Source organism: Bombina bombina, chromosome 3, assembly GCF_027579735.1.
Source record: "Bombina bombina isolate aBomBom1 chromosome 3, aBomBom1.pri, whole genome shotgun sequence".
NCBI classification, from domain to species: Eukaryota; Metazoa; Chordata; class Amphibia; order Anura; family Bombinatoridae; genus Bombina; species Bombina bombina.
Window position 1 is genome coordinate 525,989,466 of NC_069501.1, and position 72,089 is coordinate 526,061,554.

The following is a 72,089-nucleotide window of genomic DNA, read 5'->3' on the forward strand; positions in this document are numbered from 1 at the left end:
TTCACTTATACAAATAAAGCCCATGGGGCATATCTATCAAGCTCCAGATAGAGCTTGAGGCCCCGTGTTTCTGGTGAGCCTGCAGGCTCACCGGAAACACCAGTTATGAAGCAGCAGTCTAAAGACCACTGCTTCATAACCTGTCCGCCTGCTTTGAGCAGGCGGACAGACATTGTTGCAATTCAACCCGATCGAGTACGATCGGGTTGATTGACACCTCCCTGCTGGCAGCCGATTGGCTGCGATTCTGCAGGGGGCGGCGTTGCACCAGCAGCTCTTGTGAGCTGCTGGTGCAATGATGAATACGGAGAGCGTATTGCTCGCCGTATTCAGCGAGGTCTGGCAGACCTGATCCGCACTGTCGGATCAGGTCCGCCAGACTTTGATAAATAGAGGCCCATATCTTGTTTTCTTCTTCAAACACAAGGTGTAATGAGAAACATACTTACCATTGTATTCAAGTTATCATTCTGATTGTTAAAGGATTGATTCCTTGTAACATTTTGAAAACTTGCTCATTGTATCTTATTTTAGGCCAAATTATGAGTGGAGTGAAAAATGAACGCTCCCGCTTGAGTGTTATCTGCATTAGAAGTAAAATTTGTGTGCTCATCAGGTTGCGCTCATATTATGAGTTAAAAGTAAACTGTTTTCGCTCTCATGGTAACCCGACAAGCGCAATAATACGAAATTAGAATATTGAGTGCACGTTCACGTATATATTCATAAAAGTCAAAGGAGAGAAAAAAGTGGAAAGAAACCCTAACACCCCACTCTTTTGCAAACACAATCGCATAAGTGCTGTAGGGCCAACTTGTCCCCCGCACCCGAATCTGTTACTAATATACATCCCTCTTTTACACATCACCCCCAATAATGACACAACACTGGTGTAGTGGCAAATTTAACAAGGTCACTTTATTTAAATCAAAAACATAAGTAACAGCAATGAGTCCCGTAACTAAACCCCCCGTAATTGCGGCTGAACTTATCACAGGAACCAACAATTGCAAAAAGGGGGTTAGGGAGCCCATGCTCCCGCAGCCAGCCTACCAGGTGCTTACTTACACCGCACCAAACGCTGCATTGCGCATGTGGAAAACATTACTGGTTCACCCGTCGGGGTCGTAGACCTATATTTCCACTTACGCCCTGCACGTTACTCGGTCAAACAGTGCACCAACACTGGTCGCCAATTAACGCCACCCACCGGGGGGTTTGCCATACCACCACTTAAGAGTTACGCCCGTTTGAAACGCTACCTCTTAAATGGGGATAGCCCATTTTTATTAATCTAATATTTGCCAATTCCATGTCGACCGAATAGCACGACATTCCTTAAACATCCATCTGGACTCATTGCCTTCCGTGACCTCATTGTTGATTCACAATCTGTAATAAAACAAGACAGGGTGTAAGACATCATATGTGACCTTCCTTTCTTTTGGGTTGCGAGGGTGGGAAAGAAGACAAATCATGAACTGACCCTACTGCCCTGGTAAGTCCCTAATATCCCTGCCTTGTTTTCCTAGACCCTCCCTTATTCCTCTCCCTATCTCTCCCCTATCCCTGCCTACTTCTATTGTTTGCCTGCAGTTCCCCCACCCTTCCCCCACAATTATTCTGTGAGGGGGGAAAGCTAGGGGAACTGCCAGCCTCTTGTGCTCCTCCATTGTCCCACCCACTTACTGTGCTCCCTGCCCATCTGGGCATTCCACACTCATATTCTCATTTGCGCTAACCCGACATGAAAATATGAATATTTCCCATTCTAATGGTCTGCACATACAATATGCTCTCTTTATCCATGCATAAATATTTCTACATATATCTTATGTTTTTTTGGATCAATATATATCTATACCTATATATATATAGATGATTATATATAGGTATAGATATATACAGATACACATATAGATATAATTGTAATGTATTTTTTATGTCTTTTGTGCTACGTTCATGTTTCGTGAAACATTTAACCAGAGCTCTGAAGTCACAGTAATCATTCTAGCGTGAGTGCAATTGCGTTTACTTTTAACTCGTAATATGAGCTGTAAGCACGATGAGCGCAAACCCTCGCAATAAACCCCTTATCGCTCTGGTGCAAATGTATCCGCTCCACTCGTAATCTAGCCCCTTATAAGTTATTGGAGAAGATAAATTCCTATCTAAGAAGGTAGCATCTAAAAACATTCAATTTGAACAATATTTTTTTAAGTACATAATAAAAAGTGTTTAAATGAAATTCAACTGCAGCTAGACTGATATAAAATGGCTTTCTTAATTTTAAATGAGACCTATAATTCACGTGTTTTGATACAACTGATTGTAATGGAGGAGATTCATCTGACCCTTACTCTCAACTGAACTACCTAGGAGTCCCTAATTTTCCACTATTAATTAAAATACTGACCCTTCACAAAATAACAGTCTAGTTTTTTCATGGGTTACAAGAAGAAGCAGCCACATAACAGGCCACACCTCAGGGAGTCACAATTCAGTTCATTAGCCACCAATGAAACCAATTACAAAGCATCCCTCAACATTGAATTAACATTTAATATAACCTCCTAAGGGTGTTAAGAAATTATCTACATTTGAGATAATAAATTGTAGTCCAATTATCACAACCATTTGTAGTAGTGAGCAAGGGCTGATCGTATACCTTTTGAAGTTAGAGATAATTTGACCTGCAGATAAGGGCAGCACAATAGTCATATAAGATTATTGTAATTCTATGAAGGAGATACTTCCTCAAATAAGCTCTTCCTTTTTATATTGCAGGCTGACCTTTGACCCTACTAAAAAATGTAAACTCTTGGTAGAAAAAAATCTTTTTTAGTCCTATACTTCATTATGTGCCTAAGATACAAACATCTCATGGAAAGCCAACGGATTTTATATTCAACCACTAGCAAAATAAATAGATATTTAAAACAACCATTTGTAAAACAGACTTACTGCAGATGGAGCTATGGATGTTAACAGCTTATTTTTAATTATTCAACACATTAAGTGGCTTGAGATGATACTTATTTTAAGATAAAATGTTATGGATCCTCACCCCTTTAAATATATGCTAGAATTGATAAAACACTGCTAGAACAATCATTATTTTAGATTTGAAAATACTTTCAATCATTAATAACTATTATTGTCATGTGCAATAATTTTAATTACAAACAAGACTTTTATGATCAAACCCTATTCATATGGTGGGGATGTATAAATTTTATATCATATACTGTATAACACTTATTTCTCATCTCTTGATTTGACCTGAGGAAAAGTCAAATGGAACCCTTTGAGCATGAATGACATATTGCTGGCCAGCAATTTTCTTATTTGACTATATTCCTGAAACAACAATTTAGGGTATTAGGAGTTTACTGTTACTGTAATAGGAACTTCAGACTTAATACATTACAGCCAAAAGCCTTTACTGTATGCCACATATCAAATGCTTTCATAAACTGGATATCTATTTGTGCTATTAGTATCATTCACAACATGATTAGTTTTCTTGTAAAACATAGGTTTCAGGAAATGTTGATGTCCATCAAAGCCACTGTAACTTATTTTGGGTTTTTTTGTATCACCCCAACAAAATATTGGGGTCTCTGGGGGCCTAATTATGTATGATTGTAATATAAGACCAAGTAGATCCCTGGCAGGGATTTATCTTTGGGTTTTAGCAACTATATAGTAATCTATGATTTAAAGTGAAAGTAAACCCTAGCGTTGTACAAACGCTAGGATTTACTATTGCAACAAATAAAGGGCACTTTCATTCATGAAGTATAAGATACTTCATGTAGACAGCTCCTTTATTTGATTCAATCACTTGCCGCTCTTAGCTCCTACAGCAGAGCACGGCTAAAATCATTTTTGGCTAAGAGGTGACGTTTTCACCTCTTAGCCAATAGCAGTGCGGAAAATCCGGCTCCCATGGGCGCCAAGCCGGATCTACCGCACTACTATTGGCTGAGAGGTGAAAACGGCACCTCTTAGCCAAAAAATTTTTTAGCCGTGGGCTACTGTAGCAGCTAAAAACAGCGATCGATTGAATCAAATAAAGGATCTTTATACATAAAGTATCTTATACTTCATGAATGAAAGTGCCCTTTATTTGTTTCAATAGTAAATCCTAGCGTTTATACAACTTTACACTTTAAAAGATGACGTGGGTGATCTTAACACTTTGTAACATTTTGTAAAATAGTCTGGAACTGTGTGTCATGTTCTATATAAGAACATTATGGATTTTGTAAATTATGTAATAGTGGTGGTTTGCTTTGTTCCATTGTATTATTTGTTAAAAACTAAACCTAGGTAGGCTCATATGCTAATGTCTAAGCCCTTGAAGGCCACCACTTATCTCAGGGCATATTGACAGTTTTTCACAGCTAGACCACGCTAGTTCATGTGTGCCATAAAGATAACATTGTGCTCATGCCCTTGGAGTTATTTGAGTCAGCGCTGATTGGCTAAAATGCAGGTCTGTCAAAGACACTGAAATAAAAGAGCAGAGGCTTAGATACAAGCTAATCACAGGGGTAAAAGATATAGTAATATAACCGTGGTGGTTATGCAAAACTGGGGGGAAAAAATGAAGAAGACTGTCCTTTTAATTCTCATATATTGGTCCTTATGACATATCATTCCAGAATTGATATAGGTGACTTACTGTTTGTACCCACTTTGGGCTGTCCTAATATTGTGGGCTTACATTGCCCATTTGTATAAAATAGTAATATCTTATGACCTGTTTGTAAGTTCCATATCAAGGCCGTTTTTAGCCTGTGATTAAAATGGTGCTCTACATATGTCATATTGTGTTACTCTGCACTATACTAATGTATACATCGCCCCTCTGTCCCGTCCACTGGGCCGAAACTGTGAGTAAGAGCGAGTAGGCTGATTAAGACATACAGCAATTTTATTTTGTTGGATGGTGATGGATTGTATATTATCTGTATTTCTGGTTTAGGCTAATTGTTCTGCTGGTTTGTTTTTAATGCTTTTATTGTCTATACTGTGATTGGAGGGTGGGTCGTACTCGTTTGGTGTTGTTCTTGTTAGTTTGTTGCCCAAAATGTCACAAAGAGTGCTTTGTTTGGAAATTTGTATTTGGAAGAAACACAGCACCCTGGCTGATGATTTAAGTTGGTGAAAGTGCATAATCCTTTATTTTTCTATAAATATATATATAGAAAATTAAAAAATAGGGCACTCTAACCTAATATTCATCTGCCAGTTTGCCAACAGGTTAGTATAGATAATAAAGTTAGGCACTTTCTGGCTTTAATCACATTTGAAAGGACCAGATAGTTCCTCCCTTTATAATATATATATATATATATATATATATATATATATATATATATATATATATATATATATATATATATATATATATATATAGGATCACAAAAAAGGTCCTCTGAGAAGCGCTCACCGTCAGTCCAGTACAGGATAGGGAAACCGACACAATGGAGTGTGGGCAGGGAAACACACCCCTTTGCTGCTGTGATGCGATAGGCTGCAACTTCGGGCGGAACTGCCAGGCACGCCCACAAACAAATGTAGAGTTTTCACATGTTGAAGAAAAGCGCTCTATTCGCAAAAACCACAGATCACCCTCTGAAGGGGTAGAGAAGGATAATAGACTCCAGGCAAGTTAGGTAAAAAGTCCTCAAAACTTTATTGGGTAAAAACGGATGCCTGAACATGCATACATACATAAGAGCCAGCAGAAACAGCAATCAGGTGTAGAGCTGATCTCCACGCAGACGCGTTTCGTGCCCATGCGCACTTGTTCACTGCTTACCTGGAGATCAGCTCAGCACCTTTTTATGGCTATATGATTAAAATTCAAAACACCCGAAAACTCTCTCTCTCTCTCTATATATATATATATATATATATATATATATATATATATATATATATAACAGTCTTCTTTGCTTTGCTCCCATTTATGCATCTTTCAGTCAAACCTCTTTTTTTTCACATTAAGGGATATTACATAAAAACAATAATGTGATCAATAATATGAATTATTTAATGTTACAATATTTTTTTGACCACACAAAAAAAATTTTGTTTGTATACAACTGGTGTAATTGATAGATTGGCACAATTTAAATAGCATTATAAGTGAGAGAATATGTCACACACATTTTAAAAAGTTTTTTTTTAGACTATGAACATAAGAAAATTGAGCTTTATTGTCAACCTTATGTTATAAACCTGTCCATGCCTATACACCTGTACTTTCTATGATACACTGCAAAAAGCCAAATTAAGCCCATATATACACATTGCAAACATGTTAATGCAATCATTGCAAACTGATTTCCTCTATGGGACTCCCCATCCATCTATGAGGAAATGAAAAAAGTGATATCAGAACAAGGTTTGGTATCAGGTGTTTTTGAACCATCTCAATAGCCACTCCCCTTTTTGTATAAATAAAAGACGAAATGGAGCAGAGCTGTCATTCACAGTGTAGGACAAAAACAAAATATGCAGCTGCTAAGTGCTCTGGTGATTCTTACTGTACTCGCAGGCACAGGTATGTGACAGGCATTCTATTGTATATTGTTGATTTCAGGGTGGTGTCAGCAACTTTTACATTTTTATGTAAATATGTTTAAATAACTTCTTCCCTGTGCATGGGATATAGATAGATATAGACAAATAGATAAATAGATATTTAGAGACAAATAGATAGATAGTAAGATAGATAGATAGATAGATAGATAGATAGATAGATAGATAGATAGATAGATAGATAGATAGATAGATAGACATATGGATATAGACAAATAGATATAGATAGATAGATAGATAGATAGATAGATATAGACAGATAGATAGATAGATAGATATAGACAGATAGATAAAGATAAATAGATAGATAGAGACAAACAGATACATAGATAGATATAGACAGATAGATAGATAGATAGATAGATAGATAGATAGATAGATAGATAGATGATAGATAGAGAAAGATAGATAAATAGATGATAGATTGATAAATAGAGACAGATAGATAGATAGATAGATAGATATTTTTAGCAGTAGTATATCACTGTTATAGTAAATAGTTTTTTTGAATATCAAAAAACACTGTAAAATATACATATGTAGAGCTATCGTAGAAATTGTATAAGATTTTTGTTACCTCTGGATAATACAGATTTTTTTCGTGTTAAATTTAAAGGGGCCGATGTATCAAGCTCCGTATGAAGCTTGATGCCCCTTGTTTTCGGCGAGCCTGGAAACAGAAGTTATGAAGCAGTGGTATAAAGACCGCTGCTCCATAACCTGTCCGCCTGCTCTGGGGCCACAGACAGGAATCAACCCGATCGAATATGATCGGGTTGATTGACACCCCCTGCTAGCCGAGAATCTGCTGGGGGCGGCATTGCACCAGCAGATCACAAGAACTGCTGGTGCAATCATAATTGCCGACATCGTATGCTGTCGGTATTTATCGATGTGCAGCGGATATGATATGCTACATTGTATCATGTCCACTAGCGCTATGATAAATATACCCCATAGACTAAAGAGTAATATGGTCTGTATTCCAAAGTGTTTGGCAAAAGTTTTTTCAGGAATTTTCAATTCTGATATTATAGCAAAGAAAGACCTTTTGTTTTTCTAATGTCTTATAATATTTTTAAGGATCCTTATCAAATGCTTTTTAAATGATGTAATTCAACATTACCGTACCTTCTTGAAAACTATGTGACAGGCATTCTATTATATATTGTTGATTTCAGGGTGGTGTCAGCAACTTTTTACATTTATATGTAAATATGTTTAAATAACTTAATTCTTCACTGTGCATGGGATATAGATAGATATAGACAAATAGATAAATAAATAGATAGAGGTAGATAGATAGATAGATAGATAGACACAGACAGACAGACAGATATATATAGACAAATAGATAGATAAATATAGACAAATAGATATAGAAATATAGATAAATAGATAGAGACAAATAGATATTTTTAGCAGTAGTATATCACTGTTATAGTAAAGTTGTTTTTTATCTCAAAGAACACTGTAAAATATACATATGTACAGCTATCATAGAAATTGTATAAGAAAAAAAATATATGTATTTTTTTCCCTCTGGATAATAAAGATTTTTTGGTGTTAAATTTATAGCATAAAGAGTAATATAGTCTATATTCCAAAGTGTTTGGCAAAAGTTTTTTCATGAATTTTCAATATGATATCATAGAAAAGAAAGGCCTTTTGTTTTTCTAATGTCTTATAATATTTTTAAGGAACCTTATCAAATGCTTTTTAAATTATCTAATTCAACATTAACGTACCTTCTTAAAAACTTTTTTTGGAATATCTTTGTTTTTGCATTGCTTTTGTTTTTTTATTGTTTCTTTTTCCATACTCACTTTGCATTTTAATAAATACAAATTCTTCCCTCTATAAATTTGTGCAACTTGTACACAACTAAATTATGATCATATGAATAATACTCTTATATGAATAAAATGTAGTCTTTAGTCCTTAAAAGGACCCAAACTGAATTATTTTTGCAAAACTGCTAAATCAAATCAAGACATTTTCAATTAATTTCAAACACATTAGGCAATCATTATTACTGATGAACCAGTTAGATTCCTTGTGATACATTTTTGCTCACTGTTTATAGTATTCTTCTCTGTAGGTTTGCGGAAAGAACTGCATAAACTCTCAGCAAAAAAAGTTTCCATTGTTATTTTTTTATACATGTATTTGTCCTAAGGGGCCGATTTAACAATGTGCGAGAAGACATGATCCACTGTAGCGTATCATGTCCGCCACACATCGATAAAAGTCGACGGCATACACTGTCGGCATTTACCATTGCACAAGCTAGCAGGGGGTATCAATCAACCCAATCATATGCGATCGGGCGGATTGATGTCCACCGCCTCAGAGGAGGCGTACGAGTTAAGGAGCAGCGGTCTTAAGACCGCTGCTTCTTAACTCCTGTTTCTGGCGAGCCTAAAGGCTCGCGCGGAATCAGTTACATTCAGGGCCATTTGGCCCTTGTTAAATCAGCCCCTAAATGTAAGAAATCAAGATTTTCTGTATTTATTGTGTACCTCATTTGGGTTGCTTAATTATTCAAATAGTCTAATTTTCAAAGCATAGAAATGTCATAAAAAGCAACCCCTGCACAAATCCACATTTTGAATGGGGAATCATGTCAGAGGTTCACTTTTCATGGTAGTATTTTAAGCTTACTTGTTCATTTTCCCTGTAGAAAATCACTTAAATACCATAAAACACAGTCATCTCTAAAATACCAGGCAATACATATCCATGGATTTAATCTACTCAATAACATACATCTCCTATACATCTCCTAAATTATATATAGAATGACTATTAAATATATATATATAACAAGTGGTAACAGCGCTGCAAATAACTGTGCAAAACAACCTTATACACTGTGTGCAGAATTATTAGGCAAATGAGTATTTTGACCACATCATCCTCTTTATGCATGTTGTCTTACTCCAAGCTGTATAGGCTTGAAAGCCTACTACCAATTAAGCATATTAGGTGATGTGCATCTCTGTAATGAGAAGGGGTGTGGTCTAATGACATCAACACCCTATATCAGGTGTGCATAATTATTAGGCAACTTCCTTTCCTTTGGCAAAATGGGTCAAAAGAAGGACTTGACAGGCTCAGAAAAGTCAAAAATAGTGAGATATCTTGCAGAGGGATGCAGCACTCTTAAAATTGCAAAGCTTCTGAAGCGTGATCATCGAACAATAAAGCGTTTCATTCAAAATAGTCAACAGGGTCGCAAGAAGCGTGTGGAAAAACCAAGGCGCAAAATAACTGCCCATGAACTGAGAAAAGTCAAGCGTGCAGCTGCTAAGATGCCACTTGCCACCAGTTTGGCCATATTTCAGAGCTGCAACATCACTGGAGTGCCCAAAAGCACAAGGTGTGCAATACTCAGAGACATGGCCAAGGTAAGAAAGGCTGAAAGACGACCACCACTGAACAAGACACACAAGCTGAAACGTCAAGACTGGGCCAAGAAATATCTCAAGACTGATTTTTCTAAGGTTTTATGGACTGATGAAATGAGAGTGAGTCTTGATGGGCCAGATGGATGGGCCCGTGGCTGGATTGGTAAAGGGCAGAGATCTCCAGTCCGACTCAGACGCCAGCAAGGTGGAGGTGGAGTACTGGTTTGGGCTGGTATCATCAAAGATGAGCTTGTGGGGCCTTTTTGGGTTGAGGATGGAGTCAAGCTCAACTCCCAGTCCTACTGCCAGTTTCTGGAAGACACCTTCTTCAAGCAGTGGTACAGGAAGAAGTCTGCATCCTTCAAGAAAAACATGATTTTCATGCAGGACAATGCTCCATCACACGCATCCAAGTACTCCACAGCGTGGCTGGCAAGAAAGGGTATAAAAGAAGAAAATCTAATGACATGGCCTCCTTGTTCACCTGATCTGAACCCCATTGAGAACCTGTGGTCCATCATCAAATGTGAGATTTACAAGGAGGGAAAACAGTACACCTCTCTGAACAGTGTCTGGGAGGCTGTGGTTGCTGCTGCACGCAATGTTGATGGTGAACAGATCAAAACACTGACAGAATCCATGGATGGCAGGCTTTTGAGTGTCCTTGCAAAGAAAGGTGGCTATATTGGTCACTGATTAGTTTTTGTTTTGTTTTTGAATGTCAGAAATGTATATTTGTGAATGTTGAGATGTTATATTGGTTTCACTGGTAAAAATAAATAATTGAAATGGGTATATATTTGTTTTTTGTTAAGTTGCCTAATAATTATGCACAGTAATAGTCACCTGCACACACATATATCCCCCTAAAATAGCTATAACTAAAAACAAACTAAAAACTACTTCCAAAACTATTCAGCTTTGATATTAATGAGTTTTTTGGGTTCATTGAGAACATGGTTGTTGTTCAATAATAAAATTAATCCTCAAAAATACAACTTGCCTAATAATTCTGCACTCCCTGTAGTGTAGATACTAATGTTTAAACACAGTATGCAAAATATGCAAACATAGTTACTACCTCTATACAGAGTGAATGATCACAGTTTTAGTATCAATTTAAACACTTGAGAATGTTTTACAAGTGAATTGTATCTTAATACATCAATGCCTGCTGGCAGTATCAATACAGTACAAACAAACTGTTCATAATGTTATAATGTTACACAATAATAAAAACAAGTACATACAAAATAAAAATATCTCAATAAAAATGAGTAAAAGTTAAAGTTAACAGCAAGTCGCAACCTACTGGTCTAGCCAGACAACTCAAACAATATACTCACTACGCGTTTCTGGGTCGCACCCCTTTATGAGGTGTATATATATATATACATACATCAGCAAAACAACCACACTTCCTGGATTTATATTATTCCACTTTTATGCTGATGTTAAATACAGGTTTTTTGTATTCCTAGACACAATTGATATTAAATTGAGGACAAAGAAAATTATGCCTAGGAAGGTGAAATATTATACACAATGAATACTAGTGGAATAATATATATTGTAGTGGAGTGCAGAACAAAGGAATACCAATGCTAAGTTTTTCGGCATGAGTCATCCCATAGAAGATCACATTTTCTTCTAGTTTTCTGGTATGTTTATCTAGCTGTAGTTTTCCTTGTTTGATTTTGTTTTATATTGCCCTTTTTATACAGATAAATAGCAACATCACCTGTCAGTAATTTTCATTCCCAAGGTTGATAAAGCTTTTTTTGAAAATGTGTGCCCAAATTTGTAACATTTTCTAGAAAAAAAGTCTCTTGATTGCCCACTGTACCTATTTAAAAATATATTATAGAAATATGATATTCTTTTTTTCTATAAAGTTAAATTTCAATATATAATTGATTCAAAATAGCACTAAAATTACACCCAGTGAAATTTGTTATAATTGGCACCGTGGGCACTCTGTAATAGTTTATGCCACCACTGTCCTATGGTGTTGCAACTCTCCATTTAGTGGGTCAAAGGATTAGGGCTAACAGTTATAGCTTTAAGTATCCAATGTAGCAAGATCTAAAGTGCAAGAGAAATGACCACAGGATAGTGTGAAATCTGATTACAGATTTATTAGACATGCTAAAATAGAACTACTCACAAGAGTTCCGATTTAAAATGGCATAACACAAACAGATGATTGTGACAGCAAACTGAAGGGGGTTCCAGCATTCCTACTGCGGCACAATCCGGATACAAGTCGGCATGTGATGCCACCACCCGATCTCCTCCGCCACACTATCATGAACACACCTCCTCTTAGAACTGTCACTCAAAGTTTGAGTATTAAGCGCCTCAACGCGTTTCTCCGCCTCCTCTGGTGGCTTTCTCATGAGTACTGAATGCGGGTCAGAAGCTGTGATTTATACTGCTGGTAATATGCTGCCACCTAACTCTGCTGCAGATTGCTGGATTGTTTTGGCGTTTAGAAGTCAGCAGCATGCTTTAAGCATTGTAACATGTTGCAAATCGATAAATTCCTAAAACTAGGCAACAAAGCTGGCTACATACGTTTAAACGTATCTGTATATAGTTTTTCATATGCATAGTAGGAATATAATGTTATTTTCCTGAAACTATAATAATGAATACATTTTATGGAAGCAATTACATATTTTTGGACTTATACCATCTGATATGTTTTACTTATATGTATTCTTCTTTTGTTATACTTATTTCATGTTTGAGTTTTATTGTTTTTAATTACCTTGTAGATACACATCATTACATCACAAGCAGCATTCTGATTCTACAGACAGATTATTCATGAAACCTATTCTTTTTTCTTTCCACAGGGTCTGCTCTTTCGTGTTATGGTGAGTCTTAATATGTAGCCAAGTAATTCTGCCTACGGTCATTTATGTAAAAAGTTATTATGTTTTGAATGCACCTTGTACCATTCTTTATAAATTCAATGTGATCTAATTTCTTGAAGGGATAGTAAAGTCCAAATTAAACTTTCATGATTCAGATAAGGCATGCAATTTTAAACAACTTTCTAATATACTTTTATCATCAAATTTGCTTTGTTCTCTTGTTATTCTTAGTTGAAGACTACTACTAGGTAGGCTCATATGCTAATTTCTAAGCCCTTAAAGGCTGCCTCTAATTTGAATGCATTTGGCAGTTGTTCACAGCTAGAGGGCTTTAGTTCAATAGATAACATTGTACACATGCACGTGAAGTTATTTAAGAGTCAGCCCTAATTGCCTGAAATGCAAGTCTGTCAAAAGATCTGAGATAAGGAGGCAGTCAACAGAAGCTTAGATACAAGGTAATTACAGAGGTAAAACATATATTTATATAACAGTTTTGGTTATGCAAAACTGGGGAATGGTAAATAAAGGGATTATCTATCTTTTTAAACAATAACATTTTTGGTGTTTACTATCCCTTTAATATAAGGCTGCCCAAGTCTTGTCTTTTAGGGCCAAACATGTACCTTAATTTTTATATCTGTCTTCTTTATCATGTTAGTTTAATATAGCCTCAGACAACTTAAAGGGACATGAAATCCAAAACATTTATTTCATGATTTAAGTAGAACATACAATTTTAAACAGCTTTCTAATGTACTTCTATTATATAATTTGTTTCATTCTATTGTTATCATTTGTTGAAGGAGCAGCAATGCACTACTGGTTTCTAACAAAACACATGGGTGAACCAATGACAATCGTTAAATATATGCAGCCACCAATCAGCAGCTAGAACATAGGTTCTTTGCTGCACCAGAGCTTACCTAGATAAACATTTTAGCAAATTATAACAAGAGGATGAAGCAAATTAAATAATAGAAGTAAATTGGAAAGTTGTTTAAAATGGTATGCTCTGTCTAAATCATGAAAGATTTTTTTTTTTTATTTCATGTCCCTTTAATTAGTCCTAGCAATAAAGGCCTCTTATTGGACTCCTCTTTTTTATTATATGGAAGCCTGTGATAAATGTTTTACATGAACATCTTACACCACCCATGTGATAAGGATGGTGGTTGTGTGTGTCATCATTCTGCTCCATGTATGCAGTCCTTGCTATTTAGCACCATGCTCTCTCATTCCTGTGCCATCTTCCTTACTTTTTATATTCTTCCCTCACGTTTGTTTCATTTTCTATTTATGTTTTTGTGCCATTATCTTTGTCATTCTTGCCATCAACTGAGTCAGCATCTCGACTACTTGTGCCATCCCTTCTCTAATTTGTCTTTCCCTCTCCCATTTGTATCACACTGTGCTACCCTTTTCATTTTGTGTCATACTCCTCTATTGATTGGGTCCATCTCTTTTCACCTGTGTGTGCTATCTTAATCCTCCATTTTGTGTCATATTTCTCCTCCTGTTTCCTATCCTCTTTCAGGCATCCCCTCACACCACCATCTTTCTGCCTTATTCTCTGCTTATAGAGAGCCCCATAATCAGTAATAGTGAACTTCACAAGAGGAGGAGTAAAACACTAAGCTTATAGCATTTTGGGTCTTTCTTGAAACCCGATTCTACCAGCAGTTGCTCATACCAGACCTGTCCACATCAAACACACCTGTCCCTCACTTAAAAACTGTAATACTGGGTTGATTCTGTTTGAAGTTTAGTTAATTAACATTGTCACAGGTAAATTTATAACCAGGTTGATATATCAAAGAACGCTAGATGTAGAATGAAGTCCTCTTTCTATGATAATATTTTATAAAGTCTACATGACCAACAACATTTAATACACGTTGATGCATGACTATAAAATATTATAACATTATCATAGCAGTGATATAACATGAATTTCCAGGAGTCATAACTTTTAGTTGTAAAAACTCTGGGTGTGCAAAAATGCAATCATGATGGAGAACAAATTTCACTTCAGCGTTATCCATAACACCTTTTTTACACATATTACAAGTAAATGGTTCCTACCATTAATGTCTTGAGTGGTGCATCAAAAACATCAAACAAAAAATTATAAAAAAATAAAAATAATCATCTCCCTTAGTGCAGGAAAACCTGTTGCACCATTAACCCCATAAACTCCCAGAATCCCCCCCCCCCACCATTGCAGTCAGTAGAAATTACTTGTTTACTATTGGTTGATAAAATAATAATAATAATAGGAATAAGCAGTTAGCCTATCGGTTCATTGGAATTTTCTAAAATAATCTGTCCTTCTAAGTTTAGTACGAAATTACTAGAGGGTATTATTGAATTTCAGTCATTTTAGAGTAGAAAATGTATACAGAATATTAGAACAATTTTAACTTGATTACATATTTCCTGAGAGGCACAACATGTTAAAAGGATACAGAAGTATTCGAAGATACAGAATTTTCCGAATCCCATTCTGTAAAGAATAATAAAATGAGTGAGCTTTACTGAAACGTTTTGTAGAATTATTTAATGCCGGGAGAGGCTAAAGTGGATGCAGTTGTGGAACTACAATTGGTGCAATGACACCAGGGCCCAAGTTCTGGAGGTGGCCCATAGCAGCCAATCTATACATAGCTGTGTGCAGAATATGTACAATCCTAATGCATGGGAGACTTTTATTAGTGCAGGTTGTACGTCTATCTATCTACCTCTATTTATCTATATCTATCTATGTTTATCTCTATCTATTTCAATCTATCTATATCATTCTATCATCTAAGACTCTCTCATATAGCAGCACTCACTTAAAAATATTTTGCAACAGAATGTCCTGCCTTGTTTTTTTTTTTTTTACATTTTTTTCTACTTTTTATGTTCACTCTGGTAAAATCAAGAGTGCAGAAGATAGCCACCCCTCCCTTCCTACTAAGGCCTAGTTTCCATTGGGGTGGCAAAGTTGGGAAACTGGTGGTAACAAAAAAATTCTGCATAGACTTTAATGAAGATAAATGTGTTTACCTCAAGTCTCCAGACTTTGCCACCTCAATAGAAACTAGGCCTAAGATAATACAATCAAACACTAGAGTGAGCTTTCAAGCCATGTGAAAAAGGGAACATTGCTAAGGTTGCCTATTAAAAAAAAAGGGGTCAGTATACTTTCAGTGTTATATTTTACAACCCTCTGTCCCTTTATGTTCTAACTTTAACACCTGTATGAATTGCTCTGTCTGTATATCCCTACACTGAATCTTGTCAGAGGACTGGGGCTTACTAACTTTTACAAAACAAAATATCAATTCCTAGCTAAAGGTCCTTAATAATTACTTAAAATGTATATTATTTAAGGATAAATGACTAGCTGAGGTATGGGTGGGTAGATTCATAGTAAAAGGTCAGTGTATTAGTTCAGGACAGGTTGTTCTTATGCATCCCTGGGGCATCTACAGTATGACACACATTTTAAAGCAAGGGTTTTCTAGCTAAATAAAAAATACTTTGTCCTTTTTCCCTTGGCTATAGGTTTCTGCATATTTTACATAACAGAAAACAGCAAGGGAGACACATTTGTAATCTAATTGATGAAAACACTGATGCAAAATACTTTTTAGCATAGTATGAAAGTTTAACATTGTTTTTCAACCTAATAAAAAGAAAATCAGAAAACTATCTATGGTATTTTGTTTAATAATTCATTCACTTTGGATCTCTGTATTTTTATAAAATACACACACACATATATAATAAGCATTCAAACAAATTTCAAGCACACACCAATATGTAAATCAAATTGACACAATTTAATTCTGAAAAACTTCATTTGAACATTGGTGTGGGTCATTTGTTAGAATCTATTATCAGCGCTGCGGAACCTGTTGGCGCTCTACAAATACCTGATAATAATAATAATCTATTAGACCTAGTATCATTAATTGTTGTTTAGATATATCTTAGTGTTTGTTTATTATTAAACACATACATATAGCCTTGAGTTGCATTACATGCACCATTTCTTGAGTTGTGTTTGGTGTTGATAATTACACACAGAGACATTTATATGCACACACACACAGTTAGATATATTCATATGCACATACAAACACAGTTAGAGACATTTATATGCACACACACACACACACACACACAGAGACATTTGTATGCACATACATATACACACACACACACAATTAGAGACATTTATATGCACATACACACAGTTAGAGACATTTATATGCACATACGCACACACACTGTTAGATACATTTATATGCACATACACACAGTTAGAAAATTTATATGCACATACACACAGAAACATAAATACACTATCGTTATGACCTACCAGTTTTAGAAAATGGCATTATATGCCCATTTCTTAATGTTTAGGTGTGTTTTAGTGTTTATAATCACACACAAATACAAGTATGTAAAACACACACACAAGCACATTTTTAGAAGTTTACATTCTATGCATCATTTCTTATTGTTGTGATGTTTGGTGTTTTTGATTACAAGTACACACAGCAAGAGACATACACACACATACATACACGTACAAGCACATGCATAAACACCCACATACACACACATACAGACATATACACACAGATACGTACACACATACTGTACATAAACACACAATTGTGATGACCCACTAGTTTTAGAAATTTGCATCATATGCACTATTTAATGTCTATGTGCTGATTCTCAGTCCACTTTTGTGCAACATAGATCCTATACAAACCTGTTGTTTCTGCTCTCTGTAGGTGGTCTTAATGGAGACCCACCCATGTGCTCAAATTGTACAGGCAGCTGTACAGCAGGAATTGGTTGCAAGTGTTCTACCTCTTCTGCATTTTGCCTCCCGAATCCTCACACTTGTTCCATGAATTCTACAGCTTGTTGTCTCTCAAACCTTTCTTGGCACCCAGACCTTGGCTGTTGTGTAGGTAAGTAAATACATAAAATCACCTGCTGGAAATGGGCAAAAGAACAGGTAGAAATGGAGTTTAAACTTTAATAGAAATAATTAAATGAAGAATAAAGTCTTCTTTTTTAATGCATTAAAAACAAGGTATTACAGTATTCTGTCTTTATGGAAAAATTGTGCACAGACATTTATTTCCTCTTAGCTTCCAAATCAGTTTAATATTGAACAAACTTGAATCTGTAGTGGGTTATGTGATCAGAGCACCTCACGTCTATTGATATCATTTAATATACTTGAAAGTTGCTATCATATCACCTCTTTCCTTTCCTCTTCTAAGCTATACATATTTAGGTAATTAAGCCTCTCCTGGTACTTTTTATTTTTAACCCTTTGAGTGCTAAGCACTTTCCCACCTGGGTGCTAAGGTTTTTAAAGAATTTTTTTTTTTACCTTTCCAATGGTGGGTCTTGGGGGTCTGTACTGTAGCTGCTTAGATGCCTGAGATACAGGCTTCTAAGCAGCATGCCCCCTGATCCTATATTTAACATTGTTAATGTTAAATAAAGTTGCGCAGTGACGTCATCACGTCATTGTGCATAACATCACTGCGCGTAATGTAAAGCCCCGGCAATGCCTGTCACTATGCAGGCCCGATCGCCGGGGTAGGTAGGAGCCGGTGGGAGCCCCCAGATCTCCCTCAAAGTGAGAGAGTACTAGTGAGCCGTCATTAGCACCTGACTGAGACAATTTGTGATGGCTCAGAGCTGTCATTAGCACTCAAGGGGTTAAGACCATGTACCATTTTGGTAGCCCTCCTTTGCACAGATTCAAGTTTGTCATGTATTGTATAGAAAGAGCGCCAAGAGACAGACCCACCTATAGCGCTGAACAAAGGCAATCTAGCTAGCCTGAATGAGAATGGTAGTGGGTTGTGTGATCAGAGTGCCTCACGATCAAGGCCAGGTGACTGAAAACTCCAAAGTATGGAGTAGAATAAGTGGTGATAATCAGGTATGATATACGGAAGATTTTATCATACACATTATCACAAACATTCTATTGATGTTGTAAGCTTTTTGAAAAATAACATATTTAAAAAAAATAAAAACAAAATTCAAGAACAATGGGGTCATGATCTCAAGCTAAAGGGTAGTATATTCAGGATTAACTTGCGTAAGTACTTTTCACAAAAAGGGTTATTAATTCATATAATAAACTTCCACAAGAGGTGGTAGTGACAAACACTGAGGGGGACTTTAAGAATGCCTGGGATAAGCATAAGGGTATCCTGTGAACTAGATAAGTTTATACTTTTAGGAAATATCGGGCAGACTTGCTGGGTCTATGGCTCTTATCTGCCGTCAAAATCTTTGTTTTACACCCCAAGCACTTTAGCTATTCATTTAATCCCTTCACATAGGTTAAACATGTTCTAATGAGTTTAGAATGTCCCTTAAAGTTTAATGTGATGAGTTACCTTCCTATGATATTAACAGTTATCTTGTTCTATTTATTTCCAGAGGAAGCCTTCTGCTCTCCAATGTGTCTACCAGATGAAACTTGTACCTATGTTAATTCAACACCAACCTGCAAATACAATAGTACTTTGTACCAATCCCTTCACCTTGGTAAGATTAAATCTATTAGAAGTTCTACTGAGAAAGTAGCAAAAGCTAAACATTGTTTACAAGTCATTTGCGTTACCTACAGTTGGACAAAGAGCAAATGGTAGAAAAAAATAGTTTAAATAAGAAATAACTAAGTAACAAATATCTGTGGAAACATTTTAATAAGCTTCCTCAGGGCAAACTATGCACCAACTTGGAGACAGAAAAAGTCTTTAGGGTAGGCATGGACCCTTTTTAGGTTACATGACCAGCCTAGTATGAATGGTATGAGAGAGGACAGAGATACTCGAAAAATTAGGGATTTTACGTAGAAGTGAAGTCACAACTACTGCATTCTCTATAATAATTAGAGCCCTAGGATAGATTTTGTTATGTAGTAGGTAAACTGGGGACATACTCAGCACTGGAGTCTTCTATTCTCACAATGACAACTATGAGAATGGAATTATTGGTATTTGTCACATAGTGAAAGAGATTTATTTAGAGGCAACTAGGGAAAGGTGGATGACACTAGTTAATACAGCAAAACTATAAGCTCTTCAGGCCAGGGCTGATTCCTTCTTTATCAATGTATATGTTTAAATGTGTAAAAACAAAAATGTACTTATCAGTTACCGTATCATTATGTATAACTGCCACATATGAAAGGGGTATTACTATTATTATTATTAATAATAATAATAATAATAATTTCTACAATAACATAATAATCATGATAATAATTATTAATATTAATAATAACAACATTGGCAGCAATACAATGTAAAAATCAGAGAAGCATAAACTTCTCAGCAGGAAATTAATTTGCAGTGATAATGGTACCTCAACTAGATGAGTGATAAATCAAATTATGTTATCTTAGACAAATTAATATTGTTAGGCAATTTCTATCAAATATTGCTATTACAGAATATAAAAAAAATCAACAAATCATTACAAATTTAAATTCACTTCCTAAAAAAGTGATTTATACTTCAAAGTAAACACACCATGACTTTAACACATAAATCACACAGGAGAGAAGGAAGCTTTCACACCCTTTACAGGCTATAATAAAGTTAAGGCTTCAAATAGTTTTTACAATAAGAGCAAAACCAAAAAAAAAAAAAAAAAAACCTCATGGAGCATAGTAAGTTTAGGTGTAATTTGTGGAATCAATTCTTTACAAAAAAAAGGCTGTTGATTCATGGGTTAACACAAATGGTTAACTTAGTACTTTATGAAGCCATGAAAACTGTCCCTTCTTTAGTAAAATTTGCTCTTGCATTTATCAAGCAACCACAAGTTTCAGAGTCAGTATGTATACATATAGGGGCCTAGTTATCAACGTGTCTACTTTCCTGCCTTCGCCGGTCCAATACGCCCGCCTAAGCTCACCTACCATCGCCGCCGCGGACCTGAAAAAATCCGCCTAAGTTATCAATAAATCTGTCAAAAAGCCGCACACCAAGTACGGGGCGATGAGCAGGGGACTGTGAGAGTTATCACTCATCCGATCTCGCTGCTCTTCGGCTTTTTTACAGCTTTATTGCTAGCCTGTCACTAAGCACCCACACTAACTACACTGTTCTACCCCCTATACCGGCGCCCCCGGAGCCCCCCGCAACACAATAAAGTTACTAACCCCTAAACCACCGCTCCTAAACCCCACTGCAACTCTTATAAATGTATTAACCCCTAAACCGCCGCTCCAAAACACCGCCGCAACCTACATTATACCTAGTAACCCCTATCCTGCCCCCCCTATACCGCCGCCCTCTATAATAAAGTTATTAACCCCTATCCTGCTGATCCCGCACCTCGCCGCAAATAAATAAATAGTTTAACCCCTAAACCGCTGCAACCTATATTAAATGTATTAACCCCTAATCTGCCCCCCCTACACCGTCGCCACCTATAATACATTTATTAACCCCTATCCTGCCCCCCACTACACCGCCGCCACTGTAATAAATTTATTAACCCCTAAACCTAAGTCTAACACTAACCCTAACACCCCCCTAACTTAAATATTAATTAAATAAATCTAAATAATATTTCTCTTATTAAATAAATTAATCCTATTTAAAACTAAAAACTTACCTTTAAAATAAACCCTAATATAGCTACAATATAAATAATAATTATATTGTAGCTATCTTAGGATTTATTTTTAATTTTATAGGTAACTTTCAATTTATTTTAACTAGGTACAATAGCTATTAAATAGTTATTAACTATTTAATAGCTACCTAGCTAAAATAAAGAGAAATTTACCTGTAAAATAAAAACTAACCTAAGTTACAATTACACCTAACACTACACTATACTTTAATAAATTATTCCTATTTAAAACTAAATACTTACCTGTAAAATAAACCCTAAGATAGCTACAATGTAATTAATAATTACATTGTAGCTATTTTAGGATTTATATTTATTTTACAGGTAACTTTGTATTTATTTTAGCTAGTTAGAATTGTTATTAAATAGTTATTAACTATTTAATAACTACCTAGCTAAAAGAAATACAAAATTACCTGTAAAATAAATCCTAACCTAAGTTACAATTAAACCTAACACTACACTATCATTACATTAATTAAATAAATTAACTACAAATAACTACAATTAAATACAATTACATAAACTAACTAAAGTACAAAAAATAAAAAAAGCTAAGTTACAAAAAATAAAAAAATAAGTTACAAACATTTTAAAAATATTACAACAATTTTAAGCTAATTACACCTAATCTAAGCCCCCTAATAAAATAACAAAGCCCCCCAAAATAAAAAAATTCCCTACCCTATTCTACATTAAAAAAGTTCAAAGCTCTTTTACCTTACCAGCCCTTAAAAGGGCCTTTTGTGGGGCATGCCCCAAAGAAAACAGCTCTTTTGCCTGTAAAAGAAAAATACAACCCCCCCCCAACATTAAAACCCACCAGCCACATACCCCTAATCTAACCCAAACCCCCCTTAAAATAACCTAACACTAATCCCCTGAAGATCATCCTACCTTGAGTCGTCTTCACTCAGCCGAGCCACCGATGGAACTGAAGAGGAGATCCGGAGCGGCAGAAGTGATCCTCCAAGGGGCGCTGAAGAAATCTTCCATCCGATGAAGTGATCCTCCAGGCGGCGCTGAAGAAGTCTTCCATCTGGGCGATGTCATCTTCCAAGCGGCGCTGAAGAAGTCTTCTATCCGGGCAATGTCATCTTCTAAGCGGGGTCTTCAATCTTCTTTCTTCAGGATCCATCTTCATCCCGCCGACGCGGAACATCCTTCTTTCCCAACGGACTACCAAGATGGCGTCCCTTCAATTCCGATTGGCTGATAGGATTCTATCAGCCAATCGGAATTAAGGTAGGAAAAATCTGATTGGCTGATTGAATCAGCCAATCAGATTGAAGTTCCTTAAAGGAGCCTTCATTCGTCGGTAGTCCGTCGGGAAAGAAGGATGTTCCGCGTCGGCGGGATGAAGATGGATCCTGAAGAAAGAAGATTGAAGACCCCGCTTGGAAGATGACATTGCCCGGATAGAAGACTTCTTCAGCGCCGCTTGGAAGATGACATCGCCCGGATGGAAGACTTCTTCAGCGCCGCCTGGAGGATCACTTCATCGGATGGAAGACTTCTTCAGTGCCCCTTGGAGGATCACTTCTGCCGCTCCAGATCTCCTCTTCAGTTCAATCTGTGGCTCGGCTGAGTGAAGACGACTCAAGGTAGGATGATCTTCAGGGGATTAGTGTTAGGTTATTTTAAGGGGGGTTTGGGTTAGATTAGGGGTATGTGGGTGGTGGGTTTTAATGTTGGGGGGGGGTTGTATTTTTCTTTTACAGGCAAAAGAGCAATTTTCTTTGGGGCATGCCCCACAAAAGGCCCTTTTAAGGGCTGGTAAGGTAAAAGAGCTTTGAACTTTTTTAATGTAGGGTAGGGAATTTTTTTATTTTGGGGGGCTTTGTTATTTTATTAGGGGGCTTAGATTAGGTGTAATTAGCTTAAAATTGTTGTAATATTTTTTTTATTTTTTGTAACTTAGCTTTTTTTATTTTTTGTACTTTAGTTAGTTTATGTAATTGTATTTAATTGTAGTTATTTGTAGTTAATTTATTTAATTAATGTAATGATAGTGTAGTGTTAGGTTTAATTGTAACTTAGGTTAGGATTTATTTTACAGGTAATTTTGTATTTCTTTTAGCTAGGTAGTTATTAAATAGTTAATAACTATTTAATAACTATTCTAACTAGCTAAAATAAATACAAAGTTGCCTGTAAAATAAATTTAAATCCTAAAATAGCTACAATATAATTATTAATTACATTGTAGCTATCTTAGGGTTTATTTTACAGGTAAGTATTTAGTTTTAAATAGGAATAATTTATTAAAGTATAGTGTAGTGTTAGGTGTAATTGTAACTTAGGTTAGTTTTTATTTTACAGGTAAATTTCTCTTTATTTTAGCTAGGTAGCTATTAAATAGTTAATAACTATTTAATAGCTATTGTACCTAGTTAAAATAAATTGAAAGTTACCTGTAAAATAAAAAGAAATCCTAAGATAGCTACAATATAATTATTATTTATATTGTAGCTATATTAGGGTTTATTTTAAAGGTAAGTATTTAGTTTTAAATAGGATTAATTTAGTTAATAATAGAAATATTATTTAGATTTATTTAATTAATATTTAAGTTAGGGGGGGTGTTAGGGTTAGTGTTAGACTTAAGTTTAGGGGTTAATAATTTTATTACAGTGGCGGCGGTGTAGGTGGGCAGGATAGGGATTAATAAATGTATTATAGGTGTAGGGGAGGCAGATTAGGGGTTAATAAGTTTAATATAGGATGCGGCGGGGTCCGGGAGCGGCGGTTTAGGGGTTAAACTATTTATTTAGTTGCGGCGAGGTGCGGGATCGGCAGGATAGGGGTTAATAACTTTATTATAGAGGGCGGCGGTATAGGGGGGGCAGGATAGGGGTTACTAGGTATAATGTAGGTTGCGGCGGTGTCCGGGAGCGGCGGTTTAAGGGTTAATACATTTATTATAGTTGCGGCGGGGTCAGGGAGCGGCGGTTTAGGGGTTAATATGTATAGAGTAGCTTGTGGTGGGCTCCGGGAGTGGCGGTTTAGGGGGTAATAACTTTATTTAGTTGCGGCGGTGTAGTGGGGGACAGCTTAGGGGTGTTTAGACTCGGGGTACATGTTAGGGTGTTAGGTGTAGACAGCTCCCATAGAAATCAATGGGATGTCTGGCAGCAGCGAACATGAACTTTCGCTATGGTCAGACTCCCATTGATTCCTATGGGATCCGCTGCCTCCAGGGCGGCGGATTGAAAAACAGGTACGCTGGGCCGGAAAAGTGCCGAGCGTACCTGCTAGTTTTTTGATAACTAGCAAAAGTAGTCAGATTGTGCCGCACTTGTGTGCAGAACATCTGTAGTGACGTAAGAATCGATCTGTGTCGGACTGAGTCCGGCGGATGGAAGCTTACGTCACAAAATTCTACTTTTGCCGGTCTCTAGCCTTTGATAACTAAGGCGAATCAGCCTCGCCACAAATACGCTGCGGAATTCCAGCGTATTTGAGGTTGACGGCTTGATAACTAGGCCCCATAGAGTATATGTGTATATAATGATAATTTATTTAACTTTGGATATAAACAATTGTGTTATTGTGTCACCTGAGTAGATTAGAGACAATTGCAGGTGTGATTTTTTACTTGATGTGACTACTCGAAAAAACATTGGCCTAGTCACAGAGGGGAATATAACCTTATGTGTGTCAACCAGGTGAGGGCTTACATCATGCTATTGCAGAATTCTCAATAATGGTAATTGTATTTGGATATCTAGATAGGTGAAAACACCTCTGTTTACTTTATGCACTGACAAAAGTCCATATACGAGCCAACACGCGTTTCATATTTCTTTTACTCACCTGCTGTTTTCACTAACCATCAACTAATGTCAGGATTCCTGCTTTTGGCCAGTGTAGCACAGCTCTGTTTTTACAGTGTTATACATATATTTTGACTATCAGTTGAGAAAGATTTTTCCATATATCTAGCTAGGCTGATCGGTTACCATGGTGTTGATTATACTCTCATGACTTATTATAGGGCCATTATAGTTTAATCTGTTAGAGAATGTCCTTTTAACACTAAAAACACTGTAATGTTGCGTGTTTAACCCCACAACGGGATTAATCATATAGTTAAAGTCCCACTCAGGACCTGCAGAGCACTGCTGGTACCAAGCGGAATCTGCAGCGCAAGTTGCATAGCTGGGTCATGTGACAAGCACTGACTGGAATAGTGTATGTTTCCACTCGGGACCCACAGTGATTTAAAGAGACAGGAAACCCACATATGTTCTTTCCTGATTCAGACAGAGAATATACATTTAAACACATTTCCAATTTACTTCTGTTATCTAGTTTGCTTCATTCTCTTTGTATCTTTTGTTAAAGGAGCAGCAATGCACTACTGGGAGCTAGCTGAATGCATTGGGTGAGCCAATAACTAGAGTCATATATGTACCAATCAGCAGGACCTGAACCTATTTAGGTATCCTTTTCAACAAAGGATACCAAGAGAGCAAAACAAATTAAATAATAGAAGTAAATTGGAAAGTTGTTTAAAATCACTTGCTCTATCTGAATCATGAAAGAAAAAAATTGGGTTTCATATCCATTTAAAGTTAAAGTCAACCATAGTGTTTTTGAAACGCTAGGCTTGACTGTTGAAACAAATAAAGGGCACTTTCATTCATGAAGTATTAGATACTTCATGCAGAAAGTGCCTTTATTCATTTCAACTGTTCGCCGTTCTTAGCTGCTACGGCAGCCCACGACCAAAAATTTTTTTTGCTTATAGGTGACGTTTTCACCTCTTAGCCAATAGCTGCGCGGTAAATCCGGTTTGGTGCCCATGGGAGCCGGATTTACCGCACTGCTATTTGCTAAGAGATGAAAATGTCACCTCTTAGCAAAATATGTTTTTTGCCGTGGGCTGCTGTAGCAGCTAAGAGCGGCAAACAATTGAAACGAATAAAGGCACTTTCTGCATGAAGTATTTTATACTTTATGAATGAAAGTGCCCTTTATTTGTTTCAACAGTCAAGCCTAGCGTTTCAAAATGCTATGGTTGACTTTCACTTTGTCTGTTTAACCCCTTTGCAGTTAAGCACATACTAATGGGTTAGAGCATGTAATTTTAACACTATAATGGCACTTTATTATTAATTATGTTTAATAATGGTAATACAAGTTTAATTTTATTCTTAATAACCATATTGGCTTAACAGTGTGTGCACTAAACTCTATTGAATTCTTTTAGCTTAGTAATATAACTATGGTTTGTTCACCAGGTTTAGTATATAGGTATATCTTGCATCCGATTTATTATGATGTGGGAGGACATGATCCACTATAGTAGATCATGTCCGCCCGACATCGCTAAATGCAGACAGCGTATGCTGTCGGCATTTAACATTGCACAAGCATTCCTAGCGAAATGCTTGTGCAGTGCCGCCCCCTGCAGATTTGCGGCCAATGATCCCGATCTTATCCGATTGGGCTGATTGCTGTCTGCCGCCTCAGAGGTGGCAGACGAGTTAAGAAGCAGCGGTCTTAAGCGCACGGAAACAGCTGCATAAGGGTGCATACAAGGCTTGATAAATCTGCCCCATACTCTTTACAGAATACACAGTACCAATATTAATATGATGTCAACATATTTTACAACTCATATTTAAACATTTTTAAGGAATTGAATTGTAAGTTTAATGTCTTTTTAAAGACATTTTAAATATCATAAAATGCTAACAGAATAATAATATACAATGAAATTATGAATACAAATATAAATGCATATTGATAAAAAAAAATGTAATCTGTGGCATTGTATTTTAATAGGAATAAATAATGTATCTACCTCAGTGACATGTGGAGGCAACAATATGACAGTGTCTGTGAGTAAAAACTTGTTGGAATACCTACACTACAATCCCTCGGCCTCCAGTTTATCAGATGGTAACTGTACTGGTGCTTTTGAGGACATCCTGAATGGGCAGAAAGTGTACTCACTTGCGGTGAGCAATGCTAACAAAGTCTGCGGCAACACAATGACGGTGAGCAAGAAAGAGGGAGGGGCTTCTTATTGTACATAATTACCAGGGGCGGAGCTACCATTTGTACAGCAGGTGCAGTTGCATAAGGGTCTAATTGCTTGAGGAGGCCCATAGCAACCATTCTATAAATAGGTGTGTGCACAATATTTATCTGCCTATTTTTATTTATACTCAAAGTTATTATACAGAGCAGCATTTATATTATTTCCATAACTTACTACTGAGTTACCTTTGGGGGGCCTAAAAATAATTTAGCACCAGTGCCCTCTGTTGAGTAGGTCCGCTACTGGTAACTTACTAGGTATTCATGTGTGTTACTACAGTGTATACTACTTTGCATATTATAGTATATATGTAAAATGCTTAGTGCCATTAATCTTAGATTGTTTTACATGCATGTATACATCCAACCTTGTGTTTAAAGGGATATACAAATCAAAATTAAACATTTGTGGTTCAGAGCATGTAATTTTAAGAAACTTTTTAATTTACTTCTATTATCATATGTATTTCATTCTATTTGAATCCTTTGTTGAAAAGCATACCTAGGTAGGTTCATGAGTGGCATTGCACTACTGGGAGCTAGCTGCTGATTGGTGCCTATATGCCTCTTGTCATTGGCTGCCCTGTTGTGTTTACCTTGCACCCAGTAGGTTATTGCTGCTCCTTCAACAAAGGATACAAAGAGAATGAAGCACATTTGATAATATAAGTAAACTGGAAAGTTGTTTACAATTGTATTCTCTATCTGAATCTAAAAAGAAAAATGTTGGGTTTTATGTCCCTTTAAGTGCTATCTTGTCTGCTGTAGGAGGTATGTATGTTCATTAGTGCAAACACATACTATGCAGAGTCAAAGCAGTGTTTTGGCAGAGTAATGATTTTGCTTTGGGATATTACCAAGCATATCTGGGTAAGGTTTATGTGGTCCTCAATTTCACTAATAGACCTTAAAAGGGAATGGAGGGACAGAGCTTCCAAAATGGGATTATGCTACAAAATGGGGTATGTTTTGGGACATCTTTAATATATGATGTAATGTTATTTTTGAATTATATTTATTAAGCAAAATGAATGAAATACATTTAGTGCAACAACTTTTAATGACATTACAAAGCATATTTTTTATGGAGAATTTACATTATATTATTTAGAACATGATGCTTAGAGCTGATTTTGGACAAAATGTATCATGATTTAAGGCAGACAGATTTGCAAGTAGAAAAGCTGTTTGCCTGCAATTTCCACTTGTGATGCTGCATTATTGTGCAATGCCACCCCAGGTCTTGTGCTATTGGGTGCATGGCATGTCAATCTCCTCCCCCCCTAAAACGAACCAGTTAGTGAATTTTGACCACAGCTGTGATACATCAAATCTTGCAATCTTTTTATCTTATCTTATATTTCTCTCTCCCTCATTAAAACCACATACTTGGCCATATGAATGTAAAAATCAGTAATATTTAATGAGGGGCAGTGGTAGGGAGTTGTGATTATCTCATGAAATGATAAGCGGTTAGGGGCTTTGAAGTAGTGCTTTGTGCATGTTTAGCACACGTTTAGATCTGAAGGTGGGTATCAGGGATCAAATGAAGCAGGCCCTAGGGCTGCATGTAAATCCACATATTTATACTCATTCAATGGGGAAACACACACACACACATATATATATATATATATATATATATATATATATATATATATATATATACATATACACATACAGTATATGGGCAACATTTATTAAGCATGAGCAAGCTTGAAAAGCTAGTTAAGTAGCTGCGGTCTTAAGTCCGTTGTTATCTGGATGATTGACAGCCCCTGCTCGTGTGCGATTGGCCATGCAAGCAAGAATCGGCATTGCACATGTTAAATGAGGGCAGCATATGCTGCGATGAGGAGCGGACAGGTTCCGAGGAGCAAGGCTTGTCCAACCAACTTTTAAAAAATGTGACCCTATGCATCCCAAAGTGATGCCATACTTAAAAAGGTGAACTTTATTAAATGTTTCAGGAAAATTCGTTCCACTTCCAGCTGATGTAATATAAATGTTACCTTTTTTGTGTGCATATTGGTAGAAAACATATTGAATATTTTTATTTTTTTAAAGTGAAATATTATTTGACTGTTTTCCATAGAAAACCAGCACCCAGGTGACGTACACAAACACACTCCATATTCCTCCCAACAGTGACAAAGGAATTGTAACTGTTTCCATAGTTTCACTACAGTTTTCCTGTACCTACAACCTCACCATGCAGACAGCTCTACTAACTGTAATCAAACCAGTAATGAGGTAAATGTAAACCTTTTATACGTGTTTTGCACCTTTTACCAACATTTACAGACCATTGCTTCTAATAACATCTGTAGCCATATGTATAGCCAGATAAAATGTATATAGCCAACACACTTGTATTAATGTGCATTTGCATGCATCAGTCTAGCTAGATACACTATAAAGACCTGCTGAAAACTCTGTGTATATTTTAAATTAAAGGGAAACTACAGTCTTTTTTCTTTGTTGCCTCTGAAGTAGGATGCTTAAAATGCATAAATTTTAAGTATTTCCTTTATTACATGGTCCCATTCTGCAGAAAGTATACAGTTAAATAATATGGGCTAGATTACAAGTGGCACGGTAAAACGCATTTTTGCGTTAAGATTTTTGCGCTAGTTGGGTTGCGCTCATATTAAAAGTTCAAAATAAAAATAAACTTCCTCATAGAAGTCAATGGAGAAAAGAAAATTGTTATAAAAAAAAAACTGCACAAACTACATAGCGTATTCTCATTAGCAAATAGATATTATTTACAGTGAATACATAGATAAAATCCTTATTAAATATGAATATTGCCTAAATATGTTTTATCATGTCTTCATCTACTTAGGGGGCGATTTATCAAGCTGAGGCGGTCAGGGGCGCACATAAGCGCCCCCTGTCCACCGCAGCTTGCCTCTGGCGGGTTGAATTCCCCATGCAGAATTTAGCATTGCGCACGAGCGCTATTTTGCACTTGCATGCAATCCTGCCCCCTGCCCGCGCACAGGCAATCACGCACGGGCAGGAGCTGTCAATTTCCTTGGTCAGACTAGACCATGGAGATTGAAATTCGCCACCTAAGAGGTGGCAAAAGGGTAGGGAAGCAGCGGTCTGATGAGCGCTGCTTGATAAATATGGCGTGCAGGTTCTCTTGTGAGAACCTGCAGTCATAGGCAGGCAAAGCCTGCCGAAAGGACTTGATAAATCGCCCCTTAATGGCAAAGGGCTCTAATTAATTTATATATATGTCTATATATGTATACATATATATTAATGTTTTTATTTGTGTATATATGACTGTAAATACTCATATTCACATATACATTAATATATATGTACACATATATACTGTATATACATACAAATATATCTGTAGACATGTATATGTATGTAGCTCTATGTTTAAAGGGACACTGAACCCAATTTTTTTCTTTTGTGATTCAGATAGAGCATGCAATTTTAAGCAACTTTCTAATTTACTCCTATTATCATTTTTTTTTTTCTTCTTTTGGTATCTTTATTTAAAATGCAAGAATGTAAGTTTAGTTGCCGGCCCATTTTTGGCTTATAACCTGGGTTATTCTTGCTAATTGGTGGATAAATTCATCCACCAATAAAAAAGTGCTGTCCAGAGTCCTGAAGCAAAAAAGAAGCTTAGATGCCTTCTTTTTCAAATAAAATTAGCAAGTGAACGAAGAAAATTTGATAATAGGAGTAAATTAGAAAGTTGCTTAAAATTACATGCTCTCTCTGAACCATGAAAGAAAAAATTTGGGCTCATTGTCCCTTTAAGTCCTTTTGTGGCATTTTTTTCCCTAACACCGTAGAACTTATATCTTTGATCCCGTATAACTTTTGTGTGCAATGTTTAAAAAAAAAGAATATTAGACAGTGCTAATATGAGTGTAACTGTACTTTGTCATGTATTTTTGAAGTGAATTGTGCAACTTTTTTGTTTTGGAAAACAGTTAAAGATTTCACTCAACTTGTAATACCTTTGCAATGGAAAGGGGGCGCAAACGATCACAATAACGCTAGTGATATCATTAAGCCTCACTTGTAATCTAGCCCTATATGTTTAGATAGATCATACAGTTTTAAGAGACTTTCCAATGTACTTCATTTATCAAATTGTATGTATTTGCCTTTGCAAAAATATGGTGCCAGGGTTTTCAAAATGACCATTACAGTGTGGCATAAAGAAAAACCTGCCACCATATTTGTCTGGTGTGGACTAACCAAAGGTGAAAGACAACTTAAAGAAAAGCAGCTCATCTTGCTCTGATGCGACTCCTGGCTCAACTTCTGTTGATTTCAAACAGCCAGAAAGGGCTCTTCTGAAATGAGGGGACCCTGTCACAACCTTTGCCATGAGGACTATTGAGGTCTAGTTACAACTCTGACTACAATTGAAATAGCATCATAGGCTGTCACTTAGACATGTGCGATTTGGTTCGGTCCGAATCGAAATTCGGACGAATTTTGTCGAATTCGGAATTCGGATCGATTCGAATTTCCGAATTGCGGCAGTGCAGAATCTACCGAATAAATCCGAATCGATTCAAATTTATTCGGATGGATTCGGATGGCCATGTATTACACTATTATTGTACAGTATACTAGTGTAATACACAGCACATCCCACTTAACAGTGCCGAAATTCCGAAAATCCGAGTCGATTCGAACCAAATCGAACCGAACCGAATTTCCCACGAATCCGAAAGAATCCGAATGAATCCGAAACTAATTCATTTGATTACTTCCGAATTCGAATCGGTCCGAATCGATCCGAACCGAATTTTTCGCGGCTGCACATGTCTACTGTCACTCACTATTTCTGTCTTGCACTTAGATTTGTAGTGAGCCAGGTATGATCAGTTATGAGTTACTACATGTAGACCTTGCTGCTACACAGCCCTTTATATCTACATACCATGTACAATGTACACATCTTCATAGGCTTTGTTCACCTCTGTGTTGTACTTTAATATTCAGAATCTTTTTTTTTCTAATGATCTTGTAATATTCAGCTCAGGCAACTTGAACTTTGGTGGTGCAGGAGACGCTGCCTCGACAACTATTGCAGCATATGTTAACCCAACATATACCCAGCCCTTAGAGCAATCACAACAGCAGGATCTGCCTCTAGGCTCCACACTATATTTTGGAATGAGCTCTCAATTTCCGGATACAGCCTTTGTATTAAGAGTGGAGAGGTGCTTTGCTACCCCCTACAATGATGCACAGAGCCCCCTTAAGGCTGAACTGATCCAAGGCGGGTAAGACATCTTAATGTTCCTGGGATATCAGTTTTTCATAATCCTGATCACAGCTTATCTACTTACAATTAAAGGGACACTCAAGTCAAAATGAACTTTTATGATTCAGAAATAGCATGCAGTTTTAAGACACTTTCCAATTTACTTCCAATATCAAAGTCATTTATTTATATTCACACTTTTTGGGAAGCAAGATCCTACTGATCATGTGCACAAGTTTACAGGGTATACATATATTAGTCTTTGATTGGCTGATGTCGGTCACATGATACAGGGGGCCGTCAAATGGGAGAAAAACATTTTTTTTGCAGAAAAAAATCTACTGCTTATTTGAAATTCAGAGTAGGTGTTATTGCATTGTTTTTTTTATTATGAACTTGTTAATTATGTAATTCTACTTCATTGAGTGGTTCTTTAAACCTATAAAAAGGATGCATTCTGAGATTGGACTTCTATCTGTTTTGTAACATTAAATGTCTCTCCCTCTATAGTTGTCCCACTGGTGATGGACCATATATAAAGGTGGAAGAGAATGGTGTATCTAAGGAGGTCAGATTCAGTATAGCTTCCTTTGCATTCAACGGATTCGACGTTGTTTATATCTTCTGCAATGCTCGTTTATGTAGTAAGGCATCAGAAAAATGTTCTGAGGTTAGTAACAGTTTTAAATACAACCTATGTCAATTTATGCTCTCTTTACTTCTGCACTGTACCACTCTCGTACACTCTTATATACAACACTGTAGCTCATTTTTACCCTAATGTATTTTTCATAGTGTTCATCTTCTCGATCTGAGGTGGAGACTACACAGTTTAGCATGGGACCTTTTCAATTCACAGGTAAAATATTTTTTTATAAAAGACAACTTAAAGGGACATGAAACCCAAATTTTTTCTTTCACGATTTAGAAAGAGCATGCAATTATAAACAACTTTCTAATTTACTTCTATTTTCTATTTTGCTTCATTCTCTTGGTATTCTTTGCTGAAAAGCATATCTAGATATGCTTAGTAGCTGCTGATTGGTAGCTGCACATAGATGCCTCGTGTGATTGGTTCACTGTGTGCATTGCTATTTCTTCATTAAAGTATATCTAAAGAATGAAGCAAATTAGGTAATAGAAGTAAATTGGAATGTTGTTTAAAATTATATTCTCTTCCTTAATCATGAAAGAAAATGTTTGGGTATAGTGTCCCTTTAATTTCTCAGAACATTTAACTCTTGGGAAGTTATGTTCTGCAATGTCATATAATCATGTGCATAGAAGAGGGTGAAAGGCTTCAAATAACATTAAAGTCAATGTGGCCCCTCCTTAACAAAAATGTTTGATACACACATTGGGGAAAATGCTTAAAGGAACATTAAACCAAGTTTTTCTTTCTTGATTCAGATAGAAAATACAATTTTAAACAAGATTCCAATTTACTTCTATTATCTAATTTGCTTCATTCTTTAGATATCCTTTATTGAAGAAATAACAATGTTCATTGGATGAGCCTATTAAGATATGCTTTTCAACAAAGGATATAAAGAGAATAAAGCATAAAGCAAATTAGATAATAGAAGTAAATTTGAAAGTTGTTTAAAATCACAAGCTCTTTCTAAATCATGAAAGAAAAAATTGGGTTTCATATCCCATTCAAGTTCTTAGTTGAATTGACACTCATAGAGACCTTCACATCATTATGTGATGTTAATGACTGCATCAAAATAACATTGCAGCACCCATAGTAATCCTGAAGTTTACAGCAACCATAACCTTAATACTGATGGGGCCCCCCCTGGCTCATTAGCCCCCCCCCCCCCTTTTATAATGGCTGAACCCCAGATAATGCTTCATTATTTCATTACTAGGTTTTTGACACTGGCAGTACTAGGGTCTTTCTACTTTTAACTGTGTAACCCTTTGTGCCCCTCTCATTAAATATAGTTAATTAAGAAAAAGAAATGTTGCTGTTTAACTCATTCATAGGACATATTAAAGGCCATTACTACTATGATTTTGTTAACTTTTTCTTTCTTTTTTAATTACAGGGTTAGAAGAAAATGCCAGCTCTCATACAGGTAAAGAGTGACATTAAAATATGGTGGCACTCTCTGGTCTTGATAAATAAATGTTTAATTTAACACTTCTGTGTAGTTATTGATTAGACATACCTCAGGTTGGTTTCTATAAGTGAGAGTGCCTCAAGCGGCTGTGGGTACAGCCCGATGTATGATTATAAATCCCCTCAGATTGCGGAGTCACCACATCAAACATATATAGCATGCACTGTAATTCCCCCATCTTCACTATCTTTTTTGCCTCGGTCTGGGGGATTCAAGGGGGGGCAAACGTCATTCCCCAAGCTTCACTTGGGGTGGATGTCAGAGGCTCGGCGGGGCGCCTTCCTTGAACCCCCCAGGCACAGGCAAAAGAACTAGTGTAGATGGGGGAATTACAGTTCATCGGGCTTTACCCTCAGTCACTTGGATAATGTCAGTTTTACCCGGGTAATCCTAGGATTACCCAGATTTCTTACTTTACCAGTAACATATATATATATATATATATATATATACACACAGTATATAACTGTATTGATGAAGGAGGGCACTCACAGGACTTCTTTTTGAATCAAACACTGATTTGTTTGATTCAAAAAGAAGTCCTGTGAGTGCCCGCCTTCATCAATGCAGTTCTACATAGTCTCTATGAGGATAGCTCCCAAGCGGTGATTACACCTGAGTGGAAGGAGTGCTGGGCTACCGGCTAAGTATTATATATATATATATTGAGTGTTTTATTAGCATTTAAAATTTACATACAACCTTAGGTTAATTTAGAGAACTCCAAGAACACACTTCTTGAATTCTTCAGGACACATTCCAGCCTCTGTAATAATTATTATTATTATTATCAGGTATTTGTAGAGCGCCAACAGATTCCGCAGCGCTGAACCCTTTTCAGTTAAATTACAGAAAAAACTGGCAGAATAAATTAGGACATTACATTACTTAGTTCATTTACTGCACACAAGTAACACAATTAGGTAGGACTTAGAGCAACAGTAAACTCAAAATTAAACTTTCATGATTCACAGAAAACAAGCACATTTTCAACAACTTTCCAATTTACTTCTAATTTGCTTTATTCTTTTGGTATACTTTGTTGAAGATTAGCTCTAGGTTTATAGGACCTCAAGAGTGTACTCGTCTTACGCAATTCTGTGGCAGCAGTGTTTGCAAAAGTCTATAACAGTGATGGCCAACTTCCTAACACATGGGGGCCGCATGTAAATATTTTAGTAGCCTTAAGGGCCGCACATAAATGTATGGCTATTAAAGGCACAAATGTTTCCTAAAGATGTTCAGTGGCACAGGGCCAGATTAAATTACCCTCTTCTGCTGTTTTCCCCTCTAGAGGGCTCTTTTGAGTTTAGTCAACTAGTTTGCTCACCAACCAGAAGTCCCCAAAACACACATTTGAGTTCTTATTTTTATGGAGCCACAATAATGGCACAGATTCTTAGTTCTGCTCTTTCCTGGAGCCGCAAAAAAAACTAGTGTAGAGGGACAACGGTTGACCATCCCTGGTCTATAACATAACACAAACATTGTTGCGTTCACTGCTGCCATATAGTGCAAATTTATATGAAATGTAACTTTTAGTTGAAATCTTACATTAAAGGGACATTAAACCCAAAATTTTTTCTTTCATGATTCAGCTAGAGAATACAATTTTAAACAACTTTCTAATTTACTTCTATTATCTAATTTGCTTCGTTCTCTTGATATTCTTTCCTGAAAAGCATATCTAGATAGGCTCAGTAGCTTCTGATTGGTGACTGCACATAGATGCCTCATGTGATTGGCTCATCCATGTGCATTGCTATTTCTTTTACTAAGGATATCTAATGAATGAAGCAAATTAGATAATAGAAGTAAATTGGAATGTTGTTTAAAATTGTATTCTCTGTCTGAATAATGAAAGAAAATTTTGGGGTTTAATGTCCCTTTAAAGGGATATGAAAGCCAAAATGTATCTTTTGTGATTGAGACAGAGCAAACTGTTTTTTTAAAAAAAGGTTTCCAATTTATTTCTGTTATCAAATTTGCTTTGTTCTCATGATATTTTTTGTTGAAGAGATACCTAGGTAGGCATCTGGAGTGCTGCATGGCAGGAAATAGTGCTGCCATCTAGTGCTCTTGCAAATGGATAACATTCTTGCAAAACTGCTCCAGACACGTGCACACTCCCAAGCTTACGGGCCTGCTTTTCAACAAAAGATACCAAGAGAACGCAGATTTGATGATGGAAGAGTAAATTAGAAAGTTGTGCAAAATCGCATGCTCTATCTGAATCATGAAAGAAAAAAGTTCTGCAAAAACGCATGCTCTATCTGAATCATAAAAGAAAAATGTTCTGCAAAAACGCATGCTCTATCTGAATCATGAAAGAAAAAAGTTCTGCAAAAACGCATGCTCTATCTGAATCATAAAAGAAAAATGTTAGTTTTCATATCCCTTTAAGGTTCTAGGATGTTTATTTTTTATTTATTTTTTTACAATAAATTAATTGTATATTTTTTTTTCTTTGTTTCAGCTTTGTCTTCTGTTTTAATATTGGGAAGTCTCTTATGTCTGTGGATCCTTTGAGGTCGTCAGATCCTGCTAAGAATCTGTTATATGGAATGAGCTACTTCTATTCCTGTGCAACAAATATATTTTAAAGTGGATCAATTTGTTTCATTCATGTCTGTTTAAGATTGTGGGGCCTATCTATCAAGCTCCGAAAGGACGGCCCGTGTTTCTGGCGAGTCTTCAGACTCGCCAGAAACAGCAGTTATGAAGCAGCGGTCACAAAGACCGCTGCTCCATAACCTGTCCGCCTGCTCTGAGCAGGTGGACAGACATCGCCGGAAATCAACCCGATCGAGTACGATCGGGTTGATTGACACCCCCCCTGCTGGCGGCTGATTGGCCGCGAGTCTGCAGGGGGGCGGCGTCGCACCAGCAGCTCTTGTGAGCTGCTGGTGCAATGCTGAATACGGAGAGCGTATTGCTCTCCGCATTCAGCGAAGTCTTGAGGACTCGATCCGCACTGTCGGATCAGGTCCGCAAGTCCTTTCTTAAATAGGGGCCAGAGCATCTAAATAGCTGGAGACAGACAATACATTTTTTTAAATTGTGGGTCTTGAAGATGTAACTCTATCACTTACTGCATGACATTTGATTATTGTACATTTTTCAAAATGTTTTTTACAAATTTAGTCAATAATCACAAAAGATGAAAAACATAGGTTTTGCAATAAAATTGACCACTGTAGTGATACACACATATTTATAACAATATAAGTAATATAATAGAACGTGTATTAAAATTAATATTTATGAACAAATCTTTAAATGAAAGTAATATCTAACAACTATATAACATCCTAAAGTTTAAATTGCTGTACATTAACTACGGTACTATAAAAATATGTTTTATCATATCATATTATTACCAGGGCATTTTTAGTTATGTTTTCTCAGGTTTTTCAGCTTATTATAATGTTATTGTGTACAACAATGTATTACATTGTAATACATAGATAATGTGTAACAGGAGGGTAGGGTTAAAAATTAATTTAAAAAGGAATTTAGAGCTTATGTGAGAGCCTTTTATCTCACCTGCATGGACACAAAACATAGAAGCTCTGTCTTTTCTATTGCAATTTAGAAGGCAATACAGCCAATCAGCTGCCATACTGCCCAGCCAATTGAAAGAAAGTGTCCTGGAGTTGATGGGTTGCGCAGCCGCCATCTTAAAGGGCCATAATACCCAAATGTTTAAACACTTGAAAGTGATGCAGTATAGCTGTAAAAAGCTGACTAGAAAATATCACCTGAACATCTCTATGTAAAAAAGAAAGATATTTTACCTCAAAAGTTCCTCAGTAGCCACCTCCCATTGTAAAGGATTTCTAAGCAGCATTTTAGTGTGTCTGTCCTGGGACAGCTTAGGGGACGAGCTTCGTGAACTCTCATATTATTTCACCAATCAGGTAAAGGAAGCTTAGTATGAACTCTCATGAGAGTTAAGTCAAATCTTATGAGATCACAGTAAAAGAGTTTATGACCTCAGCACTGCTGATGCTGATTGGCTGCAGTTCATTTCTTCATTTTTTTTAAATTTTTTACCTGCAGCTGGGAGCAGCTGAAGTATAACTTTTTACACAGAACTTACTCTGCTGAGCTGCGGAGATTGTGAGGTAAAATATCTTCGTTTTTTTACATAGAGATGCTCAGGTGATATTTTCCTGTCAGCTTTTTACAATTATACTGCATCAGTTTCAAGTGATTTACCATATGAGTATTATGTCCCTTTAAATCAGAGACAGGTTTTACCTAGTGGACAGCTGTGCAGATAAGAAAAAAGGATCTAAAATCATTTTCGTGCTTGATTTTAACCTTCCACGCTTTGTACACGTTATCTATGTACTGCAATTTTATAGTACACAGTAACTAATTACTGTCCCTTTAAAAGGTTTAATAGTAGGTGTGGTTTGAGACTCGATTCTTAACCTTCAACTGCTTGTGATAGTAAAAATGCCACCTATGAAGAGGTTGCTTAAGAAGATCACATGTTTGCTGCTGTTTATGAAAGTAAATTTACATTTCATATCTACTTAGAGTAATTGTCATTAACCTTATTCTGAGCTTTGCTTTTAAACCTCCATGAATTGAACGACTGAGTATATATTTTATTCATGTAGGGTTTAGGGTTCATGTACTTAGCTTTCCAAATAGAACAATCTCCTGAATAATGTATGCTGCACATATACTGACTATACTTTCTGCAAATCTTCTCTGAGTTCTGGTTATTTTATAGAATGCTGTTCTAGGTATCTGTCGGCTCTTTGATGTTATTCTGTGAACTATTTAGATCACTCCTGTGTTTTTTTGTTCCTATGTATGTGACAACCCTATGTAATGCTGCTCTGAAAAATATACTAGGGTTACTATATTGGTCCATTAATTTATACTCAAGCTCCAGATGCCTTCAGAAGTCCTCTGATCAGTTTTTCTCTTCTATTACTAACCAAATGTAGACAATAAGCCCCATGTACTGAAGGTCAAGCGGACAAGCTTCTCAACTCAAGAAGTTGTCCGCTCGCCTTTGCTACATACGGGCAATAGACGAACAGGATCCGCTGCCCGTATGTATCATTTACACGCTCAAGTAAGTGTGTAAAGCCCTCCCCTTCTCTCAGCAACTGTCAATCACCGAAAGCGAGCCAGCTCTCTGTGATTTCTCCTTGCAACCTCAGAGGTCGAATGACTGCTGCTTTCTTACATTGCGGGAAGTAGACTCGCATATGCGAACCTGCCCTGCAAGGGCTCCCGAGCAGCTTAGTACATGGAGTCCAATCTCAATTTTTAAGGAGAAATAATGTTGAGGGCTATTTAGTTTTGTGTTTATTACTTTTTATCAATTATGTTTACTATTTTTTTCTGAAGTATGCTATTTCAAAAAGATAGCAATTTCAGTAGTTTGTAATTAATATTTAACTTTTGTTGCATATATACTATATGTATTTTAAAACAACCCATTTATTTCTAGAAATGTGATTTTTTTTTCTTCTTCTTACCCACGCGGGTAAAATGATTTCAAATGCATTATTTATGTACAATTCTTTTATGTAAATAGGAAAAACTGTGCTGTATTTGTTTTATGTAATTATGAAAAATGTAAAATGTAATAAAGATGGAAAGAATAAAACAAATACTGCCTGTTTATTCTTGAGTTTGGAATTCATTCTAGTGGCCAAAACAGCAATATTTCAAAATCCATGTATCAAAAATTTCTGTAACCGATCAACACAAGAATTAAACAAGAAGGAATTTCAAAGTTTTAAGGGACAGTCTAGTCAAAATTAAACTTTCATCATTTCATGATTCAGATAGGGCATGTCATTTTAAATAACTTTCCAATTTACTTTTATTATAACATTTGCTTTGTTCTCTTTGTATTCTTTGTTAAAAGCTAAACCAATCATATGCTACTTTCTAAGCCCTTAAAGGCCGACTCTTATCTCAGTGCATGTTTACAGTTTTTCACAGCTAGATAGTGCTAGTTCATGTGTACCATAAAGATAACATTGTGCTCACTCCTGTGGATTTATATTTGAGTCAGCACTGATACAAGTCTTTAAAAGAACTGAAATAAGGGGGCGATCTGCAGAGTCTTAGATACAAGGTAATTACAGACGTAAAAAGTATATTAATATAACTGTGTTGGTTATGCAAAACTGGATAATGGGTAATAAAGGGATTATCTATCTTTTTAAAAAATAATTATAGTAGACTGTCCCTTTAATAAATCAGAGTGCATAGCTAAGGGGCTTATTTTCCAACTTTTTCCATCACTGAGAGAAATCATCAACTTATTTTATTGAGCAATATTGCTATATAAAATAATTTCTAGAAAAACAGAGAATTTAAGTCATTAAAGTTAAAAATTAAACTTTTATGATTCTGACAGAGCATGCAATTAAAAAAAACAACAACTTTATAATTCACTTCTGTTATCAAATTGTGTGCAGTCTTTTTATATGCACACTTTCTGAAGCCCAGCTCCTACTGAATATGTACAAGAATTCACAATATTTAGGTATATGAAAAAGTTAAACCACATTGGAGAGGTGGTGATGTAAATACAGTATTAGGTAAAGTGGAGAAGAAATGGATCTTTGATCTCAACACTATAATTCCAAATGGTCTTAAAGGGACAGTCTACACCAGAATTTTTATTGTTTTAAAGATAGATAATCCCTTTATTACCCATTCCCCAGTTTTGCATAACCAACACAGTTATAATAATATACTTTTAACCTCTGTGATTATCTTGTATCTAAGCCTCTGCAAACTGCACCTTTTTTCAGTTCTTTTGACAGACTTGCAGTCTAGCCAATCAGTGCCTGCTCCCAGATAACTTCACGTGTACAAGCACAGTGTTATCTATATGAAATATGTGAACTAACACCCTCTAGTGGTGAAAAGCTGTTAAATTGTAATCTGAAAAGAGGTGGGCTTCAAGGTCTAAGAAATTAGCATATGAACCTCCTAGGTTAAGTTTTCAACTAAGAATACCAAGAGAACAAAGCAAAATTGGTAATAAAAGTAAATTGGAAAATTGTTTAAAATGACATGCTCTATCTGAATCATGAAAGTTTATTTTGGACTAGACTGTCCCTTTAATAAAGATTTTGAACTCCATCATTTTTTTGAGTAATATCCCCATCTTTCCTCTGGTCCCATCTCTCTATTAGTTATTGATTCCCTCCTTATTTAAGATCTCTATATGCCCAATAGTAGAGAGGGCTAAACCACTTTATATATTTTCTTATCATCATTATAAGGTCATGGTTCGATCCCTTGTATAAGTTTATCTGTAATGCACTCATTTTTAAATGATAAGATATATCGATTTTTCAGCTTGAAATTGTGTTTCCAGATAGCGTAGTGGGCTAATATATTTATTTGTATGCATAGTTTTAAAGACCCAGGTTCGATTCCCACGCTGTTTTTATTTTATTTTTATATTTTTTCGTCTTTATTTGGTTTTTGATATAGCAAAGGAAAACAGTGAACAGTACATGCAATTCTTATACATTGTACAACATCCATCTGGGTTGTAAATTAATCTCCATACTACAGTGGACTACCATAAATTGCAATAAATGTTCTTCCGGAAACTAATAACCAATAAGACTATTGAGAGTACATAAGAACAAATACAACCAAATAACAGTAATAACAAAACTACCGAATCTCTGACACATAAAGGCTGCATATTCATCCTAGAACCTATGTAAGGAGCATCTCTTTATTTGACTTAGATTCATATTGTTACTCACTCAGAGGGTCATTCGTGTGTCTGTCCAATACTGAGTCATAAGGAAGTCAAGGGAGGAAGGGGCAAAGGCGATACTATGTGTTTACCAGTCACAAGACAAGTGTTATCTCAATCTAGATATCTCATGTCACACTAGAGTCCTGGGAAAAAGTCTTAGTATTGAGAGGTAGCTTATGTTGTAGGTCATCCCATAGAAATTTGAGATCAAGGAAAAATGTTAAATTATTGGCTTTAAAATACCCATATTCCTCCATTGTCAGGGTGTCTTTCATATGGGCCAACCATGTATCAAACGAGGGGCAGGCCTGAGACTTCCATCCCTTGGCGATTAAGGATCTAGCTGTATTTAATGTTAATTGAATCAATCTACTTCTCAATCTACATTTACAAGTGGTAGGGACGTTTAATAATGCAACTTCTGGCTCCAATATATATTGTTCCCCTAGGCCCAATATGATTTTAATATTAACTTGGATTATTTCCCAAAAGGGTTGTATCTTGGGGCACTCCCACCAAATGTGCATAAGAGTACCCCTTTTCCCATACCCACGCCAGCAAAGCTCTGAGGAGGAGGGGAAAATACTTTTCAGTCTGGAGGGATTGAGGTACCATCTAGTTAATAGCTTATAATTGACTTCCTGATGCTGTGAAATATACGTCTCCATTCTGCGTCTGTTAATGTCTTACCCAAGTCTCTATGCCATCGTTCTGTATAATCAGGGTGTTTATGGTTTTGAGCAGTAGTTAATAGCTTCCTGGCCCAGGATAAGGTGTGGCGAACTGGGAGATTTACCGAGCAAACCGATTCAAACGGGGTTAATTTCCGGAGCAGAGACTTTTTCTGTGGGTGTGTTTGTATGAAATGATGTATTTGATTATATTTTAGCCAATTTGAAAATACGCCCCCTAATATATCTGTTAATGCGTGCTTAAGTTTAAGCTTGCCATCTTTAGTTAAAAGAGCATAACGGGGCTGTAAATCCCATCTCCCACGTGTTAGAGTTAGCATTATCAAATTTGATGCCTCCCATCAATTCCACATTTGGAGATATGGGAGACATAGGGGACCCCAACGTGGAAACGCCCAGGAGTTTTTTAAGTACATTATCCCATACGTCAAAGACATGGGCGAGCAGAGAATAAGCTTTTAACCATGGTGGTCTGTTCTGTTTAGCTATCCAGCATAGTGCCCCCGGGTTTGGTGTGTGTAGAATGTGAGAGTCCATCGGAATCCAAGCTTTCTTGTCTTTATTTCTATGCTAATCTATTATCCTCTGGAGGCTAGTAGCTTGATAGTAAATCTCAATGTTAGGCAAACCTAATCCTCCCTCTCTAACTGTTCTATACATTGTCACCTTTTTAATCCTAGGTTTTATTTTCCCCCATACAAATTTGTCTAAAACCCTTTGAGTTTGCAATAGAAAGTTATGTGGTAAGGTTATGGGTACTGCTTGGATAGCATAGAGCAATCTAGAGAGGACATTAATTTTCAGGATCTGTAATCTCCCCCACCATGAAAATGGGCGATCCTTCCACATCTGTAAATCCTGGGATATTGTGTTCATAAGGTTTATGAAATTCAGTTGTAATAGAGATTTAGGATGTGGAGTCAGGTATATTCCTAGATATTTTATGGCTTTAGTTTGATGTCTGAATGTACATGTTTCTAGAAGAGATTGAAACTTCATCTTTGAAAGAGAGATGTTTAGTATTTCTGATTTCTGTTCATTGATCAAAAAGTTGGAAAAGTCTCCAAACTTCTTAAGTTCCTGCATTACTGCTTTGATTGAGGGCCCGGGGGAGGAAAGGGTAAAAAGGACGTCGTCAGCGTACATGGAAAGTTTAAATTCCACTGGACCTAATTTTATTCCAGTGATTTGTGGGTTGTTTCTAACTCTTTGTGCTAGGACCTCCATACTAATGATAAACAGGATAGGTGAGAGGGGGCAGCCCTGTCTCGTTCCATTACATATATTGAACTTGAACTTTTGCAGTGGGGGAATGATATAGGCATTTTATTCTCTGAATCATCTTTTCCCCTAGTCCAACCCTACTTAATGTAGCAAATAAAAACTTCCAATCCAAACAATCAAACGCCTTCTCGGCATCTGTTGATATTATCACCATTTCGGTGTTAGTCACCTTGGCGTGTTCAATTAATTGGAGGACTCTGATGGTGTTATTCCTGGCTTCCCTACCAGGGACAAATCCAGATTGGTCCGTATGAATAATTTGGGGTAGAATTTTATTAAGTCGGTCTGCCAAAATCTTTGTGTAAATTTTTAAATCTGTATTTAATAACGAGATGGGTCTGTAATAACTGGTAAGTTTGGGGGATTTTCCTGGTTTGGGTATAACTAATGTGGGCTTCAAGGAATTCTGTAGGGAAATGACCAGTGTCATCAATTTGGTTAAAAAGAGCTAATAAATGTGGGGCTAACAAGTCTCTGTATTGTTTGTAGTATTTGTTAGAAAACCCATCTGGTCCTGGGCTTTTATTCGGTGGTAGGTCATTTATAACATCTATAATTTATTTTAATGTAATCTTGCCCTCTAAAGCGTCTCTATCACTTGCCTGTATTTGATTTAAGTCCGAATCCTGGAGATATTGGTCCAAGGAGCTATTCTGGGATGGGTTAGATTGGATGGGGAGGTTATACAAATTCCCATAATAGCCTTTAAAAGATTGTGCTATTAAGTTAAAGTCAGAAACTTCTTCTCCCACCCTATCTGTCATACTGAAAATGTAATTTTGTAGAGATTTGCATTTCAGTGCCCTAGCCAGTAATGCTAGGGCACTGGGGTTCTCCGTCTCTCGGAGGGAGCCTCAAAGCTCTGTGAACTCTATCTAGAGGCATGTCTTCCATTTGTTGGTCATTCACTAGGTGTTTAACCCCTTAATGACCACAATGTACCCTGTATGTCACTGGTTGTTAAGGGTTTTTTCAGGACATAATAGCACAAGTCTAGCAAGAACACGCTATTAATGCACTCCCTCCAGCAGGCTTTGTGGAATAGAGCAGTCTCAACGCTGGTGGCAAGACCGTGCTATAAAATAATCAAGTCCCAAAAAAAGGCCAGCGACATACAGGGTACGTCGCTGGTCATTAAGGGGTTAAAGATTTTTTGTATAAAATTTTGGAGGATGTCAGAGGATATTTTCTCTGGAATGCCTCTTATACACAGGTTCTGCCTCCTCCCTCTGTTATCCAGATCTTCTAGTTTAGAATGGAGAAATTCTATTTGGGATTCTTGCGTATCAATTTTCCTTGTGAGTAGATCCAGAGTAGAAGTGTTTTCTTCATCTTGTTCCTCTAAATAAGATACTCTCCCCCCCCCCAACTCAGCCACATCTTTCTTGATCCCAGAGAGGCCGTCCTTTAAAATCTGGTTAACTTGTTGAAAAAAGTTAGTGAGATCAGCTCTGGTAGGAAGTTCTTTCAAATCAGCCCTAGTTATAGGGGATTCCCTGTCTTGGGAAGGGGTATCTGAGTGATCCTCTTGTGACGGTTGTAAATCCTCACCCTCCTCAGGAGCTGTTGCTTGTAATTTTTGAAAGAAGGTATTCATCTTGGTGCTTGATAAGTTGACAGCTTTGGACCCTTTATCCGTCCTATTAATTTTCCTCGACACCATTTTAGGTGTACAAGTTGTAAATTATTTGTTGTGAACAGTAAAATCACCTGAACTGCCTTCTGCAGCTCAGTTTTCCCTAAGAGGATACTGCTTTTGCTTGTGTTATCTCTGAAGGCTCTCCTAGACTCCGGATTGGTCTACTAAGTCTTTATGAGAGGATCATTACTGAAAATAAATTAATAGTTCTCTCTCTATTATGTTCTGCGTCTTTTCTAATGTGATCCTACCAACTCGTGGTACAGTATTTTGAGGGATTATCCCAATGTATAACGCTGATTATGTGTGATTAGCAACACCGGTCCGTAGCTCAAAGTCTCCTGCCAAAGCCTCCGCTGTCAAATCTGGGCCTCCACTGCACTGCTGGGCTCTGCTGTATTAAAGTAGGTATTCAGGGTTTCCAAGCAGTGCAGCAGGGGCGCACTTTATCTGATATGCTTTAAACTCTTTAAATCTTCTTACATCCCGTTTTTTTTTTTAGTAGCTACTTTCCACTATCGTAAAGGCTTTCACAATCATTTTTCAGGTCAGTTTTGCTGCCATAGTGTGGAGTAATCTCCCCTTGGGTGCCAGGCAAAGCACGAAGCATTAAAACATTGCGGCCATCTCAGGGCATGGTCGCCTCCACCCCTCCTGTTTTTAATTTTTTTATATGTTGATATTCATATTGATTCGAATTAACTTTTACCAGTTGCATAAACATGTATCTGTTTTATAATGTCATCAATGTTTTCTGACATTGTATGATTAGTATATATTCCTTAATGCATAGTTAGCTAATAATACACCTGAAAAGGAAATTTGTAAACCAATAAAAAGTGGACTTACGACTATAAAAGAACCCAAGCAGCAGTCAAGGACATCCTCAAAAAAGCCAAGCTGTTATTGGCGAAACATACGTGGGAGCATGGTGACATCACACAATAGGTGGAGTCTTGTGCCATAGTGAACCGAAAAACTACATTCATAAGATATTGTAAAAAGATGGCGGGGACAATTGTGGGGTGGGGGAGGGAAGAGAGCTGTTTGGGAGGGATCAGGGGGTCTGATGTTTCAGGTGGGAGGCTGAGCTCTACACTAAAGCTAAAATTAACCCTGCAAGCTCCCTACAAGCTACATAATTAACCCCTTCACTGCTAGCCATAATACACGTGTGATGCGCAGCGGCATTTAGAGGCCTTCTAATTACCAAAAAGCAATGCCAAAGCCATATATGTCTGCTATTTATGAACAAAGGGGATCCCAGAGAAGCATTTACAACCATTTGTGCCATATTTGCACAAGCTGTTTGTAAATAATTTCAGTGAGAAACCTAAAATTGAGAAAAAATTAACTTTTTTTTTAATTTGATCGCATTTGGCGGTGAAATGGTGGAATGAAATATACCAAAATTGGCCTAGATCAATACTTGGGGTTGTCTACTACACTACACTAAAGCTAAAACTACCCCAAAAAGCTCTCCACATGCTCCCTAATTAACCCCTTCATTGCTGGGCATAATACACGTGTGGTGCGCAGTGGCATTTAGAGGCCTTCTAATTACCAAAAAGCAACGCCAAAGTCATATATGTCTGCTATTTCTGAACAAAGGGGATCCCAGAGAAGAATTTACAACCATTTATGCCATAATTGCACAAGCTGTTTGTAAATAATTTAAGTTAGAAACCAAAAGTTTGTGAAAAAATTTGTGAAAAGTGAACGATTTTTTGTATTTGATTGCATTTGGCGGTGAAATGGTGGCATGAAATATACCAAAATGGGCCTAGATCAATACTTTGGGTTGTCTACTAAAAAAAAATATATACATGTCAATGGCTATTCAGAGATTCCTGAAAGATATCAGGGTTCTAATGTAACTGTCGCTAATTTTGAAAAGAAATGGTTTGGAAATAGCAAAGTGCTACTTGTATTTATGGCCCTATAGTTTACAAAAAAAGCAAAGAACATGTAAACATTGGGTATTTCTAAACTCAGGACAAAATTTAGAAACTATTTAGCATGGGTGTTTTTTGGCGGTTGTAGATGTGTAACAGATTTTGGGGGTCAAAGTTAGAAAAAGTGTGTTTTTTTCCATTTTTTCCTCATATTTTATAATTTTTTTTATAGTAAATTATAAGATATGATGAAAATAATGGTATCTTTAGAAAGTCCATTTAATGGCGAGAAAAACGGTATATAATATGTGTGGGTACAGTAAATGAGTAAGAGGAAAATTACAGCTAAACACAAACACCTCAAAAATGTAAAAATAGCCTTGGTCCCAAACGGACAGAAAATGGAAAAGTGCTGTGGTCATTAAGGGGTTAATGTCCCTTTAAAGGGACACTGTACAGATACTTGTGGGGCGGAGCCAAGGCAGGCATAATGGAGGACGCATAATCTGACTGCTCCGTGTGCGCTAAGCCCAAAAGTGGAGGTATAAACAATCAGAAGCCTTTAGAGTGGACTCTAAATACCACCGGACTGCGCCTACACCTACCCCCTTTGGAGGAAGATGTTTTAATCGGCGCTAATAAGGAGCTGAAACGGCATCGCAACACCCGGTGTTTACCGGAACATGGAGGACTAATTATTTACCATCGCCAGCTTAAGGAGAACTTCGCTTCAAAGGGGTACCTGGAAATCCCTATAAACATCCGGAGATGATCTAAAGGGTGACCCGTTATGAAGGGGTATGAGCAACTCAGTCCATAAGGGTAAGAGGGAGGGAGGAGGTGCATTCTAACAAGACGGCATGTTAACGGCCTAGCCACGTGGGAGTCTGAGCTAACAGGGACATATGAGCTGCATAAAAAAGCCCAGAAGCAGCAATAAAAAAGCTATCTCTTGCAATTTCTTTCTTAACAAGCTGGGTTAGATGTATGGGGAAGAGCGGGGAATAAATTAAGGATAAACTCAACTACAATAAGACCCGCTAACACCAGAGGATTGTCTTTTTTTTTTTAAAAAAAAAAACCCCACACATATCAGCAAGTTGGTAGAAATAGAAGACGTTCCTGCAGATTATAAGACACAGTTTACCCAACTCACTACAATCATAAAAAGAAAAGGGGGAACTATAGCATTAACAAAACCCCAGAAAGCAAATTCTAGAAACCCTCCCTCACCCTACACTTTGCTGCAGGGACCAACTTTAGAACTCAGGCGCCAAAACAGCCTTGAAATAAAATTAGAACACAGTCACTGTCTGCAGTATTCACTGAGAAGCATTCATTTATTGTGTGATCTCAATACAAGCACTACAACATGTCAGTTAGAAGACAAAACAAACTGGGTGCCACAAATAAACCTGCAACAGCTAGCATTTTCTTTAAGCCTCAGAAAGGAGAAAAGCTGTTAGAAAAGGGAGATGATGTCACTGAAGATGAGATGGAAGAAGAAATAGAAGCAACACCACTAGGGGACAGTAGTACTCCTGTTACCAAAGGTGACATCAGAAATCTCGTCTCCAAACAAGATATAACAACAATCTTTGAGAAAATGTGGGAAAAGATGGATACACTCCAAAATACGGTTACAAACAGTCTTACGGAAATAAAGCAAGACATATCAGATTTAGGCTCCAGACTAGAATCTTTGGAAGAAAAGGAGGAAACAATGGAAGAAGATATTACTAACATCTCGCAGAAAATGGATGAACAGCATCAAGAATTGGCAGTTATTAATGACAAATTAGAAGACCTGGAAAACCGGAGTCGCAGATGTAATATCCGCTTAAAAGGTATCCCAGAAACAATTGCGACGACAGATTTAAGTAAATACCTACTACATCTTTTTCAAACTATCACAAACTCAACTACAGAGGGGAAATTCCAGATGGAAAGGGCGCATAGGGCTCTAAGGACAAAGCCTAAAGATTCAGAACCACCAAGAGATGCAATAGTTAAGTTTCTACGTTTCCAGGAAAAAGAGGAAATCATGTCGGCAGCGAGGAAAAACCCAACTTTTAAATTTCAAGGTTCAATTATACAATTTTACCAGGACCTTTGTATTAAAACATTACAGAAGAGATATGCTCTCCGTCCTCTGACACAATTACTGCGGAAAAACCAGATCATGTACAGATGGGGTTTTCCTTTTGCCCTATATGTTCACCATGAGGGCAATACTATCACCATCAGAGAAAAACAAGACATCCCAGATCTTTGCCAATTACTAAAACTAGACTGTCCGGAAATTCCAGAAAATGCTCCAGACCACAACAAAAAACGGGCGCAGCCCCCAAGAAACACAGTACACAATGAACGCTGGACAAAGGTTTCTGAAAGGAAACAGAAGCCCTAGGATCTCCTGCTGTTCATGCTGACTGAACTGTGCTCTCTGACGGAAACTTTACCTATGTTTCTTTTTCTTGTTTTTTTTTCCCTAGGGGGGAAAAATCACTCGCAGATCTCCTTACTTGGATCAGAACTCTATAGCGGATCATCTAAGTAAAACCGTAGAAAGGTCATATATAAGTTTTGTACTGAAGCACCGTGACTTAGGGACACTATCTAATGCAAGTGCTACATAGAAAGGACCCCGATAGAGGGGAAAGGGACAATCACGGTCTCATCATATCTCCGAGTAACCTGGAGAGGTTCAATAACTGAATAATATTGACCTATCCCCCCTAGTATTGCCAAAAGCAATATATATTAGTTCACCCTGAGGTTATAAGATTCAGTTTCTCCACTTTTTATTCTTAAATGTTGATATGCTAATATTAACTGCACACCTGCATAGATAGAATTGATAATGCCAACAAATAGGAAGTATCCTGTTATTTTCTTTGTGTTTATATTTGTATGTTTGTTTAATATTTGGTTTTGTTTTTTCATTACAAGTACCGTCGAGCAGTGGTCGAAAAAGTTTCTCCATACCAAGATTGGCCTTAGGGGCTTAGGAGACATTCAGAAGCCAAAAGAGATTCCAAATAGCAGGTATGAGGAGGGAGGGAATAGCTCCACATGGATTCTAACCTGCAGATAATTTCACATAATGTTAGAGGCCTAAATACTAATATGAAAAGGAAGACAGCCATCACCCAATATAACAGCATGAAAGCTAAAGTCATATTTTTGCAAGAAACACACTTTACCAATAATCAAGTTCCCAAATATTGGGATAAACACTTCACGCAGCATTACCATTCTACAACAGATAAAAAAAGAGGGGGGTTTCAATTTTCATTCACAACTCACTCCAATTCACTAAAGACGAGGTGGTCAGGGATAAAGAGGGCAGATATCTCATAGTGAGAGGGACTATTCAGGGGACACAAATAACATTTTGTAACATCTATGCACCTAACGAGCAACAACATGACTTTTTCAACAAGCTCTCACAATTATTAACTCAGTGGTCCCAAACCTTATTGATAGTAGCAGGGGACTTTAATGTCAACCTAAAGATACTACGCGAAACCAGTACTAACAAACTCACAAACAAACAACGCCGACTCAATTCTATCACTAAATCTATCAGAGAGTCGTTAGCATCTCATAATGTACTTGACACCTGGACGACACTTTACGGACAAACTAATGACCACACTTATTATTCACCCGCTCATAAAGTTTACACGAAGCTGGACTATATCTATATCAGTCAAATACTTATACCAACCTTATTATCTTCTTCCATCCACGCTTCAGTATGGTCAGACCATTCTATACTACAGATTCAATTAAAGGGATTTATTGACACACACAGACAGAAATCCTGGACCTATGACTCTACACTACTAAAACAACCAGATATCCACACTAAAATCAATCAAAATCTCACCGAATATTGGAGGCTAAATGTAGATCCTTCGATTAAACCTATTTTAGTATGGGTGGCCCACAAACCTTATATTAGGGGGTTACTTATAAAAGAAAAAGCTATGTATATCAAGAGAGTTAGGTTGGGGGTGGAATCTTTACAACAAGAAATTGAAACATTAGAAAAAACACATCGAACCTCACTGTCCCCACTGACTTTGAGTGTACTAACCAAAAAAAGGAAAGAATTGGCTAAGATCTTGGCTGAAAATTCTATGAGGGCTATTAGCAAATTAAAAGCGTATTACTTCTTGTACGCAAATAAACCAGATAAGTATTTAGCTCATAGGCTGAGGGAAAAAACAAAATCCTTTACAATAGCACAAATACAAAAGGCAGACGGCACCTTAACATCTCATCCGCAAGAAATTGCGGATTGCTTTGCCCACTACTATGAAACACTCTATGATGTGTCTATTGACAGCTGACTTGCCTAAGTTAGATAAAAATGACGCTGAGGCCTTGGACGAGGAGATTACTACAGCTGAAATATTAACTGCTATTAAAGACCTAAAGATAGGTAAGGCAGCTGGCCCTGACGGGTTTTCGGGGGACTACTATAAATCATTTAAAACTGACATAACCACTCACCTCCGTGACTTTTGCAATGACATTTTGAAAGGTACACCGATTCCCCCAGAGCTATTGCAAGCGAAAATAGTTGTAATCCCTAAACCTGGGAAAAACCCCAAATTGACACAAAATTATAGACCAATCTCGTTGATCAATCAAGACTTGAAAATTTTTACAAAAATTTTAGCAAACAGACTCAAACAATATTTACCCTCATTAATCCATCCTGACCAGGTGGGCTTTGTTAAGGAGAGAGAAGCACCTGATAATGTACGCTGCACGGTGGCTCTGGTGGAATTTTTGAAGAATACAGAAACGCCTTCTCTGCTCCTATCTCTGGACGCGGAGAAGGCGTTTGATAGGGTGGACTGGAGATATATGCTCGAGATTCTAGAACATTTGGGGTTTGGTGACAGATTCATGGAGGCAATCAGAAATATTTACTCCTCCCCAGTAGCAACAATAAGGGCGGCGGGATACCAATCTAGACCGATATCTATCTTAAACGGAACCCGTCAGGGGTGCCCGTTGTCGCCACTTCTGTTCGCCTTGTGTGTAGAACCTCTGGCATCATCCATACGGAACACCAAAGATATTCATGGGGTTAAACTAAATAAGGGGGAACATAAGTTGACGCTATTCGCAGACGACATCCTTCTTACAATCACAAAACCCATGCTGTCCCTGCCCAATCTTTACCAATTATTAGACGACTTCTCTAAGGTTTCAGGTTTTAAAATAAATTCAGATAAGTGCGAGGCGCTTCCTTTATCATTACCCACACACACAACCAAGCTAATAGAGGCTAACTTTGATTTTAAATGGGCTACTCAATCCCTTAAATACCTAGGAATCAACATCACAGCAACCCCAGAAACATTATATAAAGTAAATTATATTCCAATTTATAAAACCATAAAGAAAGATATAACGAATTGGAAAAAAAGTAACTTCTCTTGGCTAGGCAGGTTATCTGCGATAAAAATGAACATCCTACCAAGACTTCTATACCTGTTCAGAGCTTTACCTATCAGAATCCCAATGAAGGAGTTAGATGAGGTGCAGACTGATCTCATTAGATTTATAAGAGGACATAAATCAACTAGAATAGCCGCTCATACACTGAAACAACATAAGCAATTAGGGGGAATAGGAGTCCCTAATCTCCGAGATTATTATCAAGCAGCTAGACTAGCGCAGAGCGTCTTACTATGTAAAGATTGTCATGGAATGACATGGCCTAGTATTGAAGCAGATATTGGAGGGCTAAATTCCCCGGGGGACATAATTTGGAGTCTTGCTAATCCAAAGACTCATAGGCTACATAAACTAAAAGTTACAGAAGACTCTAGAGTGCTCTGGAGAACATTAACTAAATCATTGAAACTACTTTCACCACACTCTTCTATAATACCGGTAGGCACACTACTTCCACAAGACTTCCAAAAACAAATAACTAAGTGGGAGAACAAGGGGCTATATAGGGTAGCAGATTTTATGGATAAAGGGAGACTACTGACGTTTACTCAGTTGAACGACAAGATCCACCCAGACACATTACACTGGTTCTTGTATCTCCAGATCTCACATGCTATTAATAAATACAGGCAGGGAAGTTCCCCATCACCAAACACGACCTTGGAAAAAATAATACTGTCACCAGGTAGGAATAAAAAAATGATCACACGACTATATCTAGCCATACAGGAAGCAAAGAATACAAATAAGTTAGAGCTTTATAGTAGGTGGGAGCGGGACCTAGACATAACGTGTACAGTAGAAGAATGGAGACAAACTTTCTCATCGATAAGTAGAAGCTTAATAGGAGCAGATCTCATTGAAAACTCAATAAAAACGGCATTTAGATGGTATTTAACACCACTAAAAACGTCACACTATAGCCCACAGGGCAATAGATTATGCTACAGAGGCTGCACTGGGATAGGTACTTATCTACACATGTGGTGGGAATGCCCAAAGATTCGCCCTACTTGGGATAAACTAACACAGCTGATCAGAAGGATCCTAGATGACTCATTTACATTAACAGCTTCGCAAGCGTTACTACATGCTCCTCTAGACTCCCTAAACTCCGCAGCTAACAAATGGATCAACATAATGTGCACTGCTACCAGAATATGTATAGCTAGGAAGTGGAAGGTAGGGGCCCCAGACTGGGGGGAGATACTTGACAAAGTAGAGAATATCTATTGTATGTCTGAATCAGCAGCTTGGATGCAGGGTACCTCAGAAAGATTCCAAAATATTTGGATTCATTGGATTATTAACAAATAAGGATTGGGTGGGGTATTTCAATTATATACTCTTAGGTTCAACATGGCGCTCTCTGGAGCCATCAAGATTAAGGAGAAAAAAAAAAAAAGCTATCTTAGGTATGGGAAAAGTCTTAATTAAGAGTTCTACAAATAACGACGCTGCTCGATGGGAAAGGTTTTTTTTTTATTTTTTTATTTTTTTGTTAATTACACTTAAAGTTATAATTAGTTAAAGAGTTTAATGTTAAGGGAGGGGGTAGCTGGGAGGGGGAAAGAAGGGGAAAAGAAAGAAATAAGGGAAAAAAGAATGTAGACAGTCTGTAATTTTCTTACTCTATAAGAACTGGATTGTCAGAAATTTGTACTTCGGAAAATGTACAGGCTGTACCTTTATGTTGTTATGTGATATATTAATAAAAAGTATTTCAACTAAAGGGACACTGTACCCAAATTTTTTCTTTTGTAATTCAGAAAGAGCATGCAATTTTAAGCAACTTTCTAATTTACTCCTATTATCAATTTTTCTTCATTCTCTTGCTATCATTATTTGAAAAAGAAGACATCTAAGCTTTTTTTTGGTTTCAGTACTCTGGACAGCACTTTTTTATTGGTGGATGAATTTATCCACCAATCAGCAAGGACAACCCAGGTTGTTCACCAAAAATGGGCCGGCATCTACACTTACATTCTTGCATTTCAAATAAAGATACCAAGAGAATGAAGAAAATTTGATAATAAGAGTAAATTAGAAAGTTGCTTAAAATTTCATGCTCAATCTGAATCACGAAAGAAAAATTTTGGGTACAGTGTCCCTTTAAGTAATGTTCATTTTAGTAAACTCTGCCTATTTACCCTTTATAGCCGCATTTCCTTTTTGGTTCTTTGCTTGATTATTTTGTTTAAGCAGAGTATCTGAATTGTACCCTGCCTAGTGTCTCATATTCAAGTCAAATTTAACCCTCTAATAACTTGTACTTTTGTATTGGAGTTATTGGAACTCTTTTTGCTGAATTTACTAGTATTCACCTGAGCTCAACTTATTTTCTTATTTTTTCACCTTTGATCGACTGCATCCTGATAATTAGCTGTGCTGCCTCTGTGTCTCTCTGCAACAGTCTCTGTTCCATGCTGCTGTAATCATTGCAGCCTCAGTTACCTGGATTGCCGGATCTACTTACAGCACTTATCACTACGCCTGCTTTCTTCCATTACCTGTCACTACATGCTGTGTAAAACTATCACAGCTCATCTGAAGTTTGCTTACCTTCTGCCAGAACCTACCTGCTCTACTTACCGGAGTCTAGCTAGATCATCTCAGGGGAAGCAAGTATTCATCATCCAAATACCACTAAGGCCTCGCTTCCATTGAGTTGTAATTCAGTTTGCGTGCACTCGCAAACCGTTAAATATGCTGTTGAAAGCAATAGCGTTTAACGACTGTTTTCAATGGTGCGTTATACCTCAATATCGGCTGCCGGACTTCGGCTGCCGAAAAGATTTTCGCGTCCCATAGAAAGTAATAGAAGCCGTTAATCGATAAATTATACCAGGTTTCCATTGAAAGCGCTAACCGTTAATACACTGTCGGAGGCTGTCGATACATTGAGAAATATTACCCCCAGCTCAACTAGGTGTAAAGGAGGAAAAAAGAGCTTTTTGAGGCCTGTTTCTCATTGAAATTGCAAATCACAAAAATATTATGAGTGTTTCAATGTACAAATAACATTATATATGCTACATTTATTGGTCCTATGTATAGGAATATTTGCACCCATGTTGTCATAGAAATTTCAATATGTATGTGCATATAAAAATATATGCAAGCACCACAATTATGGAACGACCTCCCGCACACTTTTAAACCTTCCCCATGCCTAATATCCTTTAAGAGATCCCTCTCTACATATCTCAAAACAGAATGCACCTGTCATTGTTGATTATATATTTCCTACCGGTTCTATGTTAAATTTTTGTGCATATATCGTGTATTATTATTGTTTTTTATTTTATTGTACCTATTGTGTCAATGCAATGTTTTGTGTACCCAGGACGTACTTGAAAACGAGAGAAATCTCAATGTATCCTTCCTGGTAAAATATTTTATAAATAAATAAAATATCTACCAATTCAAAATGAAACCTTTGCCCAGGGATGCTATATATAATCTCAATACATATAGAAATATAATTTTATCTAATAATAATCTTCTCCTACATGTATATATGTATGATAATTGTATATATATATTTGACCTATATAAATCATATAATTTTAAGAATTACTTTTAACTGTTATGATAAAGGCTGATATATTTAAATAGAAAAATATAATAATTACATTCAGTGTCTTTGAATTTCCGATATGTAACTACATATATGTTGAAATTATAGTTCATATCAAAAATAAAAGTCATGAGTAAGTATATACTTTCAAACTGTTCATTAAATTCCTAAGCTAACATTCCTGTTTTAGTAAATTACAGATGATAATGAAGTTAAATAGATTATAGGATTACATATTTAAGTATATAAATACTGCATGCTCTAATTCATGAGTTTTATTTTGAATAGGCTATCCCTTTAAGAAATATATCAGATGCTCATTTCAAAGAGACAAATCCAGATATAATATAATCCTTAAAATAAAGATACATTATCAATACATACAATCCCCTGAGATTGCACACTTGAATGGCATGGTTACCTCATAGAAAATAATATAGAAAAATAAGTCAAAGGAAATAATTTTTTTATCATGAAGATGAGTTTTATTATTACAGATTTACCCTCATTCAAATGTAATTTTCAATGTGAAAATCATATTTATTCAATACAAAACAATGACACATTAAAGTTATAATGTGTCATAGTACTAATATTTATAAAATATATGTAATGTCATGTCTGCTAAAGCAGATAATACATTTGCAATATTTAGACTATTAACCAAAATACATAAGTGCTTAATATTACATACTTCAAGAGATATGAAGTATTGTCTTTAACATGGAGTTATTGAAACAATTTAAAAGTGCATTGTGCATTGGTCCCAGGGAGAGTCTGTGTCTGTTCATATGATGCCAATTAAAATGTATTAATCACCTCTATATCATGGCAATCACATATATGTTGTGTATACACCAGTGCTTAACCCCTTAATGACAACTGACGTACCAGGTACGTCATGCATTAACTTACAGTTAATGACAATAGACGTACCTGGTACGTCAGTTGTCTAAGAGAGTGCTGGAAGCGATCGCAATCGCTTCCAGCAGCTCTCAGGGTATTGCAGTGATGCCTCCATATGGAGGCATCCTGCAATACCATTTAGAAGACTCCGATGCAGAGAGAGCCACTCTGTGGCCCTCTCTGCACCGGTAGCGATGGTGCCGGTTCGTTGGTGGGTGGGAGCACATCAGGGAGGCGGGTGGGCGGCCCATCGCTACCCGGCATCCGGTTCCTGTAAGTGCTATGTGCACGCCGGGTGCCGGGAGCGTGCGGGGGCGCGCGTGCGCGCCCGATTACATGGCCACTGCCACCAATGAGAAAGGAAGGGGGGACAAAAATATAATATAAATAAATAAATATATAAGGATCTGGGAGGGGGAGGGGGTTGGGGTATTGTGGGGGGCTGCTACACTACAGAAAAATGTAAACTGGCAATAAATTGCAAAAAAAAACACTTGTTTTGGGGGCAAATTGGGTACTGGCAGACAGCTGCCAGTACCCAAGATGGCGGCAATTAGGTAGGGGAGAGGGTTAGAGAGCTGGGGGGGGGGGATCATGGAGGTTGGGGCTAAGGCAGGAGTCCATCACAGCTAAAACATTTTAATTTTTTTTATTAAAAAAAAGAAAAACTCCTTTTATTTAGTACTGGCAGACTTTCTGCCAGTACTTAAGATGGCGGGGACAATTGTGGGGTGGGGGAGGGAAGAGAACTGTTTGGGAGGGATCAGGGGGTGGGATGTGTCAGGTGGGAGGCTGATCTCTACCCTAAAGCTAAAATTAACCCTGCAAGCTCCCTACAACCTACCTAATTAACCCCTTCACTGCTGGGCATAATTTACGTGTGGTGCGCAGCAGCATTTAGTGGCCTTCTAATTACCAAAAAGCAATGCCAAAGCCATATAAGTCTGCTATTTCTGAACAAAGGGGATCCCAAAGAAGCATTTACAACCATTTGTGCCTTAATTGCACAAGCTGTTTGTAAATAATTTCAGTGGGAAACCTAAAGTTTGTGACAAAATTTGTGAAAAAGTGAACTTATTTTTTTATTTGATGACATTTGGCGGTGAAATGGTGGCATGAAATATACCAAAATGGGCCTAGATCAATACTTTGGGTTGTCTTCTAAAAAAAAATATATACATGTCAAGGGATATTCAGGTATTCCTGACAGATATCAGGGTTCCAATGTAACTAGCGCTAATTTTGAAAAAAAGTTGTTTGGAAATAGCAAAGTGCTACTTGTATTTATGGCCCTATAACTTGCAAAAAAAGTAAAGAACATGTAAACATTGGGTATTTCTAAACTCAGGACAAAATTTAGAAACTATTTAGCATAGGTGTTTTTTGGTGATTGTAGATGTGTAACAGATTTTGGGGGTCAAAGTTAGAAAAAGTGTGTTTTTTTCAATTTTTTCCTCATATTTTATATTTTTTTTATAGGAAATTATAAGATATGATGAAAATAATGGTATCTTTAGAAAGTCCATTTAATGGCGAGAAAAACGGTATATAATATGTGTGGGTACAGTAAACGAGTAAGAGGAAAATTACAGCTAAACACAAACACCGCAGAAATGTAAAAATAGCCATTGTCATTAAGGGTAAGAAAATTGAAAAATGGTCCGGTCATTAAGGGGTTAAATATCATAAAGATACATTTATCTAATTATTCTAAATATTGAATAATAATCTTGACAAAAAGGAGTGCATTAGTCATGATAGGTATTAGTCATGATAGGTATATATTTCAGATATTACATTCCACATAGGACTATAAGAATGAATGCAAGGTATTTGGCCATATCAACAGGAAGGAGTATTTACTTTTCAACTCTTCTATAACTGTATAACCCTTATTAGCTTCATCTGAAGGAGCAAACAACATATGCTTGTGGAATATAAATCATAACATTTACACATGTCACGTTGACTAATGTTAGATAGCATATACTGTATAAATTTCAGACAAGTATCCCCAAGTATTCTTAAACAGCATAATATCCTCAATAAAAGGACACATACATTTCTCAACAATGTACACCTGCATATTAATTGACATCATGTGAAATAAAAATGAATAAAGCTGTTCATTTTTAGCAGATAAACAGCTATTAGAATAATATTAAGATATATGTTCAAATTTGGATTAGAAAAATGGATGCATATTTATGAGATGAAAATCACACTTAAAAAAAGTGCTTTAGTGCAAAAATTAGATATGACATATCTTGGGTGGAAAAAAAAGAATATTAATTAATTCTTGCGGCGGGATTTTGGCTTTGGAGGAGAGGTACTTAGGGGGGCAGTGTGGCGTCTTGTGCGACGCCCACCAGCTGAATGTGAGGCTAATAACCGGGATTCAGGGTCCTGCAGGGAGATGACAGAGGATGCAAGGGAGGATGGAGTTTGGGGCCTATCCGCGAGCCTCTCCACTGCCTCTGCCAGGCGGACGAGTGAGGCATTATGGATGTCCATTTGGCTCTGTATCCTTCTCAAATCCTGCTACTGCTGGAGCCTGGACAGCCTAAGCTCTCTATGTATGAGCCTCAGTAGATCATCCTGCTGGGACTGTGCCGGACCCTGTTGTACATTTGGTGTCTCAGGAACTAATAATTGGCTGGTTCCAGGGCTGTCTCTCCGTATTGGTGACTGTGAGGTTGTCTGTGATGGCACTGTTGGCAATACATTGGTGGGTGCAGTGGGTGGTGGTGTGGATTCCTGTTGTGCCATAGGAGTGGGAGGCATATAGTACAGATGATGCAGATCTGTATGCTGCTGGGGTGGGTGCATCATCTGCTGCTAAGGATAATGATGTCGTGGTGGGTGCATCATCTGTTGCTGAGGAGGATGTTGTGGTGGGTGCATCATCTGCTGCTCAGGAGGATGTTGTGGGGGGTGCATCATCTGCTGCTGAGGAGGATGTTGTGAGGGGTGCATCATCTGCTGCGGTGGGTGCAGCTGTGGGGGCTGTGCCATTTGTTGCTGCGAAGTATGCATGAACTGCCATTGTTGAGGAGGATGAGTCTGCTGGGGTTCAGAACCCAAAACATGAAATGTTGTCTCCGAAGTAGATGGAGAAGGGCATGATACATCCTCCACCTCATATGCCCTAGGCTGCTGCATATCATCTTCCAAGAGGCTGATATAGGAGGTAGTGTCACCATAGATATCCTCATCCTCCTCAGTGAATGTAGGAACATCCTGCTGTGGTGTTGGTGCAGCTTCATACTCCTCCTGTTCGGAACCTACAAATAAATATACGGTATGTTTACATTATCTATCTAATAGAATATATTACTTTGTAGCATAACAATACAGACTATTATATTCCATATTTATGTGTATATATGTACACACACACATACACACACACACACACACACACACATACACACACACACACACACACACATACACACACACACACATACACACACACATACACACACACACACATACACACACACACACATACACACACACACACACATATAGTGTGTTTGGGATAAAATCCAAGCATATATGACCATAACTGAGTAATCTTTATAGACTGTGTCTTAAAGGAACATTGTTAAAGGGACACTGTACCCAAATATTTTCTTTTGTGCTTCAGATAGAGCATGCAATTTTAATCAACTTTCGGATTTACTCCTATTTTCAAATGTTCTTTATTCTCTTGGTATCTTTATTTGAAATGCAAGAATGTAAGTTTAGATGGTGGCCCATTTTTGGTGAACAACCTAGGTTGTCCTTGCTGATTGGTGGATAAATGCATCCACCAATCAAAAACTGCTGTCCAGAGTTCTGAACTTAGAAAAAAGCTTAGATGCCTTCTTTTTCATATAAAGATAGCAAGAGAACGAAGAGAAATTGATTATAGTAGTAAATTAGAAAGTTGCTTAACATTGCATGCTGCATCTGATTCACAAAATAATAAATTTGGGTACAGTGTCCCTTTAAGGACAATGACACATGATTTATATGAAATGCTTAATATTCTTGGATATTATATAATCAATATTCTTGCTTGTCGGAGCAGATATACAATACAGAGTGCTTGCTGAACATATTAAATGCAACTATGTAAATTTAGATTCATAGCTAAACACAGATGGGTATTTATGATATACAACATATATACATCACATATATGGTTATATTTAATATTGAATATTCACCTTCATACACCTCTTCAGGTGGCACAGAGGTGTCCATTGTCCCCTTACATCCGTAAACAGATTCATCCGAGATGACATTGGACAGCATCTCCTCCCATGACCTTAGGTGTATTCTCTTGCTAGGACCACCACCTGTCCCACGTGCATATTTGGCCTGCTGTGCCAGCTTAGCTTTGGTTTTCCTCCTGCAGTCATGATAGCGGTGTTTAATGCTGGCAGTAGAACAATTACGTGCTAAGCAGCTGACTGCCACTCGAATCTCCTCCCACAGCTTATTCCGGACACCCGGCCTCAGGTTAGGGTTCTCCAGCTGAGCTGCCCTCTCCAAGTAGGCCTCAACAAGAGCCTCCTTCTCCTCCTCAGAGTACCTCTCCTCTCTTAGCCTGCCCTTCACACCTGAAGGGCCAGCAGACACAGACTCTCCCTCCTGTGACTGGGGATCAGCCCTCTCTACCTCCTCTGTCCCTGCAGGCTGTGACAGGCTACCACCAGCCCCACCCCCACTTGCCACAGTCTGCCCCACTTTCCCTTTTCTTTTTGTGCCGAGCTGAGGCTGACTCCTCCTCACTCCTCCCACCTCCACTCCTCTTCCACCCACTTCCACTCCTCCACCCAAACCTCGGCCCCTATTCCTGCCCATACTACTCCCTACTTCCCCCCTCCCCCTCCCTCTATCCACCCTCTCCACTGCCCTCCCCCTAGCCACCCCCTTCCCAACTCCACTAGGCCTATCCATCCCTTTCTCCTTCCTCCCTAACTCTAACCTAACACTAAAGTCCCTAGCTTACCTAACTACACTAATTCACCTAACTAAACCCTAAATTAAATATCCCCAAAACTAACTACCTAACCTATCTAGACCCTAACTATCTCTATTCTATATCCCTCAAAATAAAAATAAAATGTGGGGGTGAAAATAAACAAAGGGATGTAAATGAAAAAGGAAAAACTAAGGAGGATTAGAACAAAATTATAGAAAAATAATAAGGGATGCAAATGAAGAAAGGGGTGGGCTATATAGTCAAATGAAACCAAAAATATGGGATGTAAAAAAAAAAAAAAATAGGATGGGCAAAATGTATATATATAAAAAAAAGTTATATAGTGAGGAAGTGAAGGGTAGTCAAAGGGGGGATGGGAAGTGGAATAAGGGGATTAATGAAAGGAGTAATAAAGGAAGATGGGGATATGGGGGTTAATGAAATTAAAAAAAAATGTGAATGTGTTTGTATCAAATAAAAGTGTGTGTGTGTGTGTGTTTGTGTGTATAAACTAATGTGTGTTACTTAACTAATGTATGGATGTGTGTGTGTGTTCCTAATATTATATGAGCCCTACAATAAGAATATATGAAAATAAAATATCAAACTCTCCACTAACTCTCAAACAACTCTCAAAAACCCAAAACTCCTACCAACGCAACTAGCTCCCGTGTCTTTCTCTCTAGAGGCGATCACAGGTAAAGAGCGCAGGCGCAAACCGTTATTCTTATAGACAGAGGTCGGGTTACCATGGCAATGCACTTGTTATGGCACGCTTTTCGACAAATCCGACATCGGTTGGCAACGCAAACTTACGTACGTCCGAAAAGAGCGACTGCGCGCAACACGCTAATCTTTTCAATGGAAACCTGGTACTAAAATGGAGCCGTAAATTACTTTTAGCTGTCGTCCGCTTCGGTAGCTTACGGCTCCATTTTTAACGACTCAATGGAAGCGAGGCCTAAGTATACTAACTATGGCAAGTATACTAACTATGCTAATTACTTGTATATAGACTCGCCTTTAATAGCTGCAACTTACTAATCCATGCTTGCTTGTTACTTACTTTGGATCACTGCTCTCATTGGAATTACAACCTTTAGTGTTCCTCATTTACTAAGTTCTTATTTTGTTTGCTAATATATATATATATATATATATATACATATATACTCTTTACCTGGGTTATTTCCATTGCACTAAATTGCTGTATTTCTTATTACCAAGTGTTAAGTCTCATATCATTTGGTGTTTGAATGCTACAGCTACACAACAAACTATTTATAAAATAGACCTATGTTAAACATTACAGTCATTACATAATAAGCCTAAATATACCAGTAGCAATGGATCCCCAGGCTGTACAAACAGAGATTGATAAATTAAACCACAAAGTGGATTATCTTGCCAGAGCTCTTACTGATCTCCAGACTGAAAACTCTGCATTAAAAAATGTAGTTAAAAAACACACAGAACCACCTGAACCACAGATTAACCCTCCTGCCTTGTTCTCAGGGAAAAGGTGTGACTTTAGAGATTTCAAGAATGCATGTTTATTGCTATACACAATGAAGCCTTAAACTTATTGTTCAGATATAATAAAGGTATGCACTACAATTTCCTATCTCACAGGAGAACCAAGATCATGGGCAAATCGTTTTTTTGAATCAAACAATCCTATTTTAGACTCATTAGACCAATTCTTTGCTGCCATGGGTGCTCTTTATGAAGACAGCAATACCCAGATACAGGCAGAGACTAAGTTAAGAGCGCTTAGACAGGGTAAGCGCCCAGTGGAAGATTTCATAACAGACTTCCAAATGTGGGCTACAGACTCATTATGGAATGATATTGCACTAAAAAATCAATTTAGATTAGGTTCAAATGAAACCTTAAAGGATGAGTTATCCAGATTAGATATGCCAGATACATTACATGGTTTAATTAAATTAGCAACAACTCATGACCGCAGACTCAGAGAAAGACGATTAGAAAGATTCTCATCTGAGACACCAAACAAGAGATTGTCAGTACCACCAGTAGAAAAATTAAACTTTCCACATACTCCTATGGAAATTGGTGTAATGAAAGGTCCGCTGACTACTGAAGAAAAGACTAGACGACTCCTGTCCAACCTTTGTCTATATTGTGCAAGTAAAGAGCATACAGTAGCAACCTGCCCCATACTACACCGACAAAAGAAGGGTAAACTGACAAACTTATATTCCACTACTACACAGATAAGACAGAAATCTTTAACACTTTCTCTCTCATTACAGTGGGACCATCTACAAGTTAAGACTGACGCTATTCTAGACTGGGGCATATGACTGCTTTATAGATGCTTCATTTGTTGTAAATAATAAAATACCGCGTGTTACAAAGCAAAATCCAGTTTTTATAAGAGTTATTGATGGATCATTAATGTATAATGGCCCAATAACACAACATACTGTTCCTTTAATGATAACCATATCACATGGGCATACTGAATATCTTAGCTTTGATGTAATTCCATCCACTCTCCACACACTTATATTAGGTTACACATGGCTAAGTAAACATAACCCAAGTATAGATTGGGTTACTCCTATTGTTAAGTTTGAGTCAGATTATTGAACCACTACTTGTTTCCCACATCAGATATTAGGTACTATAAACTCAGAGATCCCAAATCACTACCAAGATCTACTTGAGGTATTCGATATAAAGGAAGCTGAGGTACTCGCACCTCATAGGGCATTCAACTGTCCCATAGATTTGGTACCAGGTACCTTATGGGAAGATTTATCCCCTCTCACAGAAAGAGTTACAGTACTTAAGAGAGTATTTGGATAATAATATTAAAAAAGGCTTTATAGTTCCATCCATATCCCCAGCAGCTGCTGGTTTATTTTTTGTAACTAACAAAGATTCCTTGTTAAGACCCATCATAGATTACAGAGCACTCAATGCTGTTACAGTAAAGAATCGTTATCCCCTACCACTCATCCCCAAACTCCTTGAACGCCTTAACAGAGCTACTATCTTTACTAAACTTGATTTGAAAGGCGCTTACAATTTAATAAGAATCAAGGATGGGGATGAGTGGAAAACAGCGTTCAGAACTAGATACGGCCTTTTTGAATATAGGGTGATGCCGTTTGGTCTCTGTAATGCCCCTGCCACTTTTCAACACTTTGTTAATGAGATATTTAAGGACTTAACTGATGTATGTGTCATAATTTATCTTGATGACATTTTAATTTATTCAAAAGACCCACAAGAACACATAAAGCATGTAAGATGGGTTTTGACACGGTTACGTGACCATAGACTTTTCGCAAAAGCTGAAAAATGTCACTTTCATGTTCAAAAAATAAAGTTTTTGGGTTATGTAATTACTCCTGATAAGGTACAAATGGACCCTGATAAACTATCAGCTATTCAAAATTGGCCAAGACCCACTAGCTTAAGATCTTTGCAACGTTTTTTAGGTTTTGCCGATTTTTACCGCAAATTTATCCAAAATGTTTCCATTAAAGTTAAACCTCTTACAAATTTGACAAAAAAAGATGTGAAGTTTCACTGGTCCCCTGAAGCAGATCAGGCTTTCAATTATTTGAAGGTCTGTTTCACCTCAGCTCCTATTTTAAGTTTACCTGATCACTCGTGTCAGTTTATAGTAGAGGTTGATGCTTCTGACTGTGGAATAGGTGCAGTACTTTCACAGAGAATTGATGAAAGACATCCGACACATCCCATTGCTTATTATTCAAGAACATTACTTCCTGCTGAGGTACATTATTCAGTTGGCTATAAAGAATTGCTAGCTATTAAATGTGCATTGGAAGTTTGGAGACACATTTTAGAGGGTACTGACAAACCATTTTTGATATACACAGACCATAAAAATCTTCAGTATTTAAAACAGAACAAAACATTGTCATCTCGCCAAGTACGTTGGTCTTTGTTTCTAGACAGATTCAATTTTCAAATTATCTATAGACCTGGTGTTCTGAATATTAAAGCTGACGCGCTCTCACGACAACACAACGACAAACCACCTAATGACCAACTTTTACAATTGATACCCACACATAAAATAATTGGTTCTTTGAGTACTTTAGAACTGGACATCATTACAGCTTTACAGACCGACGTTATACCTAAACATAAACATTTAGTAAAAGAGCCAACTGGTCTTTATAATTTACATATGAAACTATACATTCCACAACCACTCACACATAGAATCCTCAACCATTATCATTATACCCCGTTATCCGGTCATCAAGGAATTCATAAAACTAAAGAACTCCTACAAAGAGATTTCTGGTGGCCCAAGATGGCTGAAACTATTCAGAATTATATTAGCACCTGTGACATCTGTGCAAGATATAAAACTGAAAAAAGGAACCCCATCGGGTTCCTTACTCCCTTACCCATACCTGATATGCCATGGACCACTATTTCCATGGATTTCATAGTTGAGCTTCCGTTCTCACAAGGTCACAACACAATCATGGTGGTTATTGATCATTTAACTAAATTAGCTCATTTCATAGCACTGAAGTCTTTACCCACTGCCAGTGAAACTGCTGATGCTTTTATTAAACATATTGTTCACCTCCATGGACTGCCTCATTCCATTATCACAGACCGTGGATCACAGTTCACTTCTCATTTTTGGAAGGATCTATGTAAATCCCTTCATATACATCCTAGGCTATCAACTTCATACCACCCTCAAACAAACGGTGTTACTAAAAGGGTGAACGGCATTCTGGAACAATATCTCAGATGTTATGTATCACATCTGCAGGATGATTGGTTTGAACATCTGCCAATGGCCGAGTAGTCATACAACAACTCAGTTTCCAGTTCCACTAAAATGACACCATTTTATGCTACATATGGTTATCACCCGCAGTCTATCCGAATTACAAAACATGTTTCTGACTCCCCATCAGCCTCTTCTTATCTCAAGAACCTACAGGATAGTTTACTTCTCCTAAAACAACATCTGAAAAAAGCCAAGGCAGATCAACAATATTATTATGATTCCAGACATAGACCTAGTCCTGATTATAAGTTAGGGGACCTTGTATGGCTATCTACAAAGCACTTGAAACTCACCATACCGACAAAGAAATTAGGAAGTCAGTTCATCAGACCCTTTCCAGTAAAACGTATCCTCAATCCTTCAACCCTCGTCTTAGACCTACCACAGTCATATGGCATACATCCCTCTCTCTATGTTTCGCTCCTGAAGCCTTACAGAAGTACCTCTGAATTTAACCATCAGAAGTCACCACCTCCTCCTGTTGAATTCGAAGATCATGAGGAATATAAGGTTGACTGTATACTTGGCTCCCGAATATTTCATAGGAAATTGGAATATCTTATACGTTGGAAGGGTTATGGTCAGGAGGAAGATTCCTGGGTACCATACTCTTATATCCACGCTCCATTGCGGATAGCTGCTTTTCATAAACGTTATCTGCTTAAACCTTCTTCTGCATCCTCGGAGCTGATGCCTTGAACAGGGGGATCTGTAATGTCCCTTTAAGTAATGTCCCTTTAAGTAATGTTCCTTTTAGTAAACTCTGCCTATTTACCCTTTATAGCCTCATTTCCTTTTTGGTTCTTTGCTTGATTAATTTGTTTAAGCAGAGTATCTGAATTGTACCCTGCCTAGTGTCTCATATTCAGGTCACATTTAACCCTCTAATAACTTGTACTTTTGTATTGGAATTATTGGAACTCTTTTTGCTGAATTTACTAGTATTCACCTGAGCTCAACTTATTTTCTTATTTTTTGATTGACTGCATCCTGATAATTAGCTGTGCTGCTCCTGTGTCTCTCTGCAACAGTCTCTGTTCCATGCTGCTGTAATCATTGCAGCCTCAGTAACCTGGATTGCCGGATCTACTTACAGCACTTATCACTCCGCCTGCTTTCTTCCGTTACCAGTCACTACATGCTGTGTAAAACTATCACAGCTCATCTGAAGTTTGCTTACCTTCTGCCAGAACCTACCTACTCTACTTACCAGAGTCTAGCTACATCATCTTAGGGGAAGCAAGTATTCATCATCCAAATACCACTGGATAAGCAAGTATATTAACTGTGCTAATTACTTGTATATAGACTTGCCTTTAACAGCTGCAACTTACTAATCCATGCTTGCTTGTTAATTACTTTGGATCACTGCTCTCATTGGAATTGCAACCTTTAGTGTTCCTCATTTACTAAGTTCTTTTTTTGTTTGCTAATATATATATATATATATATATATATATATATATATGCTCTTTACCTGGGTTATTTCCATTGCACTAAATTGCTGTATTTCTTATTACCAAGTGTTAAGTCTCATATCATTTGGTGTTTGAATGCTACAGCTACACAACAAACTATTTATAAAATAGACCTATGTTAAACATTACAGTCATTACACGATCTTACTGTTTGTGTCCTCTGTTCTTCCCATCCCATCTTGTCGGTAGCACCTCCCCCTTCCATATGACGTTGTAGTACTCATTTTCCCGCCCTTAACTCCGCCTTAGACACTTTCAGAGAATATTAGCCACAGTCAGGTAATTTCTCACAGAAAGAAACATATATTTATTCAGGCATTTGTTTCCAAATTGCTTGCCTGTTTTCTCAACTGTGTTTTTCCCTGCAAATCTGTCAGTTTTTAGTTAAACTTTGGGTTGATTAGTTATTTAAACTCTGTCCCCATTTTATATTATTATATTACGGCTAGATTTAGAGTTCTGCGGCCAAAGGGGTGCGTTAGCTACGCGTGTATTTTTTTTTTCTCTGAAGGGCTGCTTTAGGCTCCAAAAAGGGAGCGTAGAGCATAATTTACTGCCACTTCAACTCTAAATACCAGCAGTGCTTACTGACGCGGCCAGCTTCAAAAACGTGCTCGTGCACGATTCCCCCATAGGAAACAATGGGGCAGTTTGAGCTGAAAAAAAACCTAACACCTGCAAAAAAGCAGCGTTCAGCTCCTCATGCAGCCCCATTGTTTCCTATGGGGAAACACTTCCTAAGTCTGCACCTAACACCCTAACATGTACCCCGAGTCTAAACACCCCTAACCTTACACTTATTAACCCCTAATCTACCGCCCCCGCTATCGCTGACCCCTGCATATTATTTTTAACCCCTAATCTGTCTCTCCGTACACCGCTGCAACCTATGTTATCCCTATGTACCCCTAATCTGCTGCCCCTAACACCGCTGACCCCTATATTATATTTATTAACCCCTAATCTGTCGCCCCCAACGTCGCCGCCTCCTAACTACAATTATTAACCCCTAATCTGCCGACTGGACCTCACCGCTACTCTAATAAATGTATTAACCCCTAAAACTAAGTCTAAACCTAACCCTAACACCCCACTAAGTTAAATATAATTTTAATCTAACGAAATAAAATAAATCTTATTAAATAAATTATTCCTATTTAAAGCTAAATAATTACCTGTAAAATGAACCCTAATATAGCTACAATATAAATAATAATTATATTGTAGCTATTTTAGGATTAATATTTATTTTACAGGCAACTTTGTATTTATTTTAACCAGGTACAATAGCTATTAAATAGTTAATAACTATTTAACAGTTACCTAGTTAAAATAATTACAAAATGACCTGTAAAATAAATCCTAACCTAAGTTACAATTAAACCTAACACTACACTATCAACAAATAAATAAAATAAACTATCTACAATTATCTACAATTATATCAACTAAACTAAATTACAAAAAAAAACAAACACTAAATTACAAAAAATAAAAAAAGATTACAAGAATTTTAAACTAATTACACCTACTCTAAGCCCCCTAAAAAAATAACAAAGCCCACCAAAATAAAAAAATGCCCTACCCTATTCTAAAATAAAAATTGTAAAGCTCTTTTACCTTACCAGCCCTTAAAAGGGCCTTTTGCGGGGCATGCCCCAAAGAAAACAGCTCTTTTGCCTGTAAAGAAAACATACAATACCCCCCCTAGCACTACAACCCACCAGCCACATACCCCTAATCTAACCCAAACCCCCCTTAAATAAACCTAACACAAAGCCCCTGAAGAACTCCCTACCTTGTCTTCACCACGCCGGGTATCACCGATCCGTCCAGAAGAGGGTCCAAAGTCTTCATCCTATCCGGCAAGAAGAGCTCCTCCAGAGGGTCCAAAGTCTTCATCCTATCCGGGCAGAAGAGGGGATCCGGACCGGCAGACATCTTCATCCAGGCGGCATCTTCTATCTTCTTCCATCCGGCACGGAGCGGGACAATCTTCAAGCAGCCAACGCGGAGCCATCCTTCTTCACCAACGGACTAACGACGAATGAAGGTTCCTTTAAGGGACGTCATCCAAGATGGCGTCCCTCGAAATTCCGATTGGCTGATAGGATTCTATCAGCCAATCGGAATTAAGGTAGGAAAAATCTGATTGGCTGATTGAATCAGCCAATCACATTGAAATTCAATCCGATTGGCTGATCCAATCAGCCAATCAGATTGAGCTTGCATTCTATTGGCTGTTCCGATTAGCCAATAGAATGCGAGCTCAATCTGATTGGCTGATTGGATCAGCCAATCAGATTGAACTTCAATCTGATTGGCTGATTCAATCAGCCAATCAGATTTTTCCTACCTTAATTCCGATTGGCTGATAGAATCCTATCAGCCAATTGGAATTCGAGGGACGCTATCTTGGATGACGTCCCTTAAATTAACTTTCATTCGTCGTTAGTCCGTCGGTGAAGAAGGATGGCTCCGCGTCGGCTGCTTGAAGATGGCCCAGCTCCACGCCG

At 37.3% G+C, this 72,089-nt stretch overlaps 1 protein-coding gene across 1 annotated transcript; it reads left to right on the forward strand.

Moving 5' to 3' along the window:
• The first annotated feature begins 6,519 nt into the window (after positions 1–6,519).
• Positions 6,520–40,683, forward strand: LOC128653572 (pancreatic secretory granule membrane major glycoprotein GP2-like). Its single transcript, XM_053706953.1, has 11 exons — positions 6,520–6,580; positions 12,890–12,910; positions 17,707–17,889; positions 19,391–19,498; positions 27,395–27,609; positions 29,748–29,905; positions 32,683–32,931; positions 33,423–33,582; positions 33,708–33,771; positions 34,967–34,996; positions 37,518–40,683. The coding sequence occupies exons 1-11, from the start codon at positions 6,532–6,534 to the stop codon at positions 37,568–37,570; spliced, it is 1,290 nt and encodes a 429-aa protein (XP_053562928.1). The 5' UTR covers positions 6,520–6,531; the 3' UTR covers positions 37,571–40,683.
• Positions 40,684–72,089: the final 31,406 nt, after the last annotated feature.

What these genes read in the sequence shown, in the direction of transcription:
- LOC128653572 (XM_053706953.1), top strand. Translation starts at nt 6,532, where the DNA reads ATGCAGCTGCTAAGTGCTCTGGTGATTCTTACTGTACTCGCAGGCACA. An exon ending in AGACCTTGGCTGTTGTGTAG is followed by an intron (nt 17,890 to 19,390) that starts GTAAGTAAATAC and finishes ATTTATTTCCAG; the next exon opens with AGGAAGCCTTCTGCTCTCCA. An exon ending in GCTGAACTGATCCAAGGCGG is followed by an intron (nt 32,932 to 33,422) that starts GTAAGACATCTT and finishes CTCCCTCTATAG; the next exon opens with TTGTCCCACTGGTGATGGAC.